This window comes from Quercus robur, chromosome 7, assembly GCF_932294415.1.
Source record: "Quercus robur chromosome 7, dhQueRobu3.1, whole genome shotgun sequence".
Classification (NCBI taxonomy): domain Eukaryota; kingdom Viridiplantae; phylum Streptophyta; class Magnoliopsida; order Fagales; family Fagaceae; genus Quercus; species Quercus robur.
In genome coordinates this window covers 19,477,239-19,539,112 of record NC_065540.1, presented here as the reverse complement: position 1 = coordinate 19,539,112, position 61,874 = coordinate 19,477,239, and the positions used below count along the sequence as shown (strand labels likewise).

Below are 61,874 nucleotides of genomic sequence, written 5' to 3'. Positions count from 1 at the left end.
ATAAATCTTACTTTGATTACAATCCAAACTCTTTATCTAATCCTTTTATTATTATAATTTATAAGTTGATAAAAAATTTTAATTTGATTACAATTTAAACTGATTATCTAATCCTTTTTTATTTAAATTATATTACTATGTGTAAAAAAAAAAAAAAAAAAAAAAAAAAAAAAACAACAACAACAACAACAATCTTCATCTATTCCTTTTTTAAAATTTAAATTAGATTACTTTGTGTAAATAAAAAAAAAAAACATAATACCCGTAAAAAAAAAAAGCAACATATTCAACAGCAAAATCTTCTTCTTCACACATGACTTTTTTTTTAGGTAATTATTGCTCATATAGATTTACCAAAAATGTTTTTGGATAAAGTTTAAAAAAAATTGTAAATAAGGTAATAAGTATTTAAGTTTAAAGTAAACACCTTCTCTTTTTTCTCCCAAAAAAAAAAAAAAAAAGTATCTATATATAATAATCGTTTGTTCTTCTTAAAAAAAAAAAGAAGTTTGTTTGTTTGTTTTTTTTTATTGTTGTTGTTGTTGTTTTTTTTTTTGGTTATAAAAGAAAAGTTTCCTTTTTTCCATTAAAAAAAAAAAGTTTTCTTTTTTCTTTCTATTCATATGACCTTTTTTTGAGATAACAACAGACAAATTGATTAGAAATCTTAATTCCAAGTGGATTTAAATTCTATATCAAATGAAACTCTACGGGCTCTATATATCCTTTTTGAAGTGAAGTTTGTTCCAATATGTGAATGCCTAAATCTCATGACAGGTATGCATTCTTTCTTCATTATTATTTTTTCATTTTGTTTAAGCTATTTTTCTTTAACTTTAAAAAAATTAATAAAAACTTCTCACATATGTTTTAACCCAATTCATAATATTAAACTTTTGTACTCATTTATTCTCTTCTACAATAATTGGTTCAGGTTTTAGTTACATACTTATACTTCATCTCTCAAAGTGATAGAGAAAACAAACAAGTTTATTCTTTATTTTTTTTTTAAATTTATAATTTGTTTTTATTTCTTAATTTTAAATTATGAATAATTTTGATTATATTCTTTATATTGAATGTAAATTGTTGTTTATAGGTTTTTGGTTGTTTTATATTCTTCAGAAAAAAAGAAATAAAATAAAATAAAAGAGTTTATATAAATTTGGCAACAAAGCTAAATAGATAAGCCTAGGAAATGTTTACTAATAATAGTTTTATCGGTAACTTTTTATTAACATGATTTAAAAAAAAAAATTGAATAAAGAGATAATTTATTATCGTGATTTAAACCCTACTAAGACTTTTTTAAGGGATTGTTTTAAAAAAAATTCAAAGTAATTTTCTAATTATTAACTACTATCCACTAACTTCTAACTACCAAAACCCACAATTGAATTATTAATATGTATGAGATACCAGTTCCAAAGATTAATATCTTAGCTATTATATATTATATGTTGACTTTTTTTTTTTTGTTTTTTTTCAAAAGAAGCGTTCCTCTCTCTCCCTGCAAAACAAAAGGATTATAATAAGAATTAGCTAAACAAGGGTAAGACTACACCACATCTTTTCTACAATAAATGTTAAATTCAGATAATTTTTCATGAATATACACACATTACACAAAGGGATTATAATAAGAATTAGCTAGACAGAGGTAAGGCTGCACCTCCTATTTTTTACAATAAATATTAAATTCAGATCATTTTTCATGCATATACACACACTACACAAAGGGATTATAACAAGAATTAGCTAGACAGAGGTAAGGCTACACCATCTCTTTTCTACAATAAATGTTAAATTCAGATCATTTTTCATGTATATATACACACATGAAGCGTGCAACGCACAAGACTTAAACTTTAAGTTTAAACTTAAACTTGGTAAGGTGAAACTCACTCAAGTTCCATACTTTTAAGGGCAAAAATTAAATTCTCATGTCTCTCTACTTCAAATTTTTAAATGTTTAATAATTTAGATTGTTCTTAATTATTGAATTGAGGTTTCTATTTAAACATAATTTCAATTATTGTTTTGGATAGTTTTTAACTATTAAATTCAAGGGTTTTCCATTTAAATATATGTGATTAATTGAGCCTTAAAGTTCAATGTATTATTGAAAATCATTTTAAATATATATTTTAGGTACCTCTATCATCTTCCATTCAATTATATATATATATATATATATATATGTGTGTGTGTGTGTGTGCATTTTATGATACCTTAGTCTCAGGCAACATGTATTCATTATGTAACTTAAAAGTAACATATTCATTTATTTTTATTATTTATTTTAAGTAAATTAATAAAATAATTATTTACATATGAATTTTGATTAAACCGTGCATCGCACAAATATAATGCTAGTATTCTATGAATTTTTCAATGTAAACGTAATAAAATTCCCTCTCAATTTAGTATACAGTATTTGAAAATATATGTTATATTTCATCTTCGTCAAGTGGTTCTTACCTTAATACGGAAATGACATGACTTTGGAGCCCATATATTAATTTCATTATTCTAAAGGACATTAGTACTCATTAATCCTATCGCATGGGATATGGATTTATCATATCTCAAACCAACCCAATGTGGGTTCTATTTATTTGCTATATAAAGAAGAGGCATAGAGGAATTAGAGCCAGTATAGTCGTTTGGTTTTGGGGACATATACCTATAAAGTCGACAAAAAGATACAAAGTAAAACCCAGTTGCACTTCCAAGTCTTCAAGTTATGGGCTGTTTTTGCTTCGGAAGCCGTAAGAAGAAAGAAAATAAAAATCCAATAGGTGGAAGTACTGCTAAAACTACCCCAAGAAGAGGAGGTAAGTCTTCATCTACAACAGGCAAGCATGGTGGCATGGTTGTTATGACGACCAACTACGGAGGAGGTAATTGTGGTGGTGGTGGTGGAGGAGGAGGTGGTGGGGGTTGCGGTGGTGGTGGTGGTGGTGGTGGTGGTGGTGGTGGAGGTTGTGGTGGTGGCGGCGGAGGTGGTGGTTGCTGAAAAGGAACATGACATCTATGATTTGTAATTTGTTGTGTATTGGGGTATACTACTTGTTGAATAAAGAGTTATGACTTATGCATGGGATGGATATCATATATATATCTTGTTGTTGTCATGACTCATGAGAATAAATACGGTTATATTGAATTTGATACGAAAAAGTATGACCATTTATACCTTTCTCCATTCTTTTGGCTGAGATCAACAACAGGCCTATTGGCCCTAACAATCAACAACAAAAAATGAAATGAAGAGGGTTTTTTTTTGGGTTTATTTTTTAATTTTTTTGGCAGAAACTAAAGAGTTGATGAAAGAAAACACTCTTGCAACGATGTCATCAAACTTCATGATAAATTTTTTAAGAACCGGCGTGACAAATGATTATTTAAAGAATTTAAATCAATTAAAATTAAAAATTGCATGTTGAAGCTTTTTTATGGTTCTTAATTAATTTTGTTATCAATTGATCAAATTACCGCCTTTAATAAAATAGTTCAAATTATCAAAAATTAAATAACAAATAGTAGTAATAAATAAATCTAACGTGTGCCTTTGAAGTAATTTTTAAGTACTCCCGGAACATAGTGAATAATGTTCCTTCCTCTCACAATCATGGTAAAGTCTGCTCATTAAATTCATGGTTGAGTCCATCATGAGAATGAGAGGAAGAAACACCATTTCACTATACTCTAGGACTACCTAAATACTTTCAATGCTTTACTGTTAAAATCTCATCTTTTCTTCCTTTGTGTGTATTTAAAAAAAGAAAAAAAGAAAAAAGAAAGACTAAATCCAAATATAAAGAGGTAAATCAATCAACCTGGCTCATCGTGGAAGGTTGCAATGAAGGTTTCAACCTGCTAATTAATTATGCTATTTGTACTGAAAATGTTAAGGTTTAATTGGCCATCTAGCTATCTAATCGAAGAAGGAAGGAGCCACTGTCATTGCTTCCACCAGCTGCTGGAATGGAGCTTATAAGCATTGACAATATTAAGGGTTGGGTTGGGATTGGCATAGCCCTCCAATGATTTTACACTGTTGTAATACTTTTTACGACATCAATGAAATTTTCTATCTTTTACTTCAAAATATTTTATATATGTATACATATATAAATTGTGGGATTTATTTAACTCAACTAGTCAAATTTTTTGTCATTGAATAATAGACCTAAGATCTTAAAAACACCACACAAAAAAAAAAAAAAAAAAAAAAAAAAATCAATGTCCTGGTTATTGTGCAATGTGCATACCCTAATTTGAGTAATTTGATTTTATGACATACAGAATTTCAAAATGCTATTTTTCAAGATGTATAAAATTTCATAATTTGGGTTTGAGGATCTTTTAGAATATTAAAAAGTGGATACCTAAGAGTGGTATATCATCATATATAATAGAAGTGTAAATAAGAACAAAATGTATAAAAGAAAGCAGATAAACCTTTAACCTTAACCTTATCCACCATCGGTTGTTCTCCTTAGAAATGTTTTTTGGAACACCCATTGGTAGTTTAGACAATTGTCTAAGACTCTAAATAGAAAAATACCTCATAATTTTGATCATACGGTAAAATGCTACGCTAGCATAAGAACTTAAAATAAAATATATTTCACTCATTTATTCTTTTCTTTTGTGAAAGTGTTTTATGATTAGCTAAATATTGAAAAAATCCATATAAATTTTCCTCCTTCTATCTCACTCCACAAAAAAGAAAGAAAAAAAAAAAAGACTATCAATTTTCACATCAAGAGCCTCTTCTCCCCATTTCATCACTCCCTCAAAAAATCACTCTAGCTATTTGTAGGTGTCTTTTTTGTGTATTATGCATTTTGGGCTGGGCTGCCTCCTGCGGTAATGGGCCCGAATGTTTCTGAGTAAGGGAGTTGAGACCGGTCCAACTGTAACTCAACTTGGGCCGGTTTGTGCACAAACTATGCCTCGTCTGCCAAGAGTAGGCTTACGGTAAACAGAACTGTTTCAGATGAGTTACGACAGGCAGATATAATAATAATAACCAAAATAGAGTACTCCGACTATTTAATAACAAATGGCCAAGTAATCCCTACTTAATAAACATAATTACAGTTGTGATAATGTCATTTATAGAGAAAGTAAAGGAGAAAGAAAGTAATATGAACTAATAAAAAATGGGCATAAAGTCAAGTTTTAAGTTTGGTCCACCGAAGCAAAACCAAAGAGGGGAGAACGCCTCCTCTCAATGCAAATAATCTCCTAAGAAAAGATCCTGCCGTGAGGATTAATGGTTTTGAGGGAGTTAGACCTAAATGGTTAATGCCCAAAAGGAATCCTTGCTACGTTTTGGAAGAGAGCAGGATTTGAAGGGGGAGAGAGGGAAATCGACCTACTGGTGCATGCCTATTGTATTATCTCTCTTTTTTCCTTATTTTCCTCTCTTTTTTTCTCTTTTTTCTCTCTTATCTTTTTCTTTTCTTTCTCTTGTTTTCTTTTTACTCTGCTTTTTTTTACTCCGTGAATACACTCTGTTTTTCCATCCTCTTTTCAAGGCACGGCAAGGGTCCTTTTATAGTGCCTGCAGTGGCCAGTTTTTTACCACTTTGCTCCTTAACCGCCTTTGTCTGGTCTGGGCGTACTTGCTGACCACCAAGTCTGTGTGACACTCACCCTTGACAGACAAAGGCAGGTTTGTTTCATTCGTCAGTCCATCGTAGTACTCTTACCTGCCACGGCATAAATGCTTTCTCTCTCTTTCCCTCAAGGCATGCACCTAATGATTCCCCCCTCAACCTTGCCTCTTTTGGGCGGTCTGTCATCCCAGCAGGACGTACCTCCCAAAAGGGCTCGGGCAAGAGCTGCAAAATAGGTCTTTTCCCTTCTCCCCACCACCAAACCATACCCCATTTACCTCTTACCTTTGGTCCATGACCCCACCACGTCCCATATTGGCTAGATACAGGCTGGTGGTGCCTGGGCCTTGCGCGTGCTTTCCTTTCAGATATGTCCAAAAGTCTACTTGCTGCTCATGCGTTTGCCGTGATATGGAGGCTCGCCGTTCATGTTTTTTGACCTCTTATGTGGGCTTTTCTTTGCTTTCCCGCTCCATTCATGAGCTGGACTTTGTCTGATGATGGGCCTTACATTTCTTTGGCCCACTCTTGGTTTTCTTTATTTCTTGCAATGTTGTACTATTATTCCTGACATAATAAGATAATCCTGCTGAGCCTCTTTTGGGCCAGCCGTTTATTCATTCTCTCAGTGGCTTGTCATGATCATTGTTTTGCTTTTACTTATGGGCTCCTACGTCCTTTTGGGCATCCATGGCCCGTTTGCTTTCTTTGAGCTTCCTTGACCCATTTGCTAATTCCACACTCCCATGGGCTTTTTACCAACTTCATTGGGCTCCCTGACCCAATAACCTTATTCTCATCCTTGGGGTTCATGGGCCTGCCATAAACCCCTTACTCTATTAGTTTGCATTGCCTTGGGCCTGCGGCGGCCCTTTCTCGCTTTTCTACCTCATACACTGTCCATGGGATGCCATTTCTTTCTTTCTGGGCTTCTTTGAGCCCACTTGCCTCTTCAAGACCCATTTGTTTATTTGTTGGGCCTGTGATCCATTATTCCTGTCGCTTGGGCCTAACGATTTTTTGCTATCTATTTTGTCAATTCCTTGTTGCCCTTATTATTGGGCTTTCTTTCTGTCTACCTGGGCTCTCACAAATGGCCCTCAACACTATTAGTCACCATCAAACCATTAATACTTCCTCCCTTTCTAAATGCATTTATTGATAGTCAATTAAAATATTCTAGTACCACAGGCAATTTCACGCCTATTTGCACAATTATCCTATGTGGGTTATGGTGAGTGGTGAAAAAAAAATGATGAGTTCATATGAAAGTGATTGACATTTAATCATAGTTTGTCACATAAAATAGTTGTAAAAATTGGTCTAGAGTTAGTTGTGGTCTTATAAATGAGTCTGAATTTGGTAAGGATGAAGTGTAGAACTCATGTTTTATACCATCTAATAAGATAACCACATCAATTTTTTACTTAAAACTCAATACATCCTACTAAACATAATAACATCAATCTTAATAAACTTACAATTAAATTGGATTTTCAATTGGGTATTAGAATTAATTGAGTGTAGATGTGTCTATTCTTTAATATGTAATATGATGATGTGACATGTTGGGATTTGAGCTAGTAAAACTTGGGTTTTATAATGCATCATTATAGAATTTAATCTCTTTTTAAATCAACGTCCTTAGAGCATAGGGGTGATAAAGTAAGTGCATACTCATTTACCCACCCAAACCCACCTACTCTAATTGAACCTAAACCTACCCAATTATTAGTTGAGTTAAATGGACATCAACCCAATTAGACCCAGTGATTATTGGATTTTAACTAAAAATCCATTGAGACCCATTTAACCCAAAAACAATAACTCAAATTCAACCTAGCCCTTCCCATAAAAAAAAAAAAAAAAAAAAAAAAAAAAAAGCCCTCAGGCTTTGTTTGAGAGTTTTTATTTTCCTTCATTTTCTCAGCCTCCAAACACTTCTCTCTCTCTTGCTCTTTCTCTTTCTCTCTCTAGCTCTCACATAGAACAATGAGACACAACAAACACAGCACAGAGACCATGAAGGCACACAAATTTCCAAATGCTATCATCCATGATCACACACTTGAACCATTTGTTCGTCACAGCCAGCTTCATCAGAGACCTTCTGTCTAGAAACTTCGCAATCTCTGTCCACACGTCCTCTTCGTACCTTCAAGCAAACAATTAACAATCAAGTTTGGTTTTGGGGACATATACCTACAAAGTCGACAAAAAGATACAAAGTAAAACCCAGTTGCACTTCTAGTCTTCAAGTTATGGGCTGTTTTTGCTTCGGAAGCCGTAAGAAGAAAGAAAATAAAAATCCATTAGGTGGTAGTACTGCTAAACTACCCCAAGAAGAGGAGCTAAGTCTTCATATACAACAGGCAAGCATGGTGGCAAAAAAGATGGTGGCATGGTTTTTATAATTGATAATGACTGTGGTAGTGTCAGCAGCAATGGTAGTGTCAGCAGTAACGGTGGCGGTGGAGGAGGTTATGGCGGTGGTGGAGGGGGTTGTGGCGGTGTTAGTGGTGGAGGAGGTGGAGGAGGTGGTGGTGGTGGAGGAGGAGGTGATGGGGGCTGTGGTTGCTGAAAAGGATCATGACATCTATGATTTGTAATTTGTTGTGTATAGGCGTATTCTACTTGTTGAATAAAGAGTTATATACGCATGGGATGGATATCATATATATATATATATATATATATATATATATTTTGTTGTTGTCATGACTCATGAGAATAAATACGGTAATATTGAATTTGATACGTAAAAGTATGACCATTTATACCTTTCTCCATTCTTTTGGCTGAGATCAACAACAGGCCTATTGGCCCTGACAATCAACAACAAAAAATGAAATGAAGAGGGTTTTTTTTTTTTTTTTTTTTTTTTTTAATTATTTTTAATTTTTTTTAAATTTTTTTATATATATATAATTTTGTGGCAGAAACTAAAGAGTTGATGAAAGAAAACACTCTTGCAACGATGTCATCAAACTTCATGATAAATTTTTTAAGAACCGGCGTGACAAATGATTATTTAAAGAATTTAAATCAATTAAAATTAAAAATTGCATGTTGAAGCTTTTTAATGGTTCTTAATTAATTTTGTTATCAATTGATCAAATTGCCGCCTTTAATAAAATAGTTCAAATTATAAAAAATTAAATAACAAATGGTAGTAATAAATAAATCTAACGTGTGCTTTTTGAGTAATTCTTAAATACTCCTAGAGCATAGTGAATGGTGTTCCTTCTTCTTACAATCATGGTGATGTTCGCTCATTAAATTTATGGTTGGGTCCATTGTGAAAATGAGAGGAAGGAACACAATTTCACTATACTCCAGGACTACCTAAGTATTTTCGGTGCTTTTGTGTTAAAATCTCATATTCTCTTCCTTTGTGTGTATTTTTAAAAAAAAAAGAAAAAAAAAAAAAAAAGAAAGAAAGAAAGAGAAGAAAGACTACATCCAAATATAAAGAGGTAAATCAATCAACCTGGCTCATCGTGGAAGGTTGCAATGAAGGTTTCAACCTGGCTAATTATGCTATTTGTACTGAAAATGTTAAGGTTTAATTGGCCATCTAGCCATCTAATCGAAGAAGGAAGGAGCCACTGTCATTGCTTCCACCAGCTAGCTGCTGGAATGGAGCTTATAAGCATTGACAATATTAAGGTTTGGGTTGGGATTGGCATAGCACCCCAATGATTTTACACTGTTGTAATACATTTACGATATCAGTGAAATTTTCTATCTTTTACTTCAAAATATTTTATATATGTATACATATATAAATTGTGGGCTTTATTTAACTCAACTAGTCAAATCTTTTGTCATTGAATAATAGACCTAAGATCTTAAAAACACCACCCAAAAAAAAAAAAAAAATCAATGTCCTGGTTATTGTGCAATGAGCATACCCTAATTTGAGGGACAAAATGGGTTTTTGTCCTTTTCGGGTTAATTAATTAGCTTTATACCCCATTTCTCAAACTAAGTAGGGAAATGCCCCTCTTTTAAAACTTGATTTATGATAAATCGAGTTAGGCCCTATAGTGGCGTTTTAAGGAGCATATAGTGACATTTTTTAAGACCTATAGTGACGTTTTTTAACTCGACCACAATAAAATCGAGTTATAGGTAAAAAATTACCTATAACTCGATTTCATTGAAGTCGAGTTAAAAAACGTCACTATAGGTCTTAAAAACGTCACTATAAGCTCATTAAAATGCCACTATAAGGCTTCACAAATATTTTTTTTTTCCTAACTCGATTTATCATAAATCGAGTTTTAAAAGAGGGACATTTTCCTACTTAGTTTAGGAAAGGGGGATAAAGCTAATTAATTTTCCCGAAAAGGGCAAAAGCCCATTTTGTCCTAATTTGAGTAATTTGATTTTATGACATACCGAATTTCAAAATGCTACTTTTCAAGATGTACAAAATTTCATAATTTGGGTGTGAGGATCTTTTAGAATATTAAAAAGTGGATACCTAAGAGTGGTATATCATCATAATGGAAGTGTAAATAAGAACAAAATGTATAAAAGAAAGCAGATAAACCTTTAACCTTAACATTATCCACCATCGGTTGTTCTCCTTAGAAATGTTTTTTGGAAAACCCGTTGGTAGTTTAGACAATTGTCTAAGACTTTAAATAGAAAAATACCTCATAATTTTGATCATACGTTAAAATGCTACGCTAGCATAAGAACTTAAAATAAAATATATTTCATACTCATTTATTCTTTTCTTTTGTGAAAGTGTTTTTGATTAGCTAAATATTGAAAAAATCCATATACATTTTCCTCCTTTTATCTCACTTCCCAAAAAAGAAAGGAAAAAAAAAAGTCTTTCAATTTTCACATCAAGAGCCTCTTTTCCCCGTTTCATAGGAGTGACAAAATTGGATACGACCTGCGAACCCGACACAACATGACACGAAATTAGTAGGCTATGGGTTGAGGTTTAATGAGTTCGTGTCATATTTAGGTTGACATGATTGACCCGATTAATAAATAGGTTGGGTTAGTGTCCATCATATGGAACCCGTTTGACTCGTCTGACCCGTTGAATTAAATAACATTTTATCAATTTACCCTTAAAACCCTAGGTATATAAACTTATTATTGTTTTGGCTTATTTTCTTTAACATATTATGATTGATTATTTGTAATATTGAGATATGCTTTAGTTTTGAAATTTTTTTTTGTGATGTAGTTACTCGTTCATTCTGAATTTTATATTAAAAATATTTATATGTTTGGTTTTTCATAATTTATATCAATTTGGTTCATACTAATTTTTTTTTTTTTTTTTTTGTTTTGATTAAATCTAATAAACAAGTTGACACGACTGACCCGTTCAATAAATGGGTTGTGTTAGGGTTGAGGAATCTTGACCCGTTTAATAAACATGTCAGGTTAGTGTTGACCTATATAGTTGGATATTTATTAATCAACACGACACGAATCCGACACACGAACACGAATTGCCACCCCTACCATTTCATCACTCCCTTAAAAAATCACTCTTGCTATTAGTCAACATCAAACCATTAATACTTCCTCTCTTTCTAAATGCATTTATTGATAGTCAATTAAAATATTTTAATACCACAATCAATTTCATGCCTATTTTCACAATTATCCTATGTGGTTTATGGTGAGTGGTGAAAAAAAAAGTGATGGGTTCATGTGAAAGTGATTGACATCTAATCATAGATTGTCGCATAAAGTAGTTGTAAAAATTGGTCTAGAATTAGTTGTGGTCTTATAATAACTCTAACCAATTAGTTTTTAACAATATTTTTTAAATGAGTCTGAAGGATGAAGTGTAAAACTCATGTTTTACACGATCTAATAAGATAACCACATCAGTTTTTTACTTAAAACTCAATACATCCTACCAAACATAATAACATCGATCTTAATAAACTCACAATTAAATTGAATTTTCAATTGGGTATTAGAATTGATTGTGTAGATGTGTCTATTCTTTAATATGTAATATGATGATGTGACATGTTGGGATTTGAGTAATAAAACTTAAGTTTTATAATGCATCCTTATAGAATTTAATCTCTTTCTAAATTAATGTCCTTAGAGCATCTTTTAACTTTTCCCAAAAAAAAAAAAAAAAAAAAAGCTTCTGTCAAGAATAGACAAAGTCTTGGGAGAGAAAGTTGAGAGTCAGAGAGGAATGCCCTTATTAAATTTCTTGGATAGAAAAAGGGAAATTGCCACACATCATCATACATATCGTACTGACCAATCCTAACTCTTCTTAATTAATTGGCAACTTCTATATTTGACAAGCAATTACCATACACTATGTTCTATGAATGTCAAAGATAAGAACCATCCCCTAATTCAATATTTGAAATATATGTTATTTTTCATCTTTGTCTAGTTGTACTCCTTTTATTACGGAAATACCTTGTGGGTGTATGGTTGTTTGGTTTTTGGTCCATTCCTGCAAAGTCGAAGAAAGGTATTGATGATGCCGAAAAACCACCAGTAAGCTACACGGTCCTCACGTACTCGAAACAACACCTGCACAATACAAAAAGAGAAGACCTCGCAGAGAGCACCGGTGTGGTGTCGGCCAAATACCCTTCGAAGGTTAAGTTTGAATTTCTCACAACTCTAGAGTGCCAGAGCAGGTAAATTATGCGTACCTTGGTTAGTGAGGGTCTTGGGGCTTTTATAGTAGCAGAAGGTTGACCTCTCTGCCTTGGTTTGGAAGTCTTTTCCTTATAGGAGTTCTCATAAGTGTATTTTGCGGAATCCTTTCCTTATTGGAGACTAACACTTGTCGTGGGACACAAGATGTTTCCTTATACATGTATACTGGAGACTAAACCAGGATTACATCAGAACTGTCCATCTTAGGTATCCCCTTCAGCTTAGTGCCGTCAAATTTTCGTCTTCACCAAATAACCTCGTCAGCTTAAAGCTGTAGACTCTCTACTGTAATTTGCCAGTGGGCACAAAACAATCTGTCGGGTTTGATTGGAACCTCACCCTGCGTCTGTCCAATAAATGAGTATGTTTACAATTTTACCCTTATCAGTTGCCCCCTACTCCATAGCCTCGTCAGTCCAAGTTGACGGGGTATGGAGTTTATTACTTGATTTTCCTTTGCTCAGGAGAGAGAATCATTCGTGGGTGATTACCTCGAGCAGCCTCTATTTAATGTTTGGACACGTGTCGAGACTCTATTTGCTGCACTTCTGATATGAGGGCGTCGTTTCGTCTTCTGTGCATATCCTCCTTTATATATACTTCGCCTCCTTCTCATTTTCTTCATTTTGCTGTTGCTAGCTGTCAGAGCGAACCCGTCACTCTAAGATCTTTGCCCACACCAACTTACTTTAGTTAAGACCGTCATCTTTCAAGAGTTCGTCAATTTTACTTGGTAAGTCACTCCTGCCATTTCTGCTCAAAAGATTTTTATTTTAATTGTTCTATAAATTTATTGAGAGTCCGTCGACTTAGGTTCTTAGAATACATCCGTCGCTTGTAGGTAGACAAATGTCTAAAGAGGCGACGAGTGAATAGTCGTTAGTCCGCGAGGGAGCAAGTTACAAGGAGGTCTTTGGTTCAGGTCATGAACCTGAAAGCTCCTCCTGGTCGTTAGAGAGGGAAATGTTAGCCTAGTCTCCTGACGAGGAAGTTGGAGGTTATGGAGAGGAAGGTAAGGAAAACATAGTAAGTGAGGAGGGTGAAGTGGAGGAGGAAAAGGAGGAGATAGATAGTGACGGAGGTGAAGATGAAGGTGACAAGGAATCCTATGAGGGAACTTTAGGAAGTCCTGGAGGCAACCGTCCCTTCATCCTTCCCGAGGATTGGGCCGTCAATAAATTTTTACCAAAGATGAGTGACAGGGTTTTTAAGGACTTGCGTTCTCATTACCAGATCCCGGACCATATCCTAATCTGTCTCCCTAGGAAAGACGAAAGGTGCTATTCGGGGAGGACCGCAAACATCAGCATGTACGATGCCATGTTTGCTGCGGGGCTTAGACTGCCACTGACGGCTTTGCACCGTTAGCTGGTTGACTTTCTAGGTCTATTCGTCAACCAGATTGCTTCGAACGCCTAGAGGATCTTCATAAGTGTCGAGATCCTATGGGGTAGTTTGAGTGGAAGGAACCATCAGTTTTCATTGAACAAGTTCTTCTATTGCTACAGACCCCAGCACATTGTTTCTTCTAAGGGGACATATCATTTTGCCACCCGGGAGAAGGACTTGAGATTAGTGTCTGATATGCCAGACTCTAACAAGAACTGGAAAAGTAGATTTTTTTTGTCAAGGGGACGGATTGGGTATGTCGTCAAGAAGAATGGGCGACGATGCCCCATGGTTATTTTGATAACACTTGGGCTTTTGTCAAGGATACAGGTTAATCCCGTCTGCTTTTTTCCTTTTTTTGTTTATTTTAAACTTCTAACACCGTCTATTTCCCTTGTTTTCCAGCTAGCATTTGTCCTTATATTACAAAGGAGCAAGAGGACTGTATTTGCCGGGTAATAGAAATTCCATTGGACCAGCAGAAGTGTCGGGATCTCATCACACTTGACACTTTGTACGCTTACTGCAGGGGTCCTGTATCGACATCAGAAGCCCGTCATCTTAACAATTACTCCCGTAGTAGTAAGTTGCCCATTTTAAGCCTTCATATTTTTACATTGGCTTGTCTAATGTCGTCGCTTGGTTTAATGCTCATTTGCGTTTTTGTAGAAATGCAGGCAGCAAAGCTAAGGGCATAGATAAGGGCTACCGCAGCTCGCCAGAAAGAGGACGGGAAGGCCAAGGAGGGGGCATTCTCATCAGCTCCCAAGATTGTTAGCAAAGGGGTGCCGAAGAGAAAAGCTGACGGGAATGACTACCGCTCTTCCAAGAAAGTTTCCTCAACTCCCGGGGAGGAGCTTCCTAAGAAGTCGTTGCCTCCCAAGCATGGGGCAGGCAAAGGACTGATGACGACATTCGGCCCTATCACCAAGGGAATAGACCGTAGCCTTCTCACATATAAGGACTATGCCATCGAGATGATGGAGTCCATCATTAAAGATCAGGATGTAGACCCTTGTGCTTAGCAAAGGACGGAGGAGCTTGGGTCGTCAGGACTTTTTGACCTTGCCCGGGTATGTCCCTTCCTCTCTTCTCTTTACTTATTCGTTTTTTATGTCAAAAGTTGACGAAAACCCTGTCTTGCAGGCGATGGTTTGTATGAAGGCGTTGCAAGATAGAGGTGTTGCCAAAGAGGGGGTGATCACTCGCCTACATAAGCGCATTAAGAATATGACCGACGGGTAGAAACAATACAAGGACGCCCTTCGAACCCTTAACCAGGAGTTGAAGGAGCTAAAGGAGAAGCTAGAGGAGGAGGGTCGTTAGAAGAAGAAAGAGCAGGAGGCTAAGGAGACGGTAGAGAAAGAGTTGGCGGCCCTTTTAAGCCAGGTGGAGACGGCCAAGGCTGACGCCGTGAAGGAATTCAGGGAGTCACAAACATTTGTTAATTCCTATGCCGAATACTATGGTGACGGGTTCGAGGATTGCCTTAAACAAGTCAAATCCATGTACCCTCACCTGGATTTGTCTAAGTGATGCTACCGTTGAAGAGGACGACGACTTCACCGAATCCGAGGCAAATCCAGAGGATGAAGGCGTCGTTTTTGCTCAGCTTGCTACTGCGGATAAGCCCGTCGTTCTTCTAACCCCGTCGGCCAATACTCCAACTCAAGAAGCTTAAGACCTTCCTTCTAAGGGCAACGATGTCCCACAAGACCCCCCGGCCTCTTGAAATCTTGTTTTTGTTTCCTTGTAAATCCAATTTAATTTTAGAACAATGTTTCAATGCCCTTTTGTTCTTTGGGCTCTGTTTGCAGAATACTGCTTTATCTATGGTATGTTATGTTTGTTGCTTTCAATATGCATGTATATTCATTTGCCGATTTTAATTTCTCCATGTGATGTCCCTTTATGGATTTTAACTTATCCTTAGGGGATGAACCCGTCGTCTTTACCAGCTAAGTTATGAACCCGTCTACTTGTGGATTCGTCCACCTAAATTATGGGTTATATAAAGCCATGTTAAGTCGTATTTGTAGTTAAGTCCTGTGTATAATGAAGCCGTCCACTTTAGTGATGAACTCATCTATTTGTGGACTTTACAACATTTCTTATAAGATGAACTCGTTTGTTTTATGGACCTTAATCTATCCACTTTTGAACTCATCCACTTAATGAACTTAGTACTCGTCCACTTCTGGGGTGAAGTAGTCCACTTTGTGGATTTTAACAAAGTCGTCCACTTTAGTAATAAATTCGTCCTCTTTGTGGACTTGACGTTTTTTCATCCTTCTGGGATGAAGTTGTCCACTTTACGGACTTTAATAAAGTCGTCCACTTTATGGACTTAGTAATAAATTCGTCCTCTTTGTGGACTTGATGATTTTTCATCCTTCTGGGATGAAGTCGTCCATTTTGTGGTCTTTAACAAAGTCGTCCACTTTATGGACTTAGTAATAAATTCGTCCTCTTTGTGGACTTGATGATTTTTTATCCTTCTGGGATGAAGTCGTCCATTTTACGAACATTAATAAAGTCGTCCACTTTATGGACTCAGCAATATTAAGCTCGTCCACTTTGCGGACTTTAATATTTCATCCCTCTTAGGATGAAGTCGTCTACTCTTTGGAAAATTTCCTGGACACCTTAGCCATATTTGAATAAAACTCCTCTTATTATGATAAACCATGCATTCGTAGAAAAAATTAGTTCTTAGAAGGAGAAGGCCTACCCTTTTGGGCTTAAAAAGAGTCATTGTAGCAAAATCTAAAGTAAAATAAAAAAACTGAGGAGTGTAGCCAAATGTAACTAAGGTATACTAAAAATAAAGGGGTGTTGCTTTTCACGCCATCCTTTTCACTAGTAGTACTTCCGCATGTGCTTGGCGTTCCATAGGTGGTGTAGCTTCTGTCCGTCCATTGTCTCTAGGTGGTAGGTGCCCTTTCTCTGCCATGACGTGACTCGGTAGGGTCCTTTCTAGTTAGGGCCAAGCTTTCCTTGGGTAGGGTCTCTAGCAGTGCCCATGACCTTTCTCAAGACAAGATCTCCGATCTGAAAGACTTTGTGCTGGACCCGGGAGTTGTAGTGTTTCGTTATGCGGTTCTGGTACTGTGCGAGCCTTTATTCTGTTGACGCCCTGACTTCATCAATTAGATCGAGCTGTAAACGTGTAGCTTCGTTGTTTTCCCTTTCATCATGGTTGTCCACCCTGTAGCTTGTGAATCCGACCTTGGTTGGAATGATTGCTTCGCTTCCATACGTTAACCGAAATGGTGTTTCTCCTGTAGGTGTCCTCACCATTGTCCTATACGCCCATAGTATGCTTGGTAACTTTTCAAGCCATATACTCTTTGCCTTCTCGAGCTGAGTCTTGATAATTTTGAGCAAGGATCGGTTCGTGACTTCAACCTATCCGTTTGCTTGGGGGTGGGCGGGGGAGGAGTAGTGATTTCTGATTCCTAACTGCAAGCAAAAATCCCGGAAAGAGTCGTTGTTGAATTGTTTCCCGTTGTCTGAGACTAAGACTTTAGGGATCTCGAATCTGCATATGATGGATTTCCAGATGAAACTTCTCACGTTTTTCTCCGTAATGGTGACCAAGGCTTCAGCTTCCACCCATTTCGTGAAGTAGTCTATACCCATTATCAGGAACTTTAGTTGTCGCACTGCTATTGGGAACGACCCTATGATGTCTAAACCCCATTGAGCGAATGGCCATGGGGCTATTATAGGGGTCAACTCTTCAGAAGGCTATCTTATGATATTGCTGAATCTTTGGCATTTGTCGCAGGCTTTGACATAAGTCTAAGCGTCTTTTTGCATGGTGGGCCAGTAGTACCCCACTCGAATCAGCTTGTGTGCCAACGATCGTGACCCTGAGTGATTTCCGCAAATCCCTTTGTGGACTTCTCTCATGACATAGTCCGCTTCCTCGAGACCCAAACACCTTAGGTTTGGGCGGGAGAAGCCTCTCTTGTATAAGACGTCCCTCATCAAAATGAACCGTGCTGCTTGGACCTTCAACTTTCTTGCGGCCTCCCTTCACTCTGGTAAGACGCTGTTTTTCAAGTAAAAGTCTAACGGCGTGGTCCAGTTGCTTTCAGAACCTATCTCCTGCATATCGACAAAGTCTATTAGTGGAGAAAGCTAAACAAAAGAGAGTACGTTACCAAGAGTGGTCATATGTTCGGCTGAAGCAGTTTTGGTAAGGCGGTCGGCTTGCTCGTTCTCTCCTTTGGGGATCTGGATAATCTTGGCCTTCAGCTCGTCTGCCCTTCTCCTTACTTGGTCCAGATATCTCTTCATTCTTTCGCCTCTACACTCATAGACCCCGTTTACTTGGATAGTGACGACCTGAAAGTCGCAGTAAAAAACCACTCTTGCGGCTCATGCTGCTTTAGCAAGATCAAGCTCTGCCATTAAAGCTTTGTACTCGACTTCGTTGTTGGTGGTAGGGAAGTCGAGGCGGACCATACATTCGATTTGGTCTCCTTCAAGAGAGAGAAGTATGACACCTACGCTCCCAGCCTACCTGTTGGACGACCCGTCTGTATGTATAGTCCACTGCGGATATTCATCTACCCCCTTGTCTTCCCCGTTGGTGAACTTTGCTATGAAGTCAGCGATGACCTGCCCTTTAATGGCAGTGCGTGGGCGGTACTGAATGTCAAACTCACTCAACTCTATCACCCATAGCACCAACTGACCAGCAGCTTCAGGGTTACTCATTGCCCGTCATAAAGGTTTGTCGATTAGGATGATTACTGTGTGAGCTTGGAAGTACGGCTTGAGTTTGCGGGCTGCTGTAACTAAGGTGAAGGCAAGCTTTTCCATGGGTGGATACCTCTCCTCAACACCACGAAATGCCCGGTTGGAATAGTACATGGCTTTTGAACCTTGTCTTCTTCTCTAACCAAGGCCGCAATGACGGCCGCTGAGGAGACAACCAAATACAAGAAGAGCTCTTCCCTCGGTTGTGAAGGACTTAATAGCGGTAGGGAAGAAAGTTAGGCTTTTAGCTCCTCGAATGCTTGCTAACACTTGGCAGTCCATTCAAAAGATTTCTTCAGCATGCGAAAAAAGGGCAAACACTTATCCGTTGCTCTTGATACGAACCTGTTCAGGGCGGCTACTTTACCATTTAAACTATGTACTTCTTTCATGTTCTTCCGGGGGGGGGGGGGGGGGGGGGCATCTCTACTATGGCTCTGATCTTGTCTAGGTTGGCCTCGATACCTCTTTGAGACACCATAAAGCCTAAGAATTTTCCCGCTGTCACTCCGAATGCACACTTACTCGGATTAAGCTTCATGTTGTACAAGCAAAGGGTGCTGGAGGTTTCTTCGAGATCCTTCAAATGGTCCTCTTCTCTTTGGCTTTTTACCAACATGTCGTCGACGTAGACCTGAACATTCCTCCCGATTTGGTTTGCAAGCATCTTGTTCATGAGCCCGCCTTTTGTAGCTTGCCGACTTCTTCTACTATTGCTCAGTCTCGTTCTTGGGCGAATACTAGCTTCTTTTGTCGGATGGGTGGAAAAGAAAGTGACACATTCAATCTGTGTACCATGACTGATGGGTCAATTCCTGGCATGTTTTCATGACTCCAGAAAAACACGACCTGATTCTCCTTGAGGAAGGCTACGAGTGCTTGGCGAACCGTTGGGCTAGCGAGAGTGCCAATCCTCGTGGTTTTGTCCAATCTAGAGCTATCGAGGGGTATCTCCTCGAGCCTCTCTACGAGTTCCACCCCCGTTCACTGTTCCTCTATGCTCATGGTCTGTAGATGGTCGTCCATCTCTAGCATTGTAACATAGCACTCGCGCGCAGCTACTTGATCTCCTCGCAATTCCCCTGCTTCGTACTCCGTGGGGAATTTAATCATCAGGTGGTAGGTTGAAGTTATGGCCTTCCATGAGTTAAGGGTTGGTCGTCCTATGATGGCATTATAGGCGAAGAAGCAATCGGCAACAAGGAATGTAACATCCCTAGTGATTTGCTGAGGATAGTCCCCAATCGTTACAAGCAATGTGACCGCGCCAAAAGGGTATACTTTTGTTCCTCCAAACCCAACGAGTGAAGTGTTGGTTAGAACTAGACGTTCTCTGTCGATACGCATCTGTTGGAATGCTGGGTAGTAAAGAATGTCTGCGGAACTTCCGTTGTCGACCAAGACCCGGTATGTGTTATAGTCTCCTACTCGGATGCTAATGACGAGCGCGTCGTCATGTGGGTGGTGAAGACGTCGAGCATCTTCTTCCAAGAAACCAATAATTGGGTTATCGATCCGCGGCATCTTCGGGACGATGCCTTTTATCTAAACATTTTGAACCATTCTGAAGTAAGTCTTTCTAGCCTTCTTGGACGAGCTGGTGCTCGCCATGCCTCCCACAATCATCCTTATGTCTCCTAGGGGTGGTCTGGGACGCTCGTTGTCCCATCGAGGGCTTGCTCTTGAGGAGGCGGATCTGTTCTCTCCCTGTTGATGAACTTCTATAACTTCCCTTGCCTGATAAGGGTTTCAATTTGCTGCTTTAAGTCATAGCAGTCAGCTGTGTCATGACTGTGATCACGGTGGAAGCGGCAGTACCTGTCTCTTGGCCATTTGTTGGTGTTAAGGACATATTTTGTATAATTGGCTAATCCTTTGACAAAATGCACTTTACTTGTATTTAGGTAGATCTAAGATGTGTTTAATACTTCAAGAAACATGTTGTTCAAGTCTAGTATTAAAACCATGAAGATTGGACCAAGAAACAAGTGAAGAAAAACTGTTCTTTAAAGCTGGACAGATAGCTCGACACCTGCGGACAGATAGCGCAACAGATTCTTGACACCTCTCGACAGCTAGGCTATCTATCGAGCTCTTCAGTTGATTGTTATCGCAATCTCAACACCTCTCGATAACTGGTGGATCAATCAAGAAAGCTCCTGTCTCCTCGAAAACTCCTCGAGAGCTTCTCGATAACTATATCTGTCGAAGTTTAAAGCTTGACACCTCCTGATTGATTAAGGTTACGGGAATTCAGATTTTCAGATCTGATTTTTGGGCCAGGCTTTTGTATTTGTGTAGGATTTCTTTTCTCACAACCCTAGACGTATATAAGGCTTATTTTAGAGGCTGTCACATAAGAGAATACAAGGAGAACATATACAAAAAGTGACTGATGCCTTATTCTCTCTGAAAGAAGCTACTGCGTCTTTGCGCCTTAGGGTTTTGTAACCAAGTGCTTCTTGATCTTCACTGTTGATGAAGTGAAGAACTTTGCAGCCAACATCTTCTTCTAGTTGGTGATTAAGTCGCGTACTGGAATTCGCGCAATTGGTTAGTCACGTACTAGGATTTGTGCATCAAAGGGTGGCATTCATATATTGAAGAGTTCAGAGGTTCTGAAGCGGTAGAAGGTTTCTGCTGTAAGTTCATCTATGGGGATTGTAGAGTCTAGGGACAATAGTTTTGTACTAGATCTGAAACTTCTCTTTACTATAGTGGATTGCTTTTCGGGAAGGTTTCCCTCTAGGTTTTTTTTTTTCTGTGAAACTAGTTTGTTTCATTGATTTTCCTGGGTCATCATATCTTGTCTTATTTATTTTTCCGCTGCATGATTTTGACATGATATTGACGTTTGTTTGTTTTAACAAGTTTTATTCATAATAAATCTAATTAACAACTTGGGTTTAAAACTTGTTTATTCTATCAACCGGGGTCTAAATTTCCCAACAGTTGGGGTCCCCCTTCAGCCTTCCAGGGAAGGTTAAGGCTCCTTTGTCCTTGATTTGCATTAGGACTTGGTTGATTGGGGCGGTTAGCGAGGTGAAGCTTGTGAACCTCCCCGCTGAGGGCTTAGAGCGCCTGTCATCCCTTCACTCTCCAGTTCTTGCCATCTTTCACCCTTTGTCTTGTCGTGTGTCTTCCTGCCTCTCTCTCTTCCTAGGCTTTTCCTCTCGAGCCAGAGGCACATCTTCGACATTTATGTACTTGGTGGCCTTGTAAAGTACATCCGACATGATTTTTGGGTCGTTCTTGTATAAAGAAAACAAAAACTTACCCTTCGGCAACCCATTTGTGAAGGCTGCTACAAGTATTTTGTCGTTAACTTCATCGATCGAAAGCGCTTCCTTGTTAAAGCAGGCTATATATGATCTCAGCATCTCGTCCTCTCACTGCCTGATACTCATTAAACATGCAGTAGACTTCTTATACCTATGCCCCCCCAATAAAATGCGAAGTGAACTAGGCACTTAGCTCCTTGAAATTACTGATGGAGTTAGGCATCAGTCGGCTGAACCAAATTCTCGCAAGACCCTTCAGCGTTGTAGGGAAGGCCCTACACATGATCTTATCTGCTACTCCTTAAAGGTGCATCAAGGTCTTGAAAGTCTCTAGGTGATCAAGGGGGTCCTTGACTCCGTTATAACTTTCTATCTGTGGCATGTGAAACTTCTGTGGTAGGGGGAAGGAGTTGACGGATGTGGTGAAAGGCGAATCGGTTTGGTGGACCAGATCATCTAGGTCACTGGACACTCATCCTTTGAGGGCGTTCATCATAAGGTCCATCGGTTTCTTCATCATCTGCATCTCTGTGACAATGTAAGGGGGGGCCATGTCCGTAATGGAAGGACGGCTCGTGTCTTGTCGCTCTGGTCTACTTAGGGTGTTAATACCTTCAGGCCCCTCTCGATCTCTCCTCTCAACACTGGTACCTTCTTAGTCTTCCTCTTAGGTACCCATAGTGGCGTTCTTCTGCTGTAGTTGTTCTTCAAGATCCTGATTCTATTTGGTGAGACGTTCCACTGCTGCCGTGAGGGTTTGGACTTACCTCTCCAGGGCAGTGGGTTGCGGCTCATCTCCTTGAACATTGTTGGTAGTTGCCATCGAGCAAGTAAGTACCATGCAACTCTTTATTTGGGAAGCGATAAGCTAAAGTGCACGTTTTCTATAGACGGCGCTAACTGATGATGCCAAAAAACCACCAATAAGCTACACGGTCCTTACGTACTTGAAACAACACCTACACAATACAAAAAGAGAAGACCTCGCAGAGAGCACCAGTGTGGTGCCGGCCAAATACCCTTCGAAGGTTAAGTTAGAATTTCTCACAACTCTATAGTGCCAGAGCAGGTAAATTATGTGTACCTAGGTTAGTGAGGGTCTTGGGGCTTTTATAGTAGTAGAAGGTTGACTTTTCTACCTTGGTTTGGAAGTCTTTTCCTTATAGGAGTCCTCATAAGCGTATTTTGTGGAATCCTTTCCTTATAGGAAACTAAGATTTGTTGTGGGACATAAGATGTTTCCTTATACGTGTATACGTGGATGCTAAGCCAGGATTACATCAGAACCGTCAATCTTAGGTATCCCCTTCAGCTTAGTGCTGTTAACTTTCTGTCTTCACCAAATAACCTCGTCAGCTTAAAGTCATAGACTCTCTACTATAATTTGCTAGTGGGCACAAAACAAGCTGTCGGGTTTGATTGGAACGTCACCCTGCATCCGTCCAATAAATGAGTATGTTTACAATTTTACCCTTATCAAGTACAAACTAAAAGCCAGTTGCAATTGAGGTTATAGGCCGTTTTTGCAACAGAAGGCATAAGAAGAAAGAAAATAATAAAAAACCAACAAGTGGTAGTACTGCCAAAGCTGCCCCCAGAAGAGGAGGTATTTCTTCATCCATAACAGGCAAGCATGGTGGCATGGTTGTTATGATCGTCTATGATGCTGTTCTAGCAACTTCAGCCATTATTAATAGTGGTAGTGGTGGAGGAGGTTGTGGAGGTGGTGGTGGTGGTGGTGGGGGAGGAGGTGGTGGGGTTGTGGTGGTGGTGGTGGTGGTGGTGGTTGTTGCTAATAGGGATCATTTCATCTATGATTTGTAATTTGTTGGGTATGGCAATAGTTAAATCAGAAGGCTTTTTTTTTGGAAGTTTTGCATTGGATATATAGGGAAGGTATATGTAAAGTTTATCTTTTAATCAAATAAATAATATTGAATTTTATTTTAACTGTATGTATGAGTATTACCATTTACCTTTTTCCGCCTTTTGGCTATGATCAAGAGTATTACCATTTTAAATGCATCCATGCAAACGCATGGATGCATTTAAAATTAAACAAAAATTTTTAATATAAAAATATAAATAATTAGTCAAATTAATTTTTTTTTAAACATGTAACACATGCATTCATGCATACATATAGATATATTTAAAATTGAATACAATTTTTATCATAAAATATAGATAATTAGTCAAATTATATTTTTAAAGTAAACGTGATTAGTCACATATTAAAATTCTTACCTAAATTTAATACTACTTATGATAATTTTTTTTTCTAATTTTTAATAAGATAGAACATATGGTGATTTATGTCTTGATTTTTATTTTATTTATTTTTCTGAGAAATATGTGGTGATTTTTATTGAGTATATGTGAGTTTTATTTATTTATTTTATAGTTCATTAATATTAGATTCTTAATATTTTACACTTATTAACTCATTTGACACAAAAATTAAAAAACTTAAGTAGACACATGGCACAAGTTTAAGTGGATAATTATAGTGTAATTCCCACATAAATTTGGACACATTGCACAAAACTGGATTATAATTTCAAATTCTAATTCAATTTTCTCTAAGTTTTACTTATTAATATATATACACACACACACACTCATATATATAAATGACTTATTAATTTGAATTTTTTTTTAGTTATATGATCATGTTTTTTATGGTTTATTATATTGGACTCATTATTTTCTACACTAAATTTACTAATTTGGCACAAAAAATTAAAATTTTAGATTAGATGGGACACGTGGTGCAAAATTAAACTCTAATTGAAATTCAACTCACTTGGCACAAAATTCTAAAATTTAGATTAGGTGAGACACATGACGCAAAATTAGACTCTAATTAAATTCTAATTTGAAATTTAATTGGATTTTCTATTTGTTTTACCTACTATTATTATTATTATTATTATTATTATTATTATTATTATTATTATTATTATTATATAGATTAATTTTATAATAATTACTCTTGGATCACCCTATCTAGTATACCTTCGTGAATCGAACATCAAAAGATTCAAAACTATTGCTAGAGTGCAAGTACATACCAACAACAGGCCTATTGGCCCCAAACAATCAAGAAAAAATAATGAAAAAGGAATCGAAGAAGGTTTTCTTTTTCTTTTTTTGGCGGTTAATAAGATTTTATCTTACGTTTTAAATATTCACAAACAAAGAGTTGATGAAAGAAAAAACTCTTGATTTCATTAAGCTCTATGATAAAATTTTTAAGAATCGACATGACAAATGATGATGGGATGGTGTAAAATTAAAGTTTTACAATGATTACTTAATGATTTAAAATGAAAATCCCTTTGAAATTAGATTAGATTCTTTAGTCTTCATGGGTGCTTTGTGCGTATGCTTTTAATGATTCTTAATTTTGGGGACTATAAAATTGAGCAACGTCTTTCCTTAATTATTGAAAATGAACAAATAACCTTGACTCCATTAATATATAACCGAATCTTTTTGATTCATAGAATATTTCACAATGAAATAATTATTAAAATACCCTTGATATTATAATGATGCAATAATTAAGGGAAAAAAGTATAAATAATCTAATAGTTAATGAAGAGAATTGCAAAGAATGTACCAAATATAATATATGTATAATGACTTCAATGATATTTCAGTTTTTTTTTTTTTTGGTGCTTCATCTTATCTCGCTATAAATCTCACTAGACAAACACATATATACCCGCATAAACCTTGAGTTGGGATGAATGAAATGTTTTTAATAAAAGAAAAAAAAAGTCTATACATGCACATGATAAGGCAAGTAAACCATTTTTTATAGAGTAATTGCAAATATATTGTCAAGCATTCATTTAAAAAAAAAAAAAAAACATACTGGTATTTTTCACTAAATTACGAATTACACATTTAAAGTTTGCAGTAATATTGATTTTGTCCCTAACTTTCCAATAATTGCCAGATTGGCACCCCCAATGACACGTGTTTGTATTTGTTTTGATTTTAAATCTTTAACTTTGTGTTTGTTTTGATTTTGTACTCTCTATGTTTGGGGCTATTTGAACTTATAATAGGTAATTAGGCATGATGCATTGACAGGCAAAGTTAAAAGAATCCCAAACTTTACTAATGTAACTTAAAATTTATTCATTATTTTTAATGTAAAACTAGACACAAAAGAAGCCTACATTTCAAAATTTTGAAAATTATTAATTTCACTTATTTGGCCTAAAATTTTATAGATTTGATCATTTGGGTGTGAGATATTTTGGAACATTTAAAAAAGTTGACACAAAAGAGTGCTATCATCTTAATAATAGTATAGATGTATAAGAATAAAATGTAGAAAAAGAAAGTGTATAAACTACACATATGCAGGACAAGAATGTAATTAACATTGTCCTCAATTGGGCTTTATTGAATTTTTTTTTGTTTTGCAACATTTCCCCTTATCTCTTTTAGAGAAGTGCCTGAGAATCTTTAAAAAAAAAGAAAAAAAAGAAAAAAAAAAACCTTCATAACTTTTATCATGCAGGAATATGCTATGCTTGTATAAGAACTTAAAATAAATATTTCATACTTTTTTTTTTTTCATTTATGAAAGTGTTCATATTTAGCTAAAAATTGAAGAAATCCATATATTTCTTCTTCCTATCTCACTTAAAAAGAGTTTTCATCTTTTTTTTTAAAAGGTCTTTAAATTTTCACATGAAGAGTCTTCCCCCTCTCACTTTCTCATAAAATAACTCTTGATATTAATTACCATCGATCAAACCATTCATACTTTCTCTCTTTCTAACAGCATGTATTGATAGTCAATTACCACCAAAGCACTCTTTTCCACTCTTAAGTAAACACATCTTTGCTTGTGAAGGTTGAGGATATTGACTAATTCCATTGTTAAGTAAAACTACTATAGTGATTTTGATAAATAAAATTATATTGTTTTATACTTTATAAATTATTTTATTTACTCTAATTATATAGTTTTATACTATAGATAGGGTTTCTTTTATTGTAATATTGATGGTTTATTCAATAATTTTGAGGTTAATTGTGACTTTCTAATATTTCTAATGGAAACATTCAAGATTTGAATCCCATTTTTTTCACTTAAGATGAATATAAAAAGTATTGATGGTTTATCTTTATTTTAATAACTAAGTTTCTAAATGCGTAAATACAATTTTGGTCCCTACATTTTCAGCTGATTTTCATTTTGGTCCCCACCTTTTTTTTCTCCTATTTTGGTCCCCAAAAATAAAAAGCGTTCTCATTTTAGTCCATACTGTTATCTTACTAATGGAAATAGCCTATGTGGCCATTAAAAAAAATTAATTAAGATTAAAAAATTGCCACGTAAGTTTCCACATAAAATTTTGAATTAAAAAAATTAATTTATTACTTTTAACTAAGAAAAAAATGTCAAAAATTAAAAAATTAAAAAAAAATTTAAAAAGCATGTAAAAACGAAGGACAGTCATTTATTTTGATAAAACCTTAATTTTCAGAGATTGACTAATAAAAAACATTATTTTGGCATTGGCTTTCGGGGCTTTGCATGCATGGAGCTTTGAGGTTTGGCTTTTGAATGGTTGTGGTCCCAATCTATGCTCTCCTAAGGCATTTGGGAAAAGTGCTAGATTTCCACAACAAAAATCCGGCAACATATCACCTTACTTTCATAGTGGAAATTAGGCATTGCTTTACCTTAGGTGACACGGACTGTGACAATCACATTGAAAGGGGCAAGCAGGTATATATATATACATACATCATGCACAATGCAAGCATATGCAGTAAGAAAGTAAATGCTTACATCTCTAGAGCACGGCCCAAAATATAGGTGTAGGAAAGTAAACAGGGGTCGCCATACTCTAGAGATGAGGATGAATGGTACATGGCATGATATACCTAATACAAACCATCTAAAAGAGAAATGAGGGAGAAAGGAAGGGGGTTTAAAAGAGTACATAACCAAATGGGAAAGGCTAGCCTGCTAAACCTACTAAACCTACTAAACACAGCCGTTTGGCTTATATTGACATGCTCACATCCGTGCCCTTTTTGCTTGCGCCTGGGAAACCGTGTCCTAGCTTTATACATCCTCACTCATTGTGTGTACATGTAAAGGCAAAGATAATAAACCAGCAGGCAAGCAATGGAAGGAAAAGATACAAAGAGCACATGATAGAGGCATGAAGCAGATAAACATGGTAGATATGGCAAACATAGAAACAAGGATGTGAGCAAACAAGCGATAAGGCAAGCAAGCAAGATAGCAAGCAAACAAGTAAAAAGGCAAACAAGCGAGCGAGCAAGCAAACAAAGGGTGGTGTCCATGAGGGATAAATGTAGGTTTGGATCGGATGTCCATAGCTTCATTATGTTGAAGTATGGACGACACACTAGCAAGCAAGACTCATGCATGGACATATAAGCAAGCGTGTAAAGATGCATAAGAAGCCAACGGGTGGCACAAATGAGCATGGCAAGTATATCATCGCACAGAGCAAAAAAGGGGAAAGGTATGTATGAAGCAATTGGTATCATGGCGATGTGTCCCAAATGGTTACATCCAAACAAGGCCTCATGAGCGTTAGACGTAACCACACAACCACAAACCCGCTAAAGGCGTCAAGCAGGGCAAAGCCTAGAACAAGAGAGGCTATCATAAGCATAAAGTATAGACATGAAAATAAGGATGATCCAAACCCTTTGATGTGGGCCAAGGTGTATGGACAATGACAAAGACCATAGGGTCTAGATCGGGTTCGAATCGATAGGCCAAAACACAAGAAAGAAAGACAAAGCAACAAAAGGGCTACAATAGCACATGGCATGACAAAATATAGTCTAGGTCTAGACAAACAAACATAGATCCAAGCACATAGGCATGTGAAAACATAGATCTAGACATATATGCATAGAAACATACATGTAAACATGTAGAAACTTAGCACATAGACATGGAAGAACATGAATCCAAGCATATAAGCGTGTGAAGACAAGGATCCAACCATATATCATGGAAATAAACACATAAACACGTAGATCCAAGCAAGGCATAGCCGACAACATCATACAAGCATGTGAGCATGTAACCCTAACATCAACCTAGAACAAAAAGAGGCACGAAACATAGGAAAACATGGCATAGAGCCTAAAGCATATAGATCTAAACATATAAGCATGTATGGATGTAGATCTAAGCATGAAACATGGCAAAAAGCATAAAAAGCATGGAAATTTAGGCTAGAAACACAAATAAAGCACGAAACATGCTAAGAAAGCCATAAATCATGTTATTCAAGCAAAAAAGAGTAAGATAAATGCTATAAAAAGATTTAGAAGGTTAGGGGTGTGGATGGTAGCTAAAAAGCTACATCCATACTCCTAAACCCCAAATCCAAAGTGTAGAACCAAGGAAAAGAAGGTTGGGTATAAGAACAATACCTTGTGTTTTTGGTGAAGAGAGAAGAATCAAGAGGCTTTGATGTGTTTTTTGTGTTTGAAAGAGAGGAAAAAGGTGCAAAAAACATCCAGGCAGAGCACAGGAAGTAGGGAGACCTCCCTTTTTTTTGGTTTGAAAGGTGCTTGGGGCCTTTTATAGCCCCGACACACTTTTCGAGGCAGCGGCCCTTCCCTTCAAAAGGCCATGGATTGGGTTGATCTTGACACCCCTGGAAATATTTTGACTTCCTATTTTTGAAATGGTATGGATCTTGAAAATTCAATGATCAAATCAAAAGTTATGGCTCTTGGAAGTTAGCGGTGCATTGATTGGTGTGTTACTCCGGTTTTCATGATGTCTCGGCCGTTCTAACTCCGATTTCGACCCATGAATAGTCACTGGAATGAGACCTTGATAATATTTGCAATGGAATTAGTTTCAACCCATTCTGATAGCAAGATTAAAATTAGGGTTTTTGGGCCCACCTAGAGTTAACTGTAGGTCAAACTTGGTCAAAGTTGTTAAAAATCTCCAAGAAGCTCAGGTTTGATGTAAAACTATGAAAAATGTTATTTTATGAGGGTTTTGACCTCGTTTGACTTTTGGTTGACCCAGGGTTGACTAGAGGCATTTTGGTCATTTTAGTTGAAAAAGGCACTTTGGGTGCTCCGATGTCCGAACGGGTTGTGCCATGTCATTCTATGTTCTCGCGGCCCCATGGAGAGAAAATAATATTTTTAGATTTTCGGGATCTGACACACAAATCGAGGGCAGACAAAATACAGTATCAACAATATTTAGAAACAATGATTTTGTGCATTTACAATTTTTTAATACTATATGGACACCTATTTAGAGTTTATTTTTTTCTTTATACTCCAGCTTCTGCTAACTTAAAATCCTAGGTCCATCCTTGGTTAGAACTTAGAGGGAGTCACTAATCTTCTCAAGGAGCACCAAAATTTGTATGAATAGGGCTGTGAAGTTCCCAAACCTAACAAGTCGTGTGTGGGAACCCAGGACCCTAGGTCTGTCGGATGAACTTTTTTTTTCCCCTCCATGTATAAGTTGTATACTTGTTCAAGCTGTAAACGAGCTGAGCTTTGTCAAGTAGTGCATGTTCAAGCTTGACTCGTTAGGAAAATTCAAAAGTTCAAGCTTGGCTCAAGCTTGTAACAAGCCTAAAAATAGCATTTAAGCTTAAACTCATGGAAAAATAAAAAAGCTTGAGTTTGGCTTGGTCTGGCTTGATTAATTAGTCAAGCTAAACTCAAGCTTAATATGAAGCTCAAACTTGAGCTCAGGTCAAGCTTTTGAGCTTGAGATCTAAAAAAACTTACATTATCACATGCTTAAATCTCTAAAATTAAGAAAAAAGAAAAAAGAAAATAGTATACTCATTTTATCATGCATCTAATCCTATTTATGATTAGCCATTATTCAAATTGAAAATTTACATAGTTAAATTTAATAGGCCAAGAATGTATTGACCCATTGTGATAAATTAACCAATTAATTAGCCAAGTTAATTAACATGCAATATGCGTGGTAGTATAAACAAATCACCAACTAAGATAATATGTAGCAAAAAATAAATTTGACACGGTGATTTGTTTACGAATAGGGAAAACCTCCAAGGTAAAAACCCCACCGAGTTATTTTAAAGTCACCACTCCCGAAAATCCACTATTATCATAACAAGCGGTTACAAGTAAATGAATTCTAGTACCTTATACCAACCTACAGTTGAACCTTTACCCCAATACCTAATTGGACTTGTTTTGTAGTGACAATCTCTCCTTTCAATGCACAGCTCCCAGTATGTGACTAACCAATCGATGTATGGATCCAAGTACATGACTAACACACTAACTTGAGAAGGATGTTGGCTACAAAGTTTGTTAGTTTATCAACACGATGAAACTCCTTGGTTACAAAACCCTATGGCGTACAAATGCAACAGCTTCTTTAAGAGAAAGATGAACTAGAGCATTTGTCTCCGGTCACAATTTGCTTGTGAAAAACCTTTGTATCTAGCTGCACTCACTTGTATCAGCTATGACGGTCCTTAAAATAATCATTATATATGTTTAAGGTTATAAGAAAAGAAAGCCTAAACATGTATACACAGATTTGTGTGAAATCAGATTTGAAAAATTGATTTTTGTAATTTGCAATAGATAGGTTATCTATTGAGTAGTTGTCGAGCTTCGACCAAAAGCTACCTTTTGAACCTCGATAGATGCTATCTATCGAACTTTAAAATTCAGCACTTCTTCACTTGTTTCTTGTATAGACTTGCATGGTTTTAACACTTTGACTTGAACTCTTGTTCTTTGAAGCATTAAACATATCCTAGATCTACCCAATTACATGTAAAGTGTGTTTTGTCAAAGGATTAACCAATTCTATATTGACATATGTTCCTAACATGATTCACATATGTCCTAAAAAAATTCATTCATTCATCATTCTTTGTTTACAGTTTTTGTAATAGCTCAAAATACAATTTTTACATTCATGTTAGATAGTATAGAACTAAAAAAAAAAAAAAAAAAAACTTATTTGTAACTATTATGAATGAGAAAATACTAACATATTTCATAACTTTACTTTAGATAATTGATAAGGAAGGATTATAAATGGCCTACTTAATTAATTTATTTATTTTTAAATGTAACTATAGTCTAAAGTGATTATTGATCAGTTTAAAGGGAAGGAAAAAATTAAGATAATGAGTTGTGGTCCCATGTTAGCCATGTCATTATTAAGATATGTGTAACGAGTATATTTAGCTAATACATAAAACTTATAAATGAGCCTATACTTGAATTGTTTTGTATCAAGTCTAATAGTTCACAAGCTTGTTCGTGAACAAATTTTTTTGCTTGGGCTCAGCTTGTTTATTAAACAAGCCTAAAACTAAGGCTCAAGTTTGGCTTATTTATAAACAAATAAATATGAACGAACTTTTTATCGAGCTAAGCCTGAGTTGTTTATGATCATTTTGGTTCATTTACAGCCTTATTTATATATATATATATAACCAAAGCCGTAGAAGCTCCCACAATTTTTCACGTCATCATTATTTTTAAATATCAGCATTATAAAACAAAAATTATGATTTTAATAACTATTTCTCCCCGATACTCCTTCTCCTTCCTTATAAAAACCCGATCAACTCTTTCTCCTCCCATCTTCCTCTATATCACAAACGCAGCATAATCTAAAACCAAACCAAAACAGTAAACGTAAGCACAAAACCAAAGCACAGACCCAAACCAAAAGTTTCTCCAAAAAAAAAAACCCCAAAATAATCCCATCTCCCTCTTCATCATCTTCCTCCTTATTCCATCCACCCAGAAAATCTATTAAAACACCTTTGAAATTCCAACAGCCCAGAAACTCTATTAAAACACCTCTGAAATTCCAACCACCCAGAAACACCCACTAACAGCAAAACCCATGGCCATCCATGGCTACCCATGACCCCACGCTGGTCTAAAGCCACCCACGCCAATCTGAAGCCACCCACTCCAATCTAGAGCCACCCACGCCGATCTGAAGCCCATCCACCCAAAGCCGATCTTGAGAAGAGAGAGGCTTCACTGTGAGCCGTGAGAGGAAGAGAGTAGAGAGTGTGAGAGAAAGAGATGAGAAAAAAAAAAAAGAAAAAAAAAAGAGAAAGGCTTCACCGTGAGCCGTGAGAGGAAGAGAGTAGAGTGTGTGAGAGAGAGATGAGAAAAAAGAAGAAAAAAAGAAGAGAGAGGTCAAAGGAGTTTGAAGTGAGAGGAAGAGAGAAGGTAGAGAGAACGCAGAACAGAGAGAGAGAAACAGTGAGAGAGAGATGACATTTATGACACCATCACATGCCTTATTATTCACAAAACTGCCATTACAACATTTTATTAAAATATTTCTTTTAAATAAATAATCAGATAATCATTTTTAAATATTTTAGATAATCATTTTTAAATATTTTAGCTTAATAATAACAGTAAATAAATTTTGAAATAAAAAATAAAAAAAAAGTAGTAAACAAATGACTTTATTTCAATTTAGGAAAAAAAAAAAACTTATTTCAGCCCAAAAATAGTAGAAGTAATAACCATATTATTATTGTCTAAAGTCTAACTGAAATGCACAAAAAAAAAAAAAATTGCATAGGTGATAGCTTAAACTCTTCATTCATTGTTTTTTTTTTTTTTTTTTTTTTTTTTAAATTTTTTTGTAAAAAAATTTAAGTAATAGCTTAAATTCTTCATTCATTATTGGATTTTTTTTCATAATCAATAGTTTTCCTGTACATCGCACAGATTAGTGACTAGTATACTTGTATATCTAAAGAACATGGGTTGGTCATGTATATTAAAGCCACGTAGCTTTGGCTGGGGTTTGGTGTTAGTTCTCCCTCATCGCTATTTGGATGGTCATGCAACACTTAATTTATATCCTTTCTTTATTAAATGATAATTTTTATCATCTTACAATAACAATTAAAATATTATTTCTTTTATTGGATAAAACCTCCCTTTCAAATAAAAAACAAAAAAAAAAAAATCATATTTGATCAAATCTTTTTAGATTCAAATTCTATGAAAAGAATACCAAGTTCGCCAGAATTAATAAAACTTGATGTTTAACAAAAGGGAAAAATTATTGTTATCTTTCAAAAGCGATATTTAAAAATATAAAAGACAATAAAACCTTAATTTTTAATGTAATAATTTATTTTACTACATAAAATCTTGTGGATTAAGAAATAAATTTTGGGATAATTACATTCTAACATAAAACTATGTAAATGTGCTTGGTGTCTATTTAACTATTAAAAATCTTGTATTCATATTTAGAATTTTTAATTAAAACCATAAAAGTGGTTTATTTATACAAAAATTCATTTACAACTTAACAATTTATATATAATGAAATGCTATTACTTGTGGGTTTTCAAAATATCACTTAATATACATGAATTGCTATATATATATAGAAAAAAATATATTATGTTTCATGCACATGCATAGATTTTGCTCTACAAAAAATATATTGATAATAATTTTTTATTATAATAAATTGTTAAATAATATGTCAAGAGTTTTGTTAGATGTATTATGATATTTCCAACAATGAAGTCAACCTTCAAATCTCCTTCTTTCATTGTTATAATTAACAAATTATAAAATTAAAAAAAAATAAATAAAAAAATAAAATCCTCCTCAAAGGTACAAGTGCCTGATGGCGGGAAGTCAACTACCAAATAATAGCCAAGTCAAAAATACATAAATACTTTAAAAAGAAAAAGAAAAAAAGAACATAAATACGACTGGTCCAAATCCAACCATCACAGGAGTTGACAAAAACTCTCATTTTTTATTGGCTACGTGGCAGCAAACAGAAAAGGCTCTAGAGTCTATAATGTCTGCGTGCCCGGCCTCTTGAAATGAACTCTGAAAGCTTCAATGCAAATAGCAAACTAGCTTCTCAATCAACCCGAAGCTCTTCTCTGTTGTACTTATAGTCAAATATTCCCACAAAGAATGTTTGAAGCTTTCAATAAATTAGACCCTCGTCTAAAAAGGCAGACAATTCTTTAAACCTCAAGTATAAAAGGCAAGCTATGGAGAACTTGTTTGCTTATTGTGGATACAAGGAAGATGCAGAAAGCCTTTATAATACTTCCCGTTGTTTTCTTTTCCCTGATCGTCGTAATTGTGGTTTTGAATATCATTTGTGGAAGACGACGTGTAGGATTTTCTGGTAACATTCATGGAGGTGGCGGGGTTGATTTTCATGGAGGAGGCGGAGAAGGCATAGGAGGCTATGAAGGTGGTGGTGGGTTTGATATTGAAACCGGCGGGGTAGGAGGAGATTTCGGTGGTGGTGGAGGAGGAGATTTTGGTGGTGGCGGAGGAGGTGGTGGTTTTAGTGGTTGTGATGGTGGTGGTGGAGGAGGAGGTTTTAGTGGTGGTGGGGGAGGAGATTTTGGTGGTGGTGGTGGTGGTGGTGGAGGTGGAGGTTTTAGTGGTGGTGGGGGAGGAGATTTTGGTGGAGGTGGAGGTGGAGGTTTTAGTGGCGGAGGTGGTGGCTGTTGACATTAAGATATTTCTGACCATATGAGGGTCTTTCCCTCCCTATGATTTGGGCTTTGAGCTAATTGTAAAGTAATACTTTAGTCTGGGCTTTTGTGAGATTACCGCATCTCCTCCTCCCAGATCTCTCTCTTTTCCATGTAAAAAGTTCTTTTATTTTTTTAATTGTAATTTTCCTGAAAGATTCTTTCATTGTATTCTTTTTATAAAATAAATAAATACAAGAGAAGATATACATTATACTTAGTATTTATAATTATTGAAAGGAAGTGCTTTATACTTCTAACCCAACGGATATATGGACTTAAGCTCAAAACAGCCAAAAACAATAAATTTGTAGAGAATGAGTTGGGAAATTGGGCTTACGTGAACCAAATAACAGAAAAATAGATTTTGATGCTAAAAAAAAAGAAAGATGACAAAAGTTTGTTAAGGAATAATGCTCTCGGATTGGTCCAAGGATGCTGATTCTTAAATATTTTCTACTTAAAGCTCTATTATAGATTTGTTTACAGTTTTTCTCCCCCCCTCTCCCATGAAGGGTCTTTCACGTTATATACCCCTATTTGGACCATCTTGATCCTACATTTGTTGATCATCTGAACTCTTACTTGAGTATCTGTCCCATCAGACACCCTCTTTGGCTTTCTGTGAGTTGCGTTCGCCGAGGTAGCACTATTTCTCCACATAAATACAGCCAGAAAAGTAGCTGTAGTGCATTTAATACGGTGGTAGCAGCTTTCCCTTAGATATTTTTGAGTTTCCTTCCTTCTTGCACGTTCATGAGACACGCTCCTATTGTTGGAGCTTCTTGGAGGGTTACCTAAGTTGCTGGAATATGTGCTTGAGCTGTCTTTATCATATCCAAGGAGGAGTCTCTCCTCGGATCACATTCCATTCGTCCCTCATTTATAAGTCTTTCAGTAGGAAATCCTAATAACTACTTGCTTCTCCTCAGACAATTTAACTGTCCCGGACAAAGGCCCAAGGCCTAAGGCCCAACATGTCATTCTGGGCCTTTATCCCTATAATAGCCCCTCAAAATTTTGGTTTTTTCCCTTTCATCCGAGGAGAAAAGTGGGATTTTGATTCCTAATGGATGAAGTAAACTCCCCCCTTGATTTACACGTGTGGGAGTATGGTTTAACGCATCTTATAATTGTTGCTATTGTTTCAAAGTTCATGAGGCGCCATTGATTGCTCCAGGTGGCGCCTTGTTCCCTAGATCTGACGGTGAGGCGCATATCTAATGGTGGACCTTTTTTTTCGAAGTTCGAGCGGGATAACTCCCATTTAATCTCTCCCCTTATAAAAGGCACCTGAAGGACTTTTCTCTCCTCATTTTGCAAAAGCTTTCAAAATTTCAAGAACTCTCAACTTCTCCAGAACTCTCTGCAGCATCGCTTATTCGTTTTCCGTAAGTTTTTACCTCTTCCTTAGACTGTTTTCTCCTCGGCCGGCCTCCTCAGCTCTCTTTTCTTTTGAAAGATTTTTTAGTGCCCCTTGCGTTTGCTTAGATGGGTAAGTTCAAGTACTTAGTAGATTCCCCGACTGCTATGGAGGGTTTTAAGGCCAAGTACCGTATCCCGCAGGAAGTAGCCCTGCAATATTGTGCCCCAGACTGCATTCTTACTGATAGAGAAGTAGGTGAGGTCGTCATTCCAATGATTGCCTTCTTGAAGGGAGGAATGACGCTGCCCATAGGTAGGGTAACTAGGGACTACCTTATTAACCATAGGCTGACTCCCCACCAGTGTGCCACCAACCTCTTTAGGGTCTTGGGTTGCGTGGACGCTCTCAATGAGCAGATGGGCTTGGGGCTCACGTGGCTTGATGTGGTCTACCTGTACGAGTGCCATAAACTCGTTGGTGCGGGGTATTACCTAAAGTCCCAATCCAACATCGTCAGACTGATATCGTGCCTTCCCAAGTCAAACAAGGGTATGAAGGATGATTACCTCCTGGTCTCCAAGGAGTGGCATGACAGTCTTCATTGCCCAACTCGGGCAGGGGATCCAGGTGGGGTGCATTAGGATTAGGTTTAGTAGTTTAGTTTCCTTGATATTCTGTCTTCTCGGATGATAGTTTTGTTGTCCTAATCGTTGTTTCTTCTTGGATGAATTTTTGCAGACAAAAACCACGTCGCTCCGAGGCTAAGTTTGGTGAACGTACCGGCCCTTAACAAACTGCTGAGATCCGAGATATTCATAAGCAAGGACGAACAATTACGGGTTGCTCCTTTAATTTTGGACTACGAGCCTCTATCTCGTATATTCTAGGACATAGGTCAAGCAATAAAGGCTAGCGATCCTCGGTTGAACCAGATAGACGTATCTAAGCTAGGATTCCTTGCTCGAAGAGATTTTTCACCCGTCCAGTTACCCATCCAACGTGTTCCCTAAGAAGTTGCTGCTCCAAGAGAGGGGATAGATTCTGCATATTTGTCCCTCTCGGCCGAGATAGACTAGTTTCGCCTTGAGGACAAAGGTGAAGCTTCAGGCGGGCCGATAATACTCTCAGAGTTCAAGGCTGATATTGATAGGCTTTTTGCAGCCAACACTCCAGACTTGGTGGTTGCTCAGATTGACTCCGAATTTTCGAGGAAGAAGAGATGGCTCTAAACCAGAGGAGAAGCCTATGAGACCTCATGGCCTCCAGGAACAAGGGGGCAACTTCATAAGAAGTACCTAAATCCCAAGTTCCTGAAACTCTTCCTCCCCCTTCCGCTCCTCTCCCTCCTGATCCAGGCCTACACGCGATAAGGGACTTAAAGAAGAAAAGGCCGCTGTAAGAGATTGAGAAGGGAGAGTTGCCCCCTTAGAAGGGCACTAAGCAGCAAAAGATTGCTAAAGATCCAAAGGATAAGAGATCCTCATCTGTGGACAGTCGAGAAAAGCAGAACCAGGCTGTGGTGCGCCTACCATAGCGTGTGTGGTCGCCTCGGCTAGAGGTTGACGGGGCTGCGATTCCGTGGAATGCCTCTGTTAGGGAGTATCAGAGTGGTCATTCCGCGTATGTGGCTGAGTCCTTGGAGCAGCCACTTCTCTTGCCCAAGGATATGGAGGCCTTAAGGAAGCTAAAGCAGCACAACTTTTTCCTTTCCCTAAAAAGGGACCTTGCTCTGATACGTCCAAATTCTCGTCTTTTTTATTTACTTTAGCACTAGTATGCAGATATTGTTCTCGTCTATTTGCAAGGGATGACATTATTGTTCTTATGCAGATTACCCAAGGGCTTTATGTTGCCGAGGAGTGGGTCAACAGAGCTAGGAACGATGCCAGGCATAAGGCTAACCTCCGTCTTGATGTCAAGAAGACCTTGGGGGCCGCAAATGAGGAGAATCAAAATTTGGCTACCAAGCTGACCGCCTCGGAGAGGGATCGGAATAGCGCCCTGGCTGGCCTAAAGAATGCTGAGACTCAAACCGAGGATCAGCGCAAGTTGCTTTATCAAACAGAGATAGAACTAGCCACTTCTAAGCAACTTGCGCTGGATTTGAAGGCGGAGCTGCAGAAGGCCAGAGAGGCAGCTCAGCTGGCAAAGGAGGCACTAGAGGCCAAGAAGCAAGCAGCCTATACCCTTAGCGTAGAGGAGGCACAAGCCAGGCTGACTGAGGAGCTGGCTGAGGCATGTAGGGACTATTGTGATGCCACATGGGCCGAAGCACTTAACATTGCAGGAGTTCCTACAGACTTAGAGTGGAGGCAGCAGGGAAAGACCTTTTACCACCCTGATATCCGCGCAATCCCGAGTGGCCTTCCACTACCCTCTACCCTTGCCCCTGAGTCCTTAGAGCAGCCTCTAACTACTCAAGCTGCAATCCTTCTTCCCGAGGTTCCACAAGGATCCAGCTTGGCTGGTGACCAATTACAAGGGGCCGAGGGGCCCAAAGATCAAGGCAAGGGTAAGGAGAAAAAGTCCCCTTCCAAAGTCAAAGATGCTGCCAAGGGTAAGGATGTTGCAACCAAGGCAAAAGAAACAGAGGCCGAGACTAAAGAAGCTAACAACAAGGCCAAGGACCTCTCTCCTCTCAGCCAAGCCAACAAGATCCTCTTGCTCCCAAGGCGTAGGCTTAGAACTTAGGAACTTTCTGTAGTTCTTAGGGATTTTTTGGTGATACTTTTGTCTGACTGTAATGTACTCATCTTATTTAATAGAAACGTCTTTCCCCTTTTTTCTTATCTTGGAAATCTCTTGCACTTTTTATTTTATTTGCTTTGAGGATTATCAACATCATGAATAGCATTGTGTTGTTGCTTCCTTATACTTAAAAACAGACAACAATACGTTGGTAACTATTGGATCAATCTAATTGTGTTGATCACATCTCCTGATATAATAGTCTTCTATTTAAATACTTATAAAAAAATGTAATAGTGTGTTAGTTTTCCCAAAGCACCTAGTTCGAGGACTTCAGGCATGACTAAGGTTCTGTTTAAACACTTATAAAATATGTAACAGTGTATTAATTTCCCCAAAGCATCCGGTCCGAGGACTTCAGGCATGACTAAGGTTCTATTTAAACACTTATAAAATATGTAACAATGTGTTAGTTTTCCCCAAAGCATCTAGTTCGAGGACTTCAGGCATGACTAAGGTTCTGTTTAAACACTTATAAAATATGTAATAGTGTATTAATTTCCCCAAAGCATCTGGTCCGAGGACTTCAGGCATGACTAAGGTTCTATTTAAACACTTATAAAATATGTAACGGTGTATTAATTTCCCCAAAGCATCTGGTCTGAGGACTTCAGGCATGACTAAGGTTCTGTTTGAACACTTATAAAATATCCCTAAAGCATCTGGTCCGAGGACTTCAAGCATGACTAAGGTTCTATTTAAACACTTATAAAATATGTAACAGTGTATTAATTTCCCCAAAGCATCTGGTTCGAGGACTTCAGGCATGACTAAGGTTCTGTTTAAATACTTATAAAATATGTAACGGTGTATTAATTTCCCCAAAGCATCTGGTCTGAGGACTTCAGGCATGACTAAGGTTCTGTTTAAACACTTATAAAATACGTAACCGTGTATTAATTTCCCCAAAGCATCTAGTCTGAAGACTTCAGGCATGACTAAGGTTCTATTTAAACACTTATAAAATACATAACAGTGTATTAATTTCCCCAAAGCATCTAGTCTGAGGACTTCAGGCATGACTAAGGTTCTGTTTAAACACTTATAAAATACGTAATAGTGTACTAATTTCCCCAAAGCATCTGGTCCGAGGACTTCAAGCATGACTAAGGTTCTGTTTAAACACTTATAAAATATGTAACAGCTTATTAATTTCCCCAAAGCTCTGATCCGAGGACTTTAGGCATGACTAAGGTTCTGTTTAAACACTTATAAAATACATAACAGTGTATTAATTTTCCCAAAGCATCTAGTCCGAGGACTTCAGGCATGACTAAGGTTCTGTTTAAACACTTATAAAATATGTAACAGTTTATTAATTTCCCCAAAGCTCTGATCCAAGGATTTCAGGCATGACTAAGGTTCTGTTTAAACACTTATAAAATATGTAATAGTGTATTAATTTTCCCAAAGCATCTAGTCCGAGGATTTCAGGCATCACTAAGGTTCTGTTTAAACACTTATAAAATACGTAATAGTGTACTAATTTCCCCAAAGCATCTGGTCCGAGGACTTCAAGCATGACTAAGGTTCTGTTTAAACACTTATAAAGTATGTAACAGTTTATTAATTTCCCCAAAGCTCTGATCCGAGGATTTCAGGCATGACTAAGGTTCTGTTTAAACACTTATAAAATATGTAATAGTGTATTAATTTTCCCAAAGCATCTAGTCCGAGGATTTCAGGCATCACTAAGGTTCTGTTTAAACACTTATAAAATACATAACAGTGTATTAATTTCCCTAAAACATCTGGTCCAAGGACTTCAGGCATGATTAAGGTTCTATTTAAACACTTATAAAGGAAGAATAGCGCACTTATACAATGAATGGACGTATTGACAAAGAAAGCTTTCATTAATAATAGTACATTTTCAGATTGTTTACATCCAAGGGTGTGGTATTACATGCTTATCTAAGTCTTCTAAGAAATACACTCGTATACCAGCCACTGAGGTGATGTGGTACGATCCTTCCCAATTGGGCCATAGCTTTCCTCATGCTGGGTCCTGTGCAATACCTAGGATCTTTCTTAATACCAAGTCACCCGGTGCTAATGGCCTTAGCTTCACATTGGCATCGTGACCCTACTTGAGCTTATGTTGGTAGTATGCCAATTGAACCATTGCGTTCTCCCTTCTTTCTTCAATAAAGTCTAAACTCTTTTCTAGTAATTCACTATTATTGCTCGTATTGAAAGAGCTAGTCCTCAGTGTGGGGAAGCCATTCTCCAGAGGAATAACTGCCTCGGCGCCATATGTCATCGAAAAGGGAGTCTCCCCGGTGGATCTGCAAGGCGTGGTTCGGTATGTCCAGAGGACATGTGGCAGTTCTTTTACCCATTTCCCCTTAGCATCGTCCAATCTCTTCTTGAGTCCACTCACTATGACCTTGTTAATGGCCTCGGCTTGACCATTCCCTTGAGGATAGGCTGGGGTAGAGTATTTGTTCTTGATTCCCAAGTCACAGTAGTATCTCCTAAAAGATTTGCTATCGAATTGAAGGCTGTTGTTCGAGATAAGGGTATGAGGGATTCTAAATCGGGTGACAATATTTTTCCACACAAACCTCTTGGCGTCCACGTCCTTGATGTTTGCCAAGGGCTCAACTTCAACCCATTTGGTGAAGTAGTCTGTGTCGACTAGCAGGTATCTCTTGTTACTTGATGCTTTGGGGAAAGGGCCTACGATGTCTAAGCCCCACTACGCGAACGGCCAAAGGCTGGACAGAGGATTAAGGACTCCTCCCGGTTAATGCATGTTTGGCGCGAACCTTTGACATTGATCGCATTTCTTTACGTATTCATGTGCTTCCTTTTACATTTTTGGCCACCAGTAGCCTTGAGTGATGGCCATGTGTGCCAAAGATCTACCTCCAGTGTGGCAACCACAGATCCCCTCGTGTAACTCTTTTAGTAGTAATTCTGTTGCTTCAGGGTGTATGCATAGTAAGTAGGGCTCGAAAAACGAGCGTTTGTATAGCTTTTGGTCCTCGGACAACCAAAACCGAGGAGCCTTCCTACGCACCTTTACTACTTCTGATTTTTCCTCAAGCAGGATGTCATCCTTCAAGAATGATATTATGGGGTCCATCCAGCTAGGCCCCACCTGGACTTGGTGAACATGGATCATTCCTTTCTTCACCCTTGTTGGTTTGTACAAATCTTCCACAAGGATGACCCAAGGAAGACCTTGTGCCGAGGAGGTAGCAAGTGTGGCCAGGAATTAGCATGGGTGTTTCCACTTCTGGGGACGTGCAACAAGTTGAAAGATTCAAATTCTGACCGTAGGTGCCCCACCTGACTTAAGTACCTCTGCATTCTTTCGTCCCTCGCCTTAAATTCTCCTTTTACTTGGCCAACGACTAATCTCGAGTCCGAGAACATCTCTATCGCCTTCCTGCCCATTTTTTGAACCATGGTCATTCCCATTAGCAGGGCCTCATATTCAGCCTCATTATTTGTGGCCGAGAATCCCAGTCTTAGCAATTTCTCAATAGTGATCTTCTCGGGGGATATTAATACTATTCTCACCCCGAACCCCTTTTGGTTTGCTGCGCCATCAACGTACACTTTCCAGGATATCGGGCCCTATTGGGAGATCATACCAACCGATTTTCCATCCATGTGTTGCGCTTCTGTCACTTCTTCCAATGGGGGTTAATCGAACTCGGCCACCACGTCCGCGAGGACCTGGCCCTTGACAAAGGTACGAGACATGTACTTGATATCAAAAACCCCTAGGATCGTGCCCTATTTAGCAATCCTCCCTGTGTAATCAGCACTTCGAAGTATAGTTTTGAATGGGAGCTAAGTCAAGAGGACAACTGTATACGCTTAGAAGTAATGGGGGAGTTTTCGTGTGCCAAGCACCATCGCCAATACAGCCTTTTCTAGTGGTAGATACCGAACCTCGGCCTCATGTAGTGATTTGCTTACACAGTAAACTGGCCGTTGTACGCCATTGTCAACTTGTAGCAAAACCAAACTTACAGCGTGTGGGACCACAGCGATGTATATGAACAGGACCCCATCCACCTCAGGACTAGACATGATAGGTGGCCGCGATAGATATTCTTTAAGTTGTTGGAAAGCCAACGTGGACTCTTCAGTCCATTCAAATCTTTTCCACCTTTTCATCAAGAGGAAGAAAGGTCTACACCTATCCGCCAACTGAGAAATAAATCGATTTAGGGCAGCAGCCATTCCGGTAAGCTTCTGGACCTCTTTGGGATTCCAGGGTGGTTATAAACTGTTAATGGCTTTGATTTGATCGGGGTTGACCTTAATACCTTGGTGAGTCACCATGTATCCTAGGAACTTGCCTGATTCGACACCAAATGAACACTTGGAAGCGTTTAAGTGCAACCTATGTTTCCTCATGATTTCAAAGATGCTTCCGAGGTTTGTAACGTGCTCGGACACCACCATACTCTTCATCACCATGTCGTCTATGTAGACCTCAATGCTTTTACCCAACTGGGATTCAAACATTCTTGTCATCATCCTCTGATAGGTTGAACCTGCATTCTTTAAGCCGAATGACATTACCTTATAGTGGTAGTTTCCAGTGGGAGTGACAAATGCTGTTTTTTCTTGATCGTCCAAGGTGAGTGGTATCTAATGATACCCTTGAAAGGCGTCTAAGAAGCTCATCCGAGGATGGCTAACCGTTGTATCTACCAATTGGTCTATTCAAGGCATAGGGAAGGGATCTTTTGGACAGGCCTTATTTAAATCTGTGAAGTCCACACATACTTACCACTTCTTGCTCTTCTTCTTCACTACTACGGTATTGGCCAACCATTCAGGGTAAAAGACCTCCTTGATAGCCCCTGCCTTTTTAAACTTCATCACCTCTTCCCTAACAGCGTCTGCATGTTCTTTGGATAGGCGTCGAGGCGATTGTTTCTTGGGAATGATGGATGGGTTAACGTTCAAATGATGGCAGATAAAATCTGGATCCACCCCTAAAGCCTCATAAGCGTCCCATGCAAACACATCAATGTTTCTCTTAAGGAATACCAACAACTCCTTTTCTTGAAGGGGTAGTTGAGCCCCTACCTGAAAGAACTTCTCCGGATCACCACCTATAATAAATTTTTCCAAATCCTCACAATTAGGCTCTTTAGCTGGTTCATGGGATGGCGGCTCCGGGGTTTTGATTGTTATAAGTCCCTTTCGGCAGTGGCCGAGGAGCTAGTTTTGTGTCGCTGTGAGATGGCGGCCATAAGGCATTGCCGAACCACAGGTTGACTCCCCACAATTTCTTCGACGCGGCCCCTCGAGGGTTATTTTACTTTCTGGTGCAGGGTGGATGAAACGGCTTCTAGAGAATGGAACCAGGGTCTGGCCATAACAGCCGTGTAGGGGGAATAGGCATCTACCACAATGAAGTTTACCTCCACCACTTCCGAACCAGTCTATATGGGTAGTCTGATCTAACCCTTTGGAATAACAGGCTTCCCCTCGAAACTAATCAGAGGGGAATTGTAGGTTGTTAGGTCCTCAGGTTTTAATCTCAGCCCCTTGTACAGGTCAGGGTACATGACCTCGACAACGCTACCCTGGTCTACCAACACTCTCTTTACATCGTACCCTTCTATCCTGAGTGTGACCACCAGAGCATCGTCGTGGGGTTGAATGGTTCCAATTTTGTCCTCGTCCGAAAAGCCCAGAACTGGTCGAATTTCCACTCTAGCTCTTTTGGGCTTTGGATCATTGCTCTCGGCAGGAAGCCGAGCTACGAACATTACTCTGGAGGGGCAAGAATTAGTCCTACCGAGAGCAGCGAATATGACATTGATCGTTCCCAAGGGCAGTGTTGAAGAATCATCCCTCTTGGGTTCCAAATTTGTTTGGCCCCCTAGACTACTGGTGTGATGCAACAGATATTTCAACTTCCCTTCTCAGACCAGTTGGTCCAAATGGACCCACAAATTCCTGCAATCCTCTGTAATGTGCCCCTAGTCCTGATGGTACTGGCAATAAAGGTTATGGTTTCGTCTCAGGGGGTTCCCAACCATCTTGTTTGGCCATTTGAAGAACGGTTCATTCTTAACCTTCTCCAAAACCTGGTGCACCGGTTCTCGGAACACTGCATTGACCGCCTGAGTGTTGGTAAGTCCTGATTGACCACCAAAATCTCTCCGTGGCCGGCTATTATTGTATCCGTCCGACCTGAAATCCCTCATTTCCTGAGGGATAACCTTATCCTTTCCTTTACCCATTTGCTGGTCTTCCTCGACCCTCTTATACTTGTCAATACGGTTCATGAGTTGACACAGATTGGTCACAGGTTTTCCCGTTAGGGACTTCCTTAAGCCATGCTCGGTCGAGAGGCCACTCTTGAAGGTACTAATGGCGACGTCTTCAAAATTACCGTCCATCTCATTGCACATCTCCCAATATTTGTCTAAGTATGTTTTTAGGGTCTCTCCCTCTCTCATACTCAAGGATAGTAGGGAAGATAGGGGTTAAGGGACTCTGCTGCAGGTGATGAAGCGAGAACCAAATGCCTGGGTGAGCTCCTTAAAGGAGTTTATGGAATCAGCCTTTAAGCTATCAAACCATCTCATTGCTACGGGTTCTAGGCTGGATGGGAAGACCTTGCACATTAGGGCTTCGTCTCTAGAATGGATGGTCATTCTTTGATTTAAGTGGCTCACATGCTCTACGAGGTCTGTCTTGCCATTATACATGGTAAACGCGGGCTAAGTGAACCGCCGGGGGAGTTCTGCTGGCTCAATTCTTCATGCGAAAGGTGACCTGGAGATTTGATCCAATGCCTTGCCCATAGCGTCGTTTCCCACACCTTTTCGAAGGGGGCTCTTATGCCTACGCTTGTGGTGGTGCTCCTCTTCGTAGGAGAAAGACTCCCTGGGTGGGGTCTTTGACCTTCGTCTGTAGCTACGGTCCTCTTCACCGTTAGGGGAGGCGTTTAGGCTGGAGGAAGCTTGCCTCTGCTGTGCATGGCGCAACTTTCTTTTCAGCTGGTCGACTTCCAGCTGCAACGCTCTGGTATTCTCTTCTTGAGAAAGATGACCCTTTCCCCATGACTGACTTCTTCTGGTCCGGGCACAATGCACACTCCCCTCTCGATCCCTTCTCCGCTCGAGGTTGAGAAAAGGATTTTGACATTGGGATCCTATGGATTCTGCCTATCATAGGTTTGAACCTGCCATGGTTGAACGTTGAGCTTGCTAACACCCAAGTGTTCCTTCTCATAGACAGCGCTAATTGTAAGGACCAACTTTAGACTTCTAGCCCAACGAATATATGGACTTAAGCCCAAAATAGCCCAAAACAATAAATTTGTACATAATGGGTTGGGAAACTGGGCTTACGTGAACCAAATAACAGAAAAATAGGTTTTGATGCTAAAAAAAAAAAAAAGATAACAGAAGTTTGTTAAGGAATAATGCTCTCGGATTATTCTAAGGACACTGATTCTTAAATATTTTATACTTAAAGCTCTATTACAGATTTGTTTACAGTTTTTCTCCCCCCTCTCCCATAGAGGGTCTTTCACGTTATATAGCCCTCTTTGGACCATCTTGATTCTACACTTGTTGATCATCTGAGCCCTTACTTGAGTACCTGTCCCATCAAACATCCTCTTTGGCTTTCTGTGAGTTGCGTTTGCTGAGGTAGCACTGTTCAGAGGTCTTCTCCACATAAATGCGGCCAGAAAAGTAGCAATAGTGCATTTAATGTGGTGGTAGTAGCTTTCCCTTAGATATTTTTGAGTTTCCTTCCTTCTTGCACATTCATGAGACACGTTCCTATTGCTGGAGCTGCTTGGAGGGTTACCTAAGTTGCTGGGCTATGTGCTTGAGCTGTCTTTATCATATCTGAGGAGGAGCCTCTCCTCGGATCACATTTCGTTCGTCCCTCATTTATAAGTCTCTCAGTAGGAAATCCTGATAACTACTTGCTTCTCCTCGGACAATTCAGCTGTCCGGGACAAAGGCCCAAGGCCCAACATGTCATTCTGGGCCTTTATCCCTACAATTATTATATTAAATTGATATTTATTTTTTAGCTAAAGTGCAAAACATACTCCTAAAATTTGGAATGTTTGAATTTTACTCCTTGAACTTTTATAATTTGAATTTTATCCCTTAAAATTATAAGATATTTTGATCTGCAGCCCTTCTGTGGCAACATTTCCAATAAGTGACACATAAGTGTATGATGTACACTTATTGATCCAATCAAATCGTTAAATATGGATTTTACTATTCCAAGGCGTATCTATATAAACAGTCTAAAAACTTTAAATAAGTAAAATAAAAAATTGCTTAAACTAAAACAAAACTAAATCAATTTAATTTTTTTTGGGTCAAAATTTTCTAGTTATCCAAAAAAACCTTCCATTTTTACATTAGTTTATATGAACGGTCTTTTAACTCTTTCCTTAAACTATTCATAAATAAATCTTCCATTTTTGTATTACTAAAGATAGCAATTTCATCGTACTTATAAGCCATTTAAATTTCATTTTTTGTTTAAAACAATAATTGTCCATTGATTTTAAGCTGACATTAGTCATTAGTTTTATATTTTTCAAATTTAAATAAAATCTGATTTATTACTTAATATCTAATTGCTATTTGTCTATTATTTAAAGTTGACCCACACATAAAGCTCGTTTTAAATAGAAACTCACTTCGTTTTTTTTTTTTTTTTTTTTTTTTTTTTGACTTTTTATGCTAAAGGTGTTTCTCAGTATGTAACTTAGATAGAGGAAAATCTAAGTGTGCTTGAAGCCACTTTGACTCAGGATGTATTGAATTTCTCTTCTTCTTAATGAAAAGGTAACATATTTCTTATTAAAAAAAACGGTTCCTGCCTAAACAAATATAGTTGTCAACCGTTATGGTAAATATAAAGTCAGATTAGTTATTAGCAACTTTGAATGTTTAGTCTTTAGTCTTTACGCATTGCTTTCTTTAAATAAAAAAATTTAAGTGTTGCAACTTGCAAGAATATATGGAATATCACGAAGAAGGCTTTTTCTTTCCTTTATTAAGGTAATCTATTCTTTTCTTTTTTGAGAAAACATTGGGTCTGGAACTGGCGTAAAACCAATGTTTTACGTCAGCCAATGAGACCACGCCACGTCAGAGTTCACATACTCACAGCTTAAAGAAACAATATAACCTCAAAAAAAAAAAAAAAAACGTTTCACACTCACAAGTTCACGCCATTCCTCTACTTCCACTCTTCCTTCACACTGAACCTCCACTACCATCACACAGATCACCGGAGCAAAACGATTTCGAAGAAGAAAGAGTTCTCGTTGTGCCCTTTGCTTCCTCCTCTAGGGTTGTGCCGTCCTTTGCTTGCCCAAATCTCCACCACACCACACAATGGAGCTCACTGCCACAGAGTTCGCCGAAGCTATGCGTGGAGCTTGGAAACAAACCAGAGCCGTTGTGAGCCACGATCCAAAGGTTTGTTTTTCATGATTTCCCCTTTTCCCCAATTTGGATTTCAAATTGGGTGTTCAGATTTTTTGTTTGCTTCATCAGAAAGTTTCAAATTTTGAGCATTTCCTTTTTGATGAGAACAGAGGGTGAGTGTATGTTCATATCTTGTATTGTTCTAATGAAAGATGCTGTGTTGAGTTTGATATGATCTGGGGTTTGTTTGGTTTTTGAATTAGGGATGTTTGATTGATTTGATTAAGTTAGATTGACTGTTAGATAAATTGGCTTTAGATGTACAATGTGATGGGATTGAGTTTGGAAATGATAATTGAATACTGAATTGGAACTTGCTGTGAAGAAGTTGACAATTGTGTTGAAAATTTCAAAATTTGTTTTACTTTTTCACAAGTGGGTTTTTGTTGGGTTGCTATAGCTGTATTGTGCTTATAAGATTGATATTGTGTTTTTTCTGATTTCTTTTGTTGTGGTTTGAACTGGGTAAATTTTGGTTTTTGAAGTTTATGTTGGGTTGTTGGAGTTTTTTTTTTGTATGTATATGCATATGTGTATGTGGGTTTTACTTTGTGCAATATTGATATGTCTATGTTGGGTTGCTAGAGCTTTTGTATCTGTCATGGCAAAGGCATGCTCTCTCTATCTTTTCTTCACTTACCAATGAATGGAAATTATAGTGTTTTATTAATGGGAACTTTTATATGAATGCTAGCACCAAAATTCATAGCCTGTTAATGTACTCATATTTCAGATTGTGCACTAAAAAAATGTTTTGCAGATACATAACATTGATAAAAATGAAGTGTAAAAGCTGATTTGATACCTAGGAGAGTATTATCTGCCAATGAAAATTTTGTAGGGAAAATTTTGACCATAGTTTCTATTATTTGATAATGAATACCATGTGTATGTTTGCTCAAATATCTTTATGTTGTCCTATTTGATTATTTTTTTTTATGCAAATTATTATATCTTTATGCAATCTTGTTTGTTGTGTATGGCTCTGCTATGATAGCTTAATGCTCAAGTCCATAACATAAGGTGTAGGAGATGACTGTCATTTAACATAGATTATGCACAATTTTGCTTAACTAAATTGAATCTGATTTTTTTTTTTTTTTTTTTTTTTTGGGTTGGTAGTTACCTAGCCCAGTTTTAGAAGATTCAAAAGAATTTACTTATTGTATGATAGGATTGCCGAATCTTCTTTCTTATTTGGCTACCATACAGGGTTGGTGCTCTTTCTTGAACTTAGTCTTTTCTTCCTTTTCTTTTCTCTTTCTGAGTGTTATTCAAGTGTGAAGCAACTAACTAAAATTTCTACTTTTGCCCTTTTTTTTGGGACCTAATCTATTCTGAGTAGTTAATGAACCACTTGAAAGCATTTCTGTAGATCTTAGTTTCAGTGGGAATACTTTGGCAAAAGGTGACATAGAGTTGATCTTTTCCCTTAATCGCTCTAATGTGATGTCTGATTTCTGCATCTAACTCCCTTATCTAAAAGGTTGTCATTTATTTTAATGAAGGTCTGGTTGTGAGTACATGTCTAGGTGGTGCCCTTGTTGGAGCGCTACTCAGTGGTTGGATTGCTGATGGGGTTGGTCGATGTAGAGCTTTTCAGTTGGGTCTTTGTGTTGCAATTGGTTTGGTCTCTTTTATTTTATATACTCTTCATTTAGATCTAATTTTATTTTATAATAGACTAATAGTTGTCTCAGATTCTTGGTATTTTCTGATATTGTAAAGGTAAAGTTATTTTCTAAAATAAAGGGGCTTACTGTTACATAGAAACTTTTTTCTTCTTATAGGTGCCTTTCCGACAAATTTACTTACTGTGGTTATTGAATTCTCTACTGTCAACTTTAGCCTCTGAGACACAGCTGATATTATTTATTTGATAGCTATTAAAATATTTTTAGTTTCAAATATAATCTACTCCTACTTGTAATGTCAATTTTCTCCTACTTGCAATGTCAATTTGCTCTCTATATATACCAAAGTTCAAATAAGAATGTACTCGGAGCTATTTTATGTAATAAAGTTTATTGAGTGGAGCTATATGTACCAATGTACCAATGTACTTGGAGCTATTTGATTGTTTTTTTATGTACTTGGAGCTATATGTGCCAATGTCAATTTTCTCCTACTGTTAATGATAATTGTAATATTAGCGTAAAATTTTCTAATTAAATTTTAATTTTGTAATAGAACAAGTTTGCCAAATTGGGCAAGTTTAGTATTGTAATAGCACAAATTTTAAATTTATTCTTAATTATTGCTTATGAATTTTTCTTCTCTTTTGTTTTTTATAGGTCATATTGAAATATAAAATTACTTGAATTGAAAATATGAGTGCGAACAACAAAGAACCTGAAACAATCTCACTTTGTAATATGGTGGATGACTTAGTACATGATGAGTCAAAAATAAACGAAGATCAAAATAATGTAAACTTGTCATTGGATGATTCAAATCAACCTTTTGCATGCAATAAGCATTCAGAACCACATCTTGATATAGTGTTTGAAAACTTAGAGGCTGCTCGTGCATATTATAATGCATATGCAAGGTGAAAGGGTTTTGGTATACGAGTAAATCATACTCGAAAGAATAAAGATAAAATAAGGGTTAGAATTGAATATGTTTGTTCGAAGGAAGGATTCCGTCGTCAATGTAATGAAGACAATGAAAGAATAGGTCCAGAGTGTGCAAAAATAAGAGTGGGATGCAAAGCAATGATAGGTTTAAAGAAAGTTGATGATACATGGATTGAATGTAAGTTTGTGGAGAGTCATAATCATAAGCTTCTTACCCCTAAGAGTATAAGTTTGCTTCGTGGGCATAGAGTGATAACAAGTGCCCAAAAGAATCTTATAGATACACTCAATGAGTCAGGTATAGCCCCAAGCAAGATAATGTCTGTGTTAAGTAAAGAATCTGGTGGTGATTATAATGTTGGATGTATTCCAGTTGATATTCAAAATTATTTGGGTAGTAAAAGAAGAAAGTTGCTTCAAGATGGAGATGCTCAGGGAATGTACAAATATTTTATTGAGAGTTAATGTAAAAATCCAAGTTTTGTTTATGCAATTGAAGTTGATGAATATGGGTACATGGGTAATTGCTTTTGGGCAGATGCTAGGTCAAGAATGGCATACCAATATTTTGGAGATGTCGTTACCTTTGACGCTACATACCAAACAAAACGTTATAAGATGTCTTTTGTTCCTTTCACTGGAGTTAACCACCATCATCAATCTGTGATGTTTGGATGTGCTTTACTTGTCAATGAAACAACAAAATCTTATACATGGTTATTGAAGACTTGGCTTAATGCAATGCCTGGAAATCCTCCTTCTACAATTATAACAAACAATGACAATACTATAGCTAAGGCAATTGTAGATGTATTGCCAAATGCAACTCATAGATTGTGTATGTGGCATCTTTTACAGAAAGTTCTAGAACAGTTGTCTCATGTATATAATAAATATCCACATTTTCAGAAAGAATTTTACCATTGCATCCATGATACAATCACTATTGAAGAGTTTGAGTTAGAATGGAGTAAGATTATGGAAGAATATGGATTGGGGGATAATGATTGGTTGAGAAATCTTTATATGTGACGTGAAAGATGGGTTCCAGCTTACTTACGAAGCTCATTTTGTGCCAGGATGTCTACAACTCAAAGGAGTGAAAGCATGAATAAATTTTTTGAAGATTATGTTTGTTCGAGTACAACGATAAGTGATTTTGTATATCAATATGAACTAGTTTTAAATGCACGTTATCTTAAAGAGAAAGAGCAAGATGTAAAGACAAAAAATTCAGTGCCAATTTTGAAAACAAGTTATAAACTAGAAGTACAGGCAGCAAGAGTTATTTTGTAGTAAAAAAATACAAGACATCCAAATATCATGAAGAAGGAGTGAAGAAGATATACAAGGTGGTAGCTCATGGGAGAGAAAGTCCATTTTATGAAGTGTCTTTTGATATTGTTGAGACAAAAGCTATTTGTACATGCCATATGTTAGAGTTTGTTGGTATTATTTGTAGGCATATAGCTAAGGCGATAGCTAAGGCAATTGCAGATATATTGCCAAATGCAACTCATAGATTGTGTATGTGGCATCTTTTACAGAAAGTTCTAGAATAGTTGTCCCATGTATATAATAAATATCCACATTTTCAGAAAGAATTTTACCATTGCATCCATGATACAATCACTATGGATTAGGGGATAATGATTGGTTGAGAAATCTTTATATGCAGCGTGAAAGATGGGTTCCAGCTTACTTACGAAGCTCATTTTGTGCCAGGATGTCTACAACTCAAAGGAATGAAAGTATGAATAAATTTTTTGAAGATTATGTTTATTCGAGTACAACGATAAGTGATTTTGTATATCAATATGAACTAACTTAAAATGCACGTTATCTTAAAGAGAAAGAACAAGATGTAAAGATAAAAAATTCAGTGCCAATTTTGAAAACACGTTATAAGCTAGAAGCAAAGGCAACAAGAGTTATTTTGTAGTAAAAAATACAAGGCATCCAAATATCATGAAGAAGGAGTGAAGAAGATATACAAGATGGTAGCTCATGGGAGAGAAAGTCCATTTTATGAAGTGTCTCTTGATATTGTTGAGACAAAAGCTATTTGTACATGTCATATGTTAGAGTTTGTTGGTATTATTTGTAGGCATATCCTAGTTGTTTTTGTGAAGAAATCTCTTGTGCACTTTCTTCCATCACATTATATTTTAGAAAGATGAACAATTAATGCTAAGAAGCACATTGTACATGACATATCTAGTATAAGCATATGTGTATGTGCAAGCATGGAGGTTTTTTTCATTTTTGTTGAAGGAGTTTAATCAATTTTAAAGGCAATAGGTGCATTTTCTATTTTGTTTCTCCCTGGAAAAATAAGTTCTATGTTATTATGATGTATACTCTTCAAAATGTGGAAAATTTGTTTAGTCTACATTCAGATAATTTGAAATAATTGAAATGAGTGTGTCCAAAAACACCATAATTCAAATAAGCATGATTAGTCTTAGGTCTACTTTGCTTCCTAGGTGAAGTTGGCTACAAGTTTTTGTGTTGGCTTGTTGCTATTTGTACTAAGCGCTCAGCGACTTATTCAATTTATAAGTTCATTAGGGTAACTAGCTTTGTTCTGAAAGTAAATGTGAAATAAAAAGAACTTCACTCCGCTCTTGAAGTGATCAACCAAAAAGATCTTTGTTTTGATCAATAAATAACCAAAATCCCCATCAATAAATATTATTTCCAGAAGCATGTGTTTATACATTACAACAATAATGATCAACTCTATAGTGAAAACTATGGGAAGGAGCTAACATTAAAGAGAAACGACACATGTGAATATAGCTATGAATTATAACTCAATTCAGTGGATTCTGTTTCTCATGTCACTAGGTAAAATTATCATAGTTTATCAAATATTTCTCTAGGTTGATCTTGATACTATACTCTTTCCAATGTGCTCTATAAATGTCGAAATATCTGATAAAAAATGGTGAGGATATTTCAGTGCCTTCTTTGCTTTGCACACTTCTATAACTGCTGACCTTTTATCTTTCTTTTCTCATTCCCCCCTGGTTGATTCTTTCCTTCTATCTCTCAAACCTTGCTCTTCTTAAAAATGGTTTCCACATGAAAAGGAAAACAAAGCAAGATACATTACAAATTGAAATTAAAGTTTCATTTCATAGAGAGATTCTGGCTATCACAAAGGAATTAAATCAAATACAAACACGGATAATCATAAAAATAATTGGGCTCTCCACATAATCAAAGACAGAGGAACAACTTCATAAAATATAATCAAAATCATTTCGATTTGGTTAAATGTAGCAATGGAAACGTGTAAGGTGCACAATAGAGGACTCCAAATTAGCTTTTGCTTATAAGGGGGCGAGTCAAGATGGAAGTTTCTACTGGAAATTATTTCTAGAAATACAAATCATAAATAACAAGGTCATCTTTCTAGTGCCCCCCTCTTGCCCCATATAATAGTATATGCTCTCTCAAGTTTTTATATTTTTGTTATGTATGATGACCATGCTTCACATCATAGCTGTTTTCTTAACAAATTATGTTTGTCTAAACTTTGAAGTTCTTTTTTAAGTCCATTTGAAAATGAAAACTGAGATAAACATGCTCTTACGGCATTTAAGACAACAATTAGATGAATTCATCTTAACCAACTGTTCTAAATAGGCAAAAGAACAAAGTTTTACGAATGACAACAACAACACCACATTTTTTTTACCCTTCCAAAATAATCCCCCAATTCTCAAACTATGCCATGCTTGCACATACACATATGCATATGTATACAAGGAAAAAAAAAAAAAAAAAAAAAAAAAAAAAAAAAAAAAAAAAAACCCAACAGTAACTTCAAAAGGAAAAATTTACCCAATTTCAACCGCAATAAAAGGGGGAAAAAAAGCACCATATCAATGTTATAAGCATAAAATTGCAACAAGTAAAACCCACACACATATATGCATATATGTACAAGAAAAACTCCAGCAACCCAACATAAACTTCAAAAACCAAAATTTTCCCAATTCAAACCACAATAAAAGAAATTAAAAAAACACTACATCAAATTTATAAGCATAATATTGCACCAAGTAAAACCCACATACACATATGCATATACATACAAAAAAAAAAAAAAAAAAAAAAAAAAAAAAAAAAAAAAACTCCAACAACCCAACATAAACTTCAAAAACCAAAATTTACCCAATTCAAACCACAACAAAAGAAATCAGAAAAAACACAATATCAATCTTATAAGCATAATACAGCTATAGTAACCAAACAAAAACCCACTTGTGAAAAAGTAAAACAAATTTTGAAACTTTCAACACAATTGTCAACTTCTTCACAGCAAGTTCCAATTCAGTATTCAATTATCATTTTCAAACTCAATCCCATCACATTGTACATCTAAAGCCAATTTATCTAACAGTCAGTCTAACTTAATCGAATCAATCAAACATCCCTAATTCAAAAACCAAACAAACCCCAGATCATATCAAAACCCAACACAACATCTTTCATTAGAACAATGTAAGATATGAACATAGACTCACCCTCCGTTCTCATCAAAAAGGAAATGCCCAAAATTTGAAACTTTCCAATGAAGCAAACAAAAAATCCGAACACCCAATTCAAAATCCAAATTGGGGAAAAGGGAAAATCATGAAAAACAAACCTTTGGATCGTGGCTTACGGCGGCTTCGGTTTGTTTCCTCCACGCACAGCTCCAGCAAACTCTATGGCGGTGAGCTTTGGTGTGTGGTGTGGTGGAGGTTTGGGCAAGCAAAGAACAGCACAACCCCAAAGGAGGAAGCAGAGGGCATGGCAAGAACTCTTTCTTCTTCAAAATTGTTCTGCTACGGTGATCTGTGTGGTGGTAGTGGAGGTTGGGCGTGAAGGAAGAGAGGAAGCAGAGGAATGGCATGAACTTGCAGAGGAAGCTGTGAGCATGTGAGAGTGATTTTTTTTTTTTTTTTTTTTTGAGGTTATATTGTTTCTTTAAGCTATGAGTGTGTGAACTTTGACGTGGCGTAGTCTCATTGGCTGGCGTAAAACACTAGTTTTATGCCAGTTTCGGACCTTTTTTTTTTTTTTTTGGTGGGGGGGGGGGGGGGGGTGAAGAATTAAGGTAATCTAATCAACTCTAACAAACACACATGGTAACAACTTTGAATATAAAATTTTGATAGTTGACTTGTTAATTAATCTTGGTAATACTAGTAAATGATAACATAAATAACAATTTCCATGATTATCAACAAAAAAAAAAATCCATATTAAGGATTCATTTGAAAACAAAATGTATACCAAGGAAAGCGAAAAATAACATATACTAAGGAGACCTGGCATGGTTTTATCCAACCAGGGAGAAGCATTGCATAGATGTTTGTTAAGGTTGTACATCTCATTTAATAAAAAAATTAGGGGTTTAGCTTATCTCCAATACTGTTTTAACTAAATATCTTCTTTTGTTTTAAATACACAATAATAAGTAGTAGTGAGTTTTAATCTCCATCTTTTATTCTCAAAAAAAAAAAAAAAAATCTCCACATTTTATCTAATTAGTAGATGATGTAGCAATTTCTCATTAAAACAAAAGGAGATTTCAGTTAAAAAAATATTGGAGGTAACCCAAACCCAAAAATTAAATATATAAAAGAAAATGACATAAAACTAGTCCTTTTGGTTATTTTAATATATTTTTTTTCTCTCTACAAAGTTGGCCCCACACTGAAAAAAATTATATAAAGCTGAAGAAAAAGACAAAAAATTGTACAAAAAAAAGCCAAAAGTTGCTGTTAACGGGTGTTGGAGCATTTTAATATTAAATAATTAAAATGAATAAATGTTACAACATAAATGTAAAGATATGGGAGTGAATATGGAAGATGAGGAGTTAATGAAAATATTTAATCCCACATTGAAAATGAGAGAGACTATTTTATTTTTTTTAATTGTGGTGACTAATGGGCTAACATGAATTGTTTCAGATGTTGGGCTAGATACGTGCGTAAGTGGGAGGTGAAGGGTGGAGGTATTAAAAATGGAAATGAATCAGCCTCTTGGATCCTCCTACTTAACAGCCCATTCAGAGTAATTACCATATCCGTTTGGTGAGTAAATGGCCCAAATTAATACTCCATTTTTATTATGGAAAATGAAGAGCCATTAAAAAAATTATACACTAAAAAAATAGAGCGGTTCTTGGCAAGGAAGGGTGTTCTTTCTGGTGGAGTTTTGGGCTTGAACACTTTATGCAGAGGTTGTTCTAGCCATACGACACTTGTTGGGCTATTATATCTTAGGGGAGACAAGTCAGAGACGGTTTACACCGGTTACAAAGTTTAGCCAACCAAGGACTTGAATCTCCTTAAAGAGAGTGAGTACCGCGCCTCAATCCAAATAATGTTGTATAATTTTTCTTTTTAAATTAATAATATTTAGAAGTACTATTCAATTTCTCTTTGTATTATTTACATTATTATTGTGTTTGCACCAACAATTTTAAGGAGATTCAACACATGGAGCCTACATAAGAGAAACCAAATGAGCCTGTTGGAGATCTTAACAAGCCATTTCGCTTTAAGGGAGCCCACTTCAAGAGGTGGAAAGGAAAGGTCCTCTTCTACTTGAGTTTTCTCAAAGTTGCCTACATCCTCACTAACAAGAATCCATCAAAGGTTTCTACCGATGAGATTAGTGTGGAAGAATTTAGTCTCCATCAAGAAAAAATAGATAAGTATACAAAAGATGAATATAATTGTCGCTCTTATCTTTTGAATTGTCTTGCTGATCATTTCTATGATTATTATGATACAACTTATAATTCTACTAAGAAAATTTGGAAAGCTTTACAAAGCAAGTATGATACTGAGGAGGCTGGTGAAAAGAAGTATGCAGCTAGTAGATTTTTCTGTTACCAAATGGTGGATGGAAAATCGGTGGTGGATCAAGCACAAGACTTTCAAATGATCGTGGCAGAATTGAGATCCGAAGGCATTAAGATTGGAGACAATTTGGTGGTAGCTGGCATAATTGATAAACTACCACAATCTTGGAGGGAGTTCCAAAAGAATTTGTGGCACAAACAAAATGAGACATCCTTAGAGACTTTGATCACACGCATCCGTGTGGGGGAGGAGGTTAGAGGACAAGATGCACTCATGACACAAGAGAACAATGGTAATTCCACCATAAAGGTAAACCTTATTTCAACCAATAATAATATGCCCAGAAATCATTTTCTTAGAAATGGTCAATTGAAGCCTTAAAAAAGAGCCTTTAAAAATAATAATAGACCTCAAGGAAGGGGAAACCCGAATAAAAATTACAATAAGAACCAAGGACCCCCTTCACAAGATCAATTTAATAGATCATGTTTTGTCTGTGGCAAGAGTGGGCATATTGCTCGATTTTGCAAATTTCGGAAACGTGAATTTGTCCTGTAGGCTAACGTAACCGAAAAGCCTTTAATGGCTATGATTACAAACATCAATATGGTGCAATATGTTGAAGGGTGATGGGCAGATTCTGGTGCTAATAGGCACGTTTGCTATGACAAAAATTGATTCAAATTGTACACTCCTTTTAAAGAAGAAAAAACGGTTATGCTTGGTAACTCTATCAAAACCAAGGTTCTTAGGAGTGGTGAAGTTGAATTCAAATTTACTTCTGGACGTGTGCTAACATTGAAAGATGTTCTTTACACTTCGTCCATGAGGAAGAATTTGATGTCAAGTTTTTTGCTTAACAAGGCTGGCTTCAAGTAAACTATGGAATCTGATAATTATATAATCACTAAAAATGGATTATTTGTGGGCAAGAGTTATGCTTGTGATGGAATGTTTAAATTGAATGTTGAGAATAATAAAGCATCTACCAGTTCAGTTTATATGCTTTCTTCTATTAATTTTTAGCATGCTCGTTTGTGTCATATAAATAGTAGATATGTGGGAATCATGAGTAGTTTAGGATTAATTCCAAGACTATCAAAAGATTTTGAAAAATGTGAAACTTGTAGTCAAGCTAAGATTACAAAAAGGCCTCATAAAAGTGTTGTAAGAAATACCGAATTGCTTGAGTTAATTCACTCTGATTTATGTAAATTTGAGGGAATTTTAACTCGTGGGGGAAATAAATATATTATCACTTTTATTGATGATTTCTCAAAATATACAACTATTTATTTGTTTAAAAATAAAAGTGATGCTTTTGAAAAAGTTCAAGATTTTTTAAAAGAAGTTGAAAATCAATTAGGTAGAAAAATAAAAAGAATAAGAAGTGATAGAGGCCGTGAGTATGAATCAAGTGCATTTAACTCATTTGTTTAGTCTTTGGGAATTATCCATGAAACTACTGCACCATATTCAACTGCTTCTAATGGTGTGGCTGAAAGAAAAAATAGAACTTTAATTGAGTTAACAAATGCCATGTTAATTGAATCTGGTGCACCTTTACATTTTTGGGGTGAAACTATTTTAACTACATATCATGTTTTGAATAGGGTGCCACATAAAAAGTCACGTACCACACCTTTTAGATGTGGAAAGGACATAAGTCAAATTTGGGATATTTGAGAGTATGGGGTTGTCTTGCTTATGTAAGGCTTACTGATCCTAAAATACCTAAATTAGTTATAAGAGCTACTACCTGTGCTTTTCTTGCTTATGTGATTAATAGTGCAGCCTATAGATTTTTTGATCTTGAAAACAAAATAATTTTTGAATCTGGTGATGCAATTTTTCATGAAGAAAAATTTCCTTTTAAATTGAACAATAGTGGAGGTGAAGAAAATATTTTGTCACAACCTAGTTCTTCTACTTCACATTTACAAAATCAAGAAAATTTTGAAATGAAACCGGATGGATCAATAGATAAGTTTAAAGCTAGACTTGTTGCAAAAGGCTTTAAATAAAAAGCTGATCTTGATTTCTTTGATATATTTTCTCCAGTAACAAGAATTACATCTATTAGATTGTTAATTGCTATTGCTGCAATTTTTGATTTGAAAATTCATCAAATGGATGTAAAAACTGCTTTTCTAAATGGGGACCTAGAGGAAGAGATTTATATATATCAACCTGAGGGTTTTGTAGAGCCTGGACAAGAAAGCAAGGTATGTAAGCTAACTAAATCCTTATATGGCTTAAAACAAGCACCTAAACAATGGCATGAAAAGTTTGATTCTTGCATGATTGAGAATGGTTATAAATCAAATGAATGTGATAAATGTAGTTATTCTAAATCATGGAATAATTTACATGTTATTATCAGCCTCTATATGGATGATATGTTGATTTTTGGTTCAAATATGCATGTTATAAATGAGACGAAAAATATTCTTAAAAGCCATTTTGATATGAAAGATCTTGGTGAGGCTAATTTTATTTTGGGCATGAAAATTACAAAATACATGTGATGGGATATTTCTTGATCAATCACATTATGTTGGGAAAATATAATTTTCATGATCACAAAAGTGTAGCTACTCCTTTTAATTCTAGTATTCATTTATTTCCTATGAACAATAATGATGAGATTTTTAATCAAAAGGATTATATTGGTAGTTTGCGTTATGCTATTGATTGTACTAGACCTGACATTGCATATGCAGTAGGAGTGCTTAATAGATTTACTAGCAAGCCTAGTAAAGATCATTAGCTAGCTATTGAGCGAGTCGTGAGATATTTAATTGGTACCAAAAACTATGGCTTATTTTATAAAAAGTACCCTGCTGTGATTGAAGCTTTTAGTGATACCGATTGGAATACTTTGTCAGGTGATTCTCTCTCTACCACTAGTTATATTTTTACTTTAGGTAGTGGTGGTATTTGTTGGAAATCTAAAAAGCAAACAATAATTGCTAACTCAACAATGCAAGCTGAATTAATAGCATTAGCTTCAGCTAGTGAAGAGGCAAATTGGCTTAGAGATTTGTTATATGAAATTCCACTTTGGGAAAAGCCAATTCCACCTATATTAATTCATTGTGATAGCACTGCCGCAATTGGTAGAGTTAAAAACCGTTACTACAATGGTAAATCTAGACCAATAAGAAGAAAGTACAATACCGTGCGATCTTATTTGAGTAGTGGCATCATAATTATGGATTATATTAAATCTAATGATAATCTTGCAAATCCATTTACCAAGGCCTTGGCAAAAGATAGGGTCTGGAATACATCGAGGGGGACGGGACTAAAGTCCATAAAATCATGAGCCATGTATAAGGATACCCAACCCAATGACCAGAGATCCTAAGAATTGGGTTCAATGGGAAAAATGAATCATAAGATGGTTGTAAGAAATGCACTATTTTTTAATTATTTATTTTATAAATAATTTTTTAAATTGTTCATCCCTATGATGTAAGTGCATTTATCCTGTAATGTGAAGAGGTTG

General features: G+C 36.8%; 2 protein-coding genes across 2 annotated transcripts; one reads left to right on the top strand and one right to left on the bottom strand.

Annotated features, from left to right (window-relative positions):
• The first annotated feature begins 23,395 nt into the window (after window positions 1–23,395).
• LOC126691126 (glycine-rich protein 23-like) lies at window positions 23,396–35,308 on the top strand. The gene is made up of 2 exons (XM_050386200.1): window positions 23,396–23,574; window positions 34,867–35,308. Exons 1-2 carry the CDS (start codon window positions 23,396–23,398, stop codon window positions 35,306–35,308), a joined length of 621 nt encoding a protein of 206 aa, XP_050242157.1.
• Window positions 35,309–45,408: 10,100 nt separating this feature from the next.
• On the bottom strand, window positions 45,409–45,843 carry LOC126691125 (uncharacterized). Its single transcript, XM_050386199.1, has one exon. The coding sequence runs from the start codon at window positions 45,841–45,843 to the stop codon at window positions 45,409–45,411; it is 435 nt and encodes a 144-aa protein (XP_050242156.1).
• Window positions 45,844–61,874: the final 16,031 nt, after the last annotated feature.

What these genes read in the sequence shown, in the direction of transcription:
- LOC126691126 (XM_050386200.1), top strand. Translation starts at nt 23,396, where the DNA reads ATGGTTGTTATGATCGTCTATGATGCTGTTCTAGCAACTTCAGCCATT. An exon ending in GATCATTTCATCTATGATTT is followed by an intron (nt 23,575 to 34,866) that starts GTAATTTGTTGG and finishes TGTGGATACAAG; the next exon opens with GAAGATGCAGAAAGCCTTTA.
- LOC126691125 (XM_050386199.1), bottom strand. Translation starts at nt 45,843, where the DNA reads ATGTGCAATGAGATGGACGGTAATTTTGAAGACGTCGCCATTAGTACC.